This window comes from Bos taurus, chromosome Y, assembly GCF_002263795.3.
Source record: "Bos taurus isolate L1 Dominette 01449 registration number 42190680 breed Hereford chromosome Y, ARS-UCD2.0, whole genome shotgun sequence".
NCBI lineage: Eukaryota > Metazoa > Chordata > Mammalia > Artiodactyla > Bovidae > Bos > Bos taurus.
Window position 1 is genome coordinate 8662607 of NC_082638.1, and position 72089 is coordinate 8734695.

At 40.4% G+C, this 72089-nt stretch overlaps 1 protein-coding gene and 1 long non-coding RNA gene across 2 annotated transcripts; one reads left to right on the forward strand and one right to left on the reverse strand.

The window, feature by feature from the left end:
* Positions 1–5006: 5006 nt before the first annotated feature.
* On the reverse strand, positions 5007–41602 carry LOC132344570 (uncharacterized). The gene is made up of 3 exons (XR_009493658.1): positions 41439–41602; positions 21371–21466; positions 5007–5250 (listed from the first exon to the last, which is right to left on the reverse strand). It is a non-coding gene; the product is annotated as an uncharacterized lncRNA (long non-coding RNA).
* On the forward strand, positions 22313–24209 carry LOC100126816 (heat shock transcription factor, Y linked 2-like). Its single transcript, NM_001111070.1, is given in 2 exon segments — positions 22313–22950; positions 23787–24209. A coding segment is annotated over 1 exon segment (333 nt). The 5' UTR covers positions 22313–22443; the 3' UTR covers positions 22777–22950; positions 23787–24209.
* Positions 41603–72089: the final 30487 nt, after the last annotated feature.

Consider the following 72089-nt stretch of genomic DNA (forward strand, 5'->3'; position numbering starts at 1 on the left):
AGCGCATATATAAGGAATTTAGAAAGATGGTAACAATAACCCTATATCAGTTCAGTTCAGTTCGATGGCTCAGTCGTGTCCGACTCTTTGTAACCCCATGAATCACAGCACGCCATGCCTCCCTGTCCATCATCAACTCCCGGAGTTCACGTCCATCGGGTCAGTGATGCCATCCAGCCATCTCTTCCTCTGTTGTCCCCTTCTCCTCCTGCCCCCAATCCCTCACAGCATCAGAGTCTTTTCCAATGAGTCAACTCTTCGCATGAGGTGGCCAAAGTACTGCCGTTTCAGCTTTAGCATCATTCCTTCCAAAGAAATCCCAGGGCTGATCTCCTTCAGAATGCAATGGTTGGATCTCCTTGCAGTCCAAGGGACTCTCAAGAGTCTTCTCCAACGCCACAGTTCAAACGCATCAATTCTTTGGCGCTCAGCCTTCTTCACAGTCCAACTCTCACATCCATACATGACCACAGGAAAAACCATAGCCTTGACTAGACGGACCTTTGTTGGCAAAGTAATGTCTCTGTTTTTGAATATGCTATCTAGGTTGGTCATAACTTTCCTTCCAAGGAATAAGTGTCTTTTAATTTCATGGCTGCAGTCACCATCTGTAGTGATCTTGGAGCCCAAAAAAATAAAGTCTGACACTGTTTTCCCATCTATTTCCCATGAAGTGATGGGACCGGATGCCATGATCTTCATTTTCTGAATGTTGAGCTTGAAGCCAACTTTTTCACTCTCCACTTTCACTTTCATCAAGTGGTTTTTAGTTCCTCTCCACTTATTGCCATAAGGGTGGTGTCATCTGCATATCTTATTATGCAGATGTTATGCAGACATTATTGATATTTCTCCTGGCAATCTTGATTCCAGCTTGTGTTTCTTCCAGTCCAGCGTTTCTCATGATGTACTCTGCATGTAAGTTAAATAAGCAGGGTGACAATATACAGCCTTGAGGTACTCCTATACAAGACAACAAAAGAGACACTGATGTATAGAACAGTTTTTTGGACTCTGTGGAACAGGGAGAGGGTGGGATGATTTGGGAGAATGGCACTGAAACATTTTTAATATCATATATGAAACTGGTCGCCAGTACAGGTTCAATGCACGATACTGGATGCTTGGGGCTGGTGTACTGGGATGACCCAGAGGGATGGTACAGGGAGGGAGGAGGGTTCAGGATGGGGAACATGTGTAAACCTGTGGCAGATTCATGTTGATATATGGCAAAACCAATGCAATACTGTAAAGTTAAAAAATAAAATTAAATTAAAAAAAAGTTTTGTTTTTATTTCCTTTGCTCTAGGCAATGGGTCATAGAGGATCTTGTGACTTATTTTGGAGTGGTTATACCTATGTTTTATATTTTCTGATCGTACATTTACATCTGTAATCCATTTTGAGTTTATTTGTGAACATGATGTTAGATAATGTTCTAGTTTCTACACAAGTTGTCCAGTTTCTCCAGTAACATTTTTGGAGAAACTGTCTTTTTCTGTTGCATATTTTCACCTCCATTGTCAAAGATAATGTGTGCATGAATTTATCTTTGGACTTTATATTTTGTTCCATTGGTCTATATTTCTATGCTTGTGCAAGTTTCATACTCTCCTGATATCTTTGTATTATAGTCTGAAGTCAGAAAGTTTGACTTCTCTAGTTCCATTCTTCTTTCTCAAAATTGCTTTGGCTCTTCGAGATCTTATGTGTTTCCATGCAAATCATAAAATAATTTGTTCTAGTTCTATGAAAAATATTTTTGGTAGTTTGAGAGGTATTGCATTGAATCTATTGATTGTTTTGGGTAGTATATTCATTTTAACTACATCAATTCATCCAATCCAAGAACATGATATGTTTCTCTATCTATTTGTGTTTTGATTTCTTTTATTTTTATTTATTTATTTTGCTTGTAAAACATGATGCTTGCTTTATTGAGTACAGATACATGGTACATTTGGGACAATAATGTATACTGATTTCTTTCATCAGTGCTTTTCTTTTATCTCTCTGGGAAAGTGAAAGTTGCCCAGTCATGTCCGACACTTTGCAATCCCATGGACTGTACAGTGTAGGGAATTTGGAATTCTCCAGGCCAGAGTACCTGAATGAGTAGCCTTTCTTTTCTCCAGAGGATCTTCCCAACCCAGATATCAAACACAGGTCTCACACATTGCAGGAGGATTCTTCACCAGCTAGGCCATAAGGGAAGCCCAAGAATACTATAGTTAGTAGCCTATCCCTTCTTCAGGGGGCTGTTCTGACCCAAGAATCAAACAGGAGTCTCCTGCATTGCAGGTAGCATCTTTAACAACTGAGCTATCAGGGAAATCCTTTGTCTGTTTATGAAAATTTATTTCTAGGTATTTTATTCATATCATTGCAATGGTGAACAGGATTGTTCCTTAATTTCTCTTCCTGATTTTTCATTATTAGTTTAGGAATATAAGGGTTTCTGGGTATTAATTTTATACCTTGCATATTTACTATATTCAATGATTAACTCCAGTAATTTTATGGTGGCATCTCTTGGATTTTCTGTGTAAAGGATAATATCATGTGCAAATAGAGTTTTACCTCTTCTTTACCAATGAGGATTTTTTAAAATATATTTTTCTTTGAAAGCTGGGTTAGAATTCCCAAAACTGGAAGTGGTGAGTGTGGGCATCCTTGTCTTAATGCTGATTTTAAAGAAACTTTAAGTTTTACATTATTTAGAATAATGTTTGCAGTGGTTTTGTCATATTTGGCTTTCATTATGTTGAGGTATGTTACATCTACGCCTACTTTGGCAGAATTTTTTTCATTAAAAAACTCTGAATTTTGTTAAATTCAAATTTTAATTTTGTGCTGTTTAGCGTCCAAATTATTTGTGTTTCTTCTAATATTTTTTTTCCTCTGTAGGTGATATCTGATCTAACAACATTGTGATCAGAAAAAATACTTGAAAAGATTATAATTTCTTGAAGTTTACCAAGGTTAGATATGGCCTTGGATGTGATCTGTCCTAGATACTGTTCCATTTGCACTTGAGAAAAAGGAGAAAAATGTGAAATCCATTCTTCTGGGGTGGAATGCCTTGTAGATATCAATTAGGTCAAACTGGTCTAATGTATCACCTAAATTTTGAGTTTTCTTTGTTGATTTTCTGTCTGGATGATCTGTCCATGTTATGAGTGGAGTATTAAAATCACCCAATACTATTGGTTAGAGTCAATTTCTGCTGTAATTGTTATTGGCATTTGCCTCTTGTATTGAGGTGCTCCTAATTTGGGTGCATATAGCTTCTTCTTAGATTGACCCGTTGATTATTATGTAATGTAACCTTCTTTGTCTCTTATAGTGGTCTTTAATTAAAGTCCGTTTATCTGATATGAGTATTGCTCCTCCCTCTTTCTTTCTCTCTCAATACTGTCTTCAAGAAAACTACCTCACAACTAGGGACACATACAGGCTGAAAATGATGGCCAGGAAAAAGCTATTTTGTGAAAATTGAGAGAGAAAGAAAGAGGGCACATGAAGGCACAGTCACAGGTGGGCCATATATCTCTTACACTTCCCAGGCCCAAGCCACTCAGGGTCTGTCATGTGCTAGGCATGCACAGTTCCAGGTTGGCTGTGTGTCTCCTGCACTTCCCAGTTCCGAGCTGCTCTGATTCCCAGGTGTTCTATGAAGGCCCAGTCCCAGTTGAGCCATGTATCTCCTGCTTTTCCCAGGCCCAAGCAGCCCAGACTCCCCAGTTCTCTGTCAGGGCACAGTTCCAGGTGTGTTCTTTGCCTCCTGCACTTCCCAGGCCCTAGCTGCTCAGATTCCTGGGTGTTCCATGAATACTCAGTCCCAGTTGGCCATGGATCCCCTGCTCTTCCCAGACCCAAGTGGCCTGGTGTTCTGCCATAGCATATACCCAGGTAGGCTCTTTGTCTCATGAACTTCCCAGGCCCAAGCTGCTTATGTTCCAGGATGTGCCAGGGTACACTGTTCCAGGGAGCCACTCAGGTGCTCAGGATAGCTGTGACGTCAGAGTCTCTGGTGGGCCATCTTTTTCATGTACTGCTCAGGTTCAATCTGGTCAGTTTCTCAGATACTCCACAAGGATACAGTCCATGTTGAGCTGTGCATCTCCTCAGAGGAGTTGCTCTCAGGTTATGACATTCTTGGCAGCTATAAACTGTCCCAGATCCCAGCAAGCCATGGTTAGCAGCTGCTCATGGATAGAGTCTGCTCACAGCTTGGCAGGAGATGCAGTCTCCTGGGCCTGAATGGCCATGGCCTTCTGCCTCTGGTTGTCAACATTCTGAATCTTTGCCTCCTGGAAGGGCCATAATGGAAGCTGGCTTGCTCTCCTTTGGTAAATACTAGGGCACAGTCTGTTCTGTGAGCAGGTCAGGGGTTGCAGTGTAGTCTTAGAGACTTCCCATGGGAACATTCCTTTCCTTTTTTTGTTTTTGTCTCTCTGGCATTCTGTGGTTCAGCCTACTACATCACATTAGTCTTCTCAGAGTGCCCTCAGGGCATTCAAACCCCATCTCTATTCTAAGGAATGAAGATGCAGACGGGCACCTCTGTACATAGACCCACTCAGTGTGGATGGACATGAGACTCTGAGGCAATTTTCCACTGGTAATTGCCTTTTTGGCTTGAATTCTGAGGTGATTTTTTTTTGGAGGGGGTGGTTATATTACCCTCTGAGATTCCAAAGTGTCACACTGAATCAACCTCTGAGAGGGTTTCCTGTCGTATGGAAACTTCTCCTTCTCTAATTGTTTAAGATGAATGTTGTCAGATTCATGATCTCTGAAGAAGAAGATTTAACTTCAGGACCAGGAACCAGGATTGATCACTCAAGAGCTCTTGCATAGCAGAGTTTTATTAAAGTAAGAAAAGGGACAGAGAATGCTTCTGACATGGACATCAGAAGGGGGACAGAGAATGCCCCCCTTGCTAGTGTTAGCAAGGGAGTTACACACATTTTAATTTAGCTATAATAAATCAACAGAATGTCTCAAGTTTTTGAAAATTTTACCAGGACTACTCCCACAATTTACATTTTAGGATGTCAGGATTAGATTTTAACAATAGAAAGATCCTACCAGACCCACTCCCATAATACACCTTTTAAAATATTAGGATTAGTCAGTTTTTCAAGAAGGAGAAATCATCCTCATCATGATACATTGTTGATATATAATTCCAATAACAGAGTTCAAACTGACTTGTTTGTTGTGTATTCATCAGTTCCAGACTTCCTGAAAAAAAAACAAACACATTTTTATGTGACTAAGACTAAGGAATATATACAAAAAAGAAGAAGAAGAAGAAGAAAAACCTGTTTGCCCTTTTCTCCTCCTTGAGAATTCCAGAACCCTATCTCCTTCTCAAGAACCCAGACACATTTCTCCTCTTTGGGGAGCCCAGACTTCTTATCAATCTGCCTAGGAATTGACTCTCTATCCTCAACACAAGTTCAGTTCAATTGCTCAGTTGTGTCTAACTATTTGTAACCCCAAGGACCGGGCTCCCCTGTCCATCACCAACTTCCATAGCTTGCTCATACTCATCTCCTTTGAGTAAGTGATGGAATAAATCTCATCCTCTGTCATCTGCTTCTCCTCCTGCCTTCAATCTTTCCAAGCACTGGGATCTTTTGCAAGAGTCAGTTCTTTGCATCAGGTAGCCAAAGTATTGTAGATTCAGCTTTAGCATCAGTCCTTCCAATAAATATTCAGGACTGAATTTCTTTATGACTGACTGATTTTATCTCCTTGCTGTTCAAGGGACTCTCAAGAGTCTTCTCCAACACCACACGTTAAAAGCATCAATTTTTCAGGGCTTTCTGTATAGTCCAACTCTCACATCCATACATGACTACTGGAAAAAAATTATAGCTTGGACTAGACAGACTTTTGTTGGCAAAGTAATGTCTCTTTTTAAATATGCTGTCTAAGTTGGTCATAGCTTTTCTTCCAAGAAGCAAGGGTCTTTTAATTTTATGCTGCAGCCACCATCTACAGTGAGTTTGGAGCCAAGAAAATAAAGTCTCTCGCTATTTACATTGTTTCCCCATCTGCTTGCCATGAAAATGATGGGACCGGATGCTATGATCTTCCTTTTTGAATGTTGAGTTTTAAGCCAGTTTTTTCACTCTCCTGTTTCACTTTCATCAAGAGGCTCTTTAGTTCCTCTTCACGTTCTGCCATATGGGTTTTGTTATCTGCATATCTGAGGTTACTGATATTTCTCCTGGCAATCTTGATTCCAGTTTGTGCTTCATCCAGTTTGGCATTTCATATGATGTGCTCTGCATCTAATTTAAATAAGCAGGGTTACAATTCAGAACCAGTCCATGTTGCATGTCTGGTTCTAGAACCAGGCTCTATCCCTAAATCCTTTGTCTCTCTTTTCTTGTTTATCTCTTCTCCTACATCATTATGAGCACACTGAATAGCCTTTCTGGGTATCTGGTGTCCTCTGCCAGCATATAGAACTTGTTTTGTGACAGTTACTCCACATGCTGACAATCTTTTGAGGTATTTACTGGGGAAAAATTGAACTCTTGTCATATTCCACTGCCATCCTAGGACCATTCTACCGAGTTTATATGCAAAGGTATGCATTCTGCCACTGCTAAGCAAGTACTCTAAAGTAGACATACTGTCAATATAATACCATCAAGTACTATTGAGCTCACAGTGTAAAGCATGCAGTCAGCGAAGCTACTGAGCTCACCCTCGGTAGTATGCATCCATCAACTACTTAGTTTGCACTCTGAAGCATGCTTCTTAGCACTGTCATGCCCCAATCTGTGGCACTTATGCTACAACTCATGGTCTGACATTCATGAGTGTATGAACCACTACTCCTGATTATGCATGTAGCAACTACTGAGGTTGAAATCATGAGTTTGCATTCTGCTTTTACTGAGAACTGAATTAGAACAGGTGTGCTAATTAGCTTGCACTCTGAAACACATAACTCTAGAGCATGAGTATCACAACCAAGTGTGCTGGCACTCTGGACCTGGCATGCCATAACGACTGAAAATGCAAGAAGCTTTTCACAACTACTGACCCCTGATTTCAAATCACTGCTGCTGCTAAGTCACTTCAGGAGTGTCCGACTCTGTGTGATGGCATAGACAGCAGCTCACCAGGCTCCCCTATCCCTGGGATTCTCCAGGCAAGAATACTGGAGTGGGTTGCCATTTCCTACTCCCATTTCAAACCATACATGCTACAAACACTGAGTTTGCATTCTGGAATACGTGCTTTTCAATACTGAGACAGCCATCTAGAGGCCACTCGCTGGAACTACTTAGTTTCCAATCTGGATCACCGTTTCTGCCACTATTGAGATTAAGGACATGATTTATAACAAGTGTGTTTCTGTCACTGACATTGCACAGTAAATCATACATCCCATCACTCCTGAACCGGGATTCTTGAGAATATGGCCTGCCACTACTGAGTCTGTCCCTAAAACATGCCTGTGGTAAGTATACATACACTTTTGATATATAACACTCTGGATCCTGCATCCCTGCACTACTGAAATTGCCTTCCCAAACAAGAGTTCATCACCTACTGAAATTTCACTCTAAAGCATAAATATCACGATAATTAACTTGTTGCCTTATGGGCAAGTCAGGCCACTACTCAACCTGTGCTATAGTTCAGGTGTGCCTAAACAATTTCTGAACTTGCATTCTGAAGTTTCCTTCTGGACACAACTGAGCCAGCACTCCTGTAGACAGAGTGAGTTTGAATACTGGAGGATGTGGTACACCTCTACTGGGCATGAGCTCAAGTGCAGACTTCTGGGCTCTGCTGAGAATATGCTCTAGTTGCACAGATGCCCAATTGCAAGTAATTGAACTTGCAATTGGGAGTACAGATCCCATGACTATAGAGTGCACACATTTTAGCATGGGTTTTGCACTACTGAGGTTTACTCAGAAGCATATCTCCCAACGGGTCTGTGTGTGCCTTCTAGAGCCAACGTTCTGACACTACTGAGACTTTGCTGTAGCGTAAGAATGCCTGAACTACACAACTGCACACTGAATCATGCGTCCCAGCAATATAAATCCTGGTACTACAGCACATTTGTCACTTCCGAGTCCTTACACTAAGCAGGCATGGCACAGCTAGTGAGCATGTGGTCTAGAGCATGTGTGTGGCCATTACTAATTTTGCACTCTGAAGCATGTGTCTTGCCATGTGTAAGCACAGGCCCCAAAACACTCATGCTTCAGCTACTGATTTTGCACCCTTGTACACTGTTTTATCACTGCTGAGCCTGCCTTGTAGAGCATGAGTTCCACTACTACTAATCTTGTTCCATGGCCTGTATGCTTAAACTAGTGATCCCACATTCTGAAGCTGAAATTTGCTAATGACTTGTCTTGCCCTCTGTTGCATATTTCCCCCCACTATTCTTCCTGTACTCTAAAGCAGGTGTTCCAACTACTGAGGTTGCACTCTGGAGGACCTATTCCAGGTCAATGGGATCTGCATTGTAAAGCACATATCCTACCCATGAGTGATCTCTCATTCATGATCAACTGTGACCACTAGTGACCTTGAGTTCTGAAGCATTAAAGTCACTTCCTTGAGGTATTTCTCTAGGAGATGTGTGCAACAATTACTCCAGTGACATTTTATACCAGCCATTATACTGTTAGTGATCCAGCACTCTAGACTGTGCAAGTACATCTATGGATGACCTGCCACAACTACAGACCTGGTGTATACTTCATATTTCCTGCCTCAATTGATCATGCATCACAACACACATATGCCACAACCCTTGTGCTTGCACTGTTGAGGACTTGTCTCCCCACTACTGAGCTTGTGTGGCAGAGCAGGTGTATCACATTTTCTCAGTTTGATCTCTGGGTATGCATCCAAAAATAAAAATCCAGTGCTCAAAAGAACATATCCCTCAATTACTGAGTCTGCACTCTTAAGTGAGTGTACGGCAACTCCTGAGACAAAACTCTGAAGCACATGTAGAGCAGGCATGCTGCATCTGCTGAACTTAACTCTACAGCATGCATCTCAACAGTGAAATACACTTTAGACATACCCCTGTTAATATAGACCCATGATCTAGAGCAGGCATTCTTCAAATACTGAATCTTTGCTTTAGAGATTTGTCTCCTGAGATTGTGCTTTTGAGGATTCTCCCCATCACTACCAAAACTGTGCTCTAGAGCAGACATGACACAAATAGGAGGATGGCACTTTGGAGCCTGCATACATCACTACTGTGTCTGAACTCTAGCACAGAAGTACTGAAACTGCTTAGCTTGCAATCTGGAGCACACGTTCTGCCACTAGTGTGCTTGCATTTTAGAACAGGCTGTCTGAAGCTATCCCGTTGGCAATGTCAACATGCATCCAGCCGCTACTGAATGCACACTAGAGCATAGTTCCCACCACTATTGAGCATGCACTCTAGCATAAGATGTCTAAAACTGCTCAGTTGCATAGTGGAGCATACCTTTTTCCACAACTGAACTTGCATTCTACATCAAATGTTGCACAACTACTGATCTTGTGCTCTAGAATTGGCACACCATAAATAATTTTCTTAACATTTGAAGCATGTGTCTGGCCAACACTAAATCCATGCTTTAGATCAGGTGTGCTTAAATCACTGAGCTTGCCCTCGGGTGTATGTCTGAACTCACATTTTATAGCACACCTACTGCCACTGTGGATTCTATGCTCTAAAACTATTGTGAGATGAGAGAACATGATGGTGGAGCAGTAGGTGGATGTGGGGTACATCTCTCCATGGATACATCAGACATACACCTTCAGACACAGAAGAGTAATCAGAATAGCTGAAAGCAGACAGGAGTACCTGACCAATGGAAAAGAATATGTAGAACCACGCAAAACTCAGTAGGATGAAAGAACTGGGGCGGGGGGGGGTGTGGTGAGGAAACAGGGGTGTTACTAGGACTGGTGGAGAAGGCAACGGCACCCCACTCCAGTACTCTTGCCTGGAAAATCCCATGGACAGAGGAGCCTGATAGACTGTAGTCCACGGGGTCGCTAAGAGTCGGACACGACTGAGCGACTTCACTTTCACTTTCATGCATTGGAGAAGGAAACGGGCAGCCCACTCCAGTGTTCCTGCCTGGAGAATCCGAGGGACGGGGGAGCATGGTGGGAGGCTATCTATGGGGTCGCAGAGAGTCAGACACGACTGAAGCGACTTAGCAGCAGCAGCAGCAGCAGCAGCAGTAGGACGGGATCTGCCCTGAGTAGGTGAAGAAACTGAAGCAGGGATCCAATCCTACACCAGAGCAATTGTTTTAATCATAGAATAAACATTTAAAGCTGAGAGTGAAACAGCTGATCTGTGGAAACCTAGATGCAATGAGAATCAGACAGTCCTTACTGCGGCCGTACATACTCCAGATAGATGGATGTGTTCCCTGAAAGACATGTTGGCTGGGAGCTGGAGTTTAGGGATTCTGGAGCAACCCCAGGGTGAGGGCTGCTGTTGACTGTAGCGAGATGGAGAGAGGGAGTGTGAGGGAGTAGACTGTGGTAGGATACACATGTGGAGGAACGCCAGGCAGCCATGGAAGCAAAGCAATATCGCTAAGTCACATAAAGGGGATGGAACAATCACCATAGCCTCTCTCTCCCCACATGCTAGCATCAGCAGTTACTACAATAGAGCAGCTGGCCCATCAAATGCCTGACAGTGAAATACAGAGCAGGACACCAGCCGGGGTGCTCCTTTAAGTGCCTGATGCAACAAACTAGTGTAGAACTCCACTCAGGATGCTCCTTTAAGTGCCTGATGCACTGATCTACAGAGTAGGATCCCAGCCAGGGAGGGCTCTCTATGTGCTGACACATCGAACAACAGGGAGGGATCCCAGGCAAGGAAGCCTTCTAAGTGCCTGAATGGGTGGAACTAGGGAGAAAGACTGGCCAAAGAGGCCTTCTGATCGCCAGCTACAAGAAGCTCAAGAAAGACTCTGAGAGGGCCGTAACTCCTGTGGTCTAGTCAGTCTGTGTCCCTGCAACCCTGCACACTTGGCACCACCAGGCTCCCTGAAAGCCAAGCAGCTGCTCCACCTTCACAGTTAACTCTCACTGGGGAAGATGCCAAAGGTTAAAAAAAAAAATCTGGCAACTATTTGCACAGGATTGCTTCATTGGTGTGTAACTTTTTGTGGAATGCAGGTCACCAATACAGAGAACAACCTCTAAAATACATATACTGCAACAACTGACCTTTTCCAGTTTGTTGCCACTGCTGAGTTTTCCAAGTTTCCTGGCATACTGAGTTAATCACTTTCAAAGCACTATCTTTTAGGATTTGAAATCGCTCAACTGGAGTTCCATATCTCCACTAGCTTTGTTTGTATTAATGCTTCCTAAGGCCCAGTTGACTTCACATTCCAGGATGTCTGGCTCTAGGTGAGTGACCACATCATCATGATTATCTGGATAATGAAGATCTTTTCTGTAAGAATTATACAGAAGAATTGTTTTCTGCATAGATTCTTGCTACCTCTTCTTAATATCTTCTGCTTTTCTCAGGTCCATACCATTTCTGTCCTTTATTGTGTCCATCTTCACATGAAATGTTCCCTTGGTATCTTTAATTTTCTTGAAGAGATCTCTAATCTTTCCCATTCTACTGTTCCCCTCTATTTCTTTGCATGGGTCACTAAGGAAGGCTTTCTTATCTCTCCTTGCTATTCTTTGGTACTCTGCATTCATATAGGTATATCTTCCCTTTTTTCCTTTGCCTTTTGCTTCTCTTCTTTTCTTAACTATTTGTAAGGCCTCCTCAGACAACCATTTTTCCTTTTTGCATTTATCTTCTTTGGGATAGTCTTGATCACTGCCTCTTGTACAATTTCATGAACCTCCATCCATAGTTCTTCAGCCACTATCAAATGTAATGCCTTAAATCTTTTGTCACTTCCACTGCATAATCATAAGGGATTTGATATAGATCATACCTGAATCATCTAGTGGTTTTCCCTAGTTTCTTCAATGTACGTCTAAGTCTATAACATTAGTCCCACAAATACTGAACTTTCATTCTGAACCTTCCTTCTTACAAGTATTTGGCCAACATTTTAGAGCACTTTTGCTGCATCTATTTATCTTCACTCTTAAACACATGTACCGTCACTCCTGAGAGGATGCTCAAGTGCATGCATTTAACTCCTACTGAGCCTATGCTCCAGAGTAGGCATGCCAATCTACTACTTAGACTATGATACCGAGGTCATGCTAAAACTGCATAGTTGCGATCTCAAGCTTATCTTCTTTGACTTTCAGTTTCTATACCAGCACACATGTTTTACCCCTCCTAAGCCAACTTTCTTGAATAGGTATGAAAGAACTGTTGAGGTTGTATTCTGGAGCATGTCTGGCTATTTCTGAACTCACTTTTTAAAATTTCTTCATATTTATTTTAAAAAATGATTTATTTTAATTGGAATAGAATTACTATGCATTACTGTGATGGTGTTTGACATATACATCAACATGAATCAGCCACATGGATACATGTGTCCCCTATCCTGAACACAACACAAACCTCCCTTGTTACCCCATCCTTCTGGATTCTTCCACAGCACCAGAGTTGGGTGCATCTTTCATGCATTAAACTTGCACTGGTCATCTCTTTTATATATAGTAATATACCTGTTTCAATGCTATTTTCTCAAATCATCCCATCTTTGAATTCTCCCATTGAGTCTAAGAGCCTGTTCTTTATATGTGCATCTCCTTTACTAGCCTCCATGTAGATCACTGTTACTGCCTTCCTAAATCCCATATATTATTAAAAAATATATGTCTCTCTATTTCTGACTTTTTTTCACTCTGAATAATAGGCTGTAGGTTGAATGACCTCATTAAAAGTGACACAAATATATACCTTTCTGTAGCTGACTAATATTCCATTTGTATATATACCACAACATCCTTATTTATTCATCTGCTGATGTACATCTAGATTACTTCCATGTCCTAGCTATTGTAAAGAGTATTGAAATACATATTGGGTATATGTGCCTCTTTCAATTCTAATTCCCTCTGGGTATATGCCAAGAAGTGGGGTTGCTGGGTCATATGACAGTTCTATTCCAAGTTTCTCAAGGAATCTCCAAACTGTTCGGCATACAGGTAGTAGCAGTTTGTGTTACCACCAAGAGTGTAATAGGGTTACCTTTTCTCCATACCCTTTCCAGGATTTCTTGCTTGTAGAATTTCTGGTGATGGCCATTGTGAACAGTGTGAGATGACAACTCATTGCAATTTTGATTTTCATTTCTCTAATAATGAATGATGCTAAGCATATTTTATGTGTTTGTTAGCCATCTGTATATCTTTAAAGAAATGTCTGTTTAGGGCTTTTGTCCCCTTTTAATTAGGCTATTCACATTTCTGATATTGAGTTGAATGAGCTGCTGGTATATTTTAGAGATTAACTTTTTGTCAGTTGTTTCATTTGCTATTGATTTTATGCCATTCTGAGGGCTGACTTTTCACCATTCTTATCATTCTCCAAAAGCTTTAATGTTTAATTAGGTCTCATTTATTGTTGTTTCCATTACTCTGGAGGGTGGGTAATAGAGGATCTTGCTGTGGTTTATGCAGAGGTTTATGTTATGCTTATGCTTACATCTAATACTTTTACAGTTTCTAGTCTTACATTCGGCGAAGGCAATGGCACCCCACTCCATTACTCTTGCCTGGAAAATCCCATGGACGGAGGAGCCTGGTAGGCTGCAGTCCATGGGGTTGCTAAGAGTCAGACACAACTGAGCGACTTCACTTTCACTTTTCAATTTCATGCATTGGAGAAGGAAATGGCGACCCACTCCAGTGTTCTTGCCTGGAGAACCCCAGGGATGGCAGAGCCTGGTGGGCTGCCGTTTGTGGGGTTGCACAGAGTCAGACACGACTGAAGTGGTTTAGCAGCAGCAGCAGCAGTCATCTTACATTTAGGTCTGTAAACCATTTTGAATTTATTTTGTTTATGGTATTAGAAAGCATTCTAGTTTCATTCTTTTACAAATAGTTGACCAGTTTCCTGAGCACCACTTGCTGAAGAGACTGTCATTTCTCCATTATATATTTTCACCTCCTTTGTCAAAAATAAGGTATCCATGGATGCATGGATTTATCCCTGGACTTTCTATTTAGTTTCATCAATCTATATTCTGTTGTGTCAGGACTATGCTGTCTTGATGACTGTAACTTTGTAGCATAATCTGGAGTCAGAAAGGTTGATTCCTTCAGTTGCATTCTACTTTCTGGAGACTGCTTTGGTTATTCAGGGTCTTTTGCAATTCCATACAAATTATGGAAATATCAGTTCTAGTTTTGTGAAAAATACCTTTGGTAGTTTGATAAAAGTTGCAATGACTCTATAGATTGCTTTGGAAAGTATATTCCTTTTCACTATATTGATTTTTCCAATCCAAGAACAATGTATATTTATCCAAATATTTATGTTATCTTTGATTTCTTTCATAATTTTTATGTTTTTCTTTATATAAGTCTTTTGTCTCTTTAAGTAAATTTATTCCTAAATATTTTATTCTTTTCATTGCAATGGTGACTGTGATTTGTCCCTCAATTTCTCTTCCTGTTTTTTTTCTGGTTAGTGTATAGGAACACAAAGGATTTCTGTGAAACAATTTTATATCCTGCAATTTTACTATATTCATGGATCTGTCCTAGTCATTTTCTGATGGTGTCTTTAGGATTTTCTACATAGAGTTTATGTTATTTTCAAATAGCATGAGTTTTAATTCTTCTTTTTCAATCTGGATTTCTTTTATTTCTTTTTCTACTCTGATTGTTGTGGCAAAGTTAAGCTGAATAGTAGTGGTGAAAATTCAAGCTCTTTCTTTTTTCCAGATTTTAGAGGAAATGCTTTCAATGTTTTGCCTTGAGGATAACGCTTCCTGTGGGTCTGTCATATATGGTCTAATTTGTTCAGGTATTTTTCTTCTATGTATACCTTCTGGAGAGTTTTTACCATAAATTGGTGTTGAATTTTGTCAATGATCATATGGCTTTTATAATTCAACTTGCTGATATGATGCATCACATTTATTGATTTGTGACTATTGAAGAATCCTTGCATCTCTGGGATAAAGCCTACTTGATCATGATGTATGATGTTTCTGATATGCTATTGCATTCTGTTTGCCTGAATTTTGTTGCAGATTTTTACATATATGTTCCTCAGTGATTTGACCTGTTTTCCTCCTTTTTATTTTCTTTCTTTCTTCTTCTTCTTCTTTTTTTTTTTAATCGCATCTTATTCTACTTTTGTTATCAGGGCGATGATAGTGACTTACAATGGGCGTGGTAAGAAGGCAGTGGCAACCCACTCCAGCACTCTTGCCCAGAAAATCCCATGGGCAGAGGAGCCTGGTAGACTGCAGTCCATGGGGTCGCGAAGAGTCGGACATGACTGAGTGATTTCACTTTCACTTTTCACTTTCATGCATTGGAGAAAGAAATGGCAACCCACTCCAATGTTCTTGCCTGGAGAATCCCAGGGATGGGGGAACCTGGTGGGCTGCCGTCTCTGAGGTCGCACAGAGTTGGACACGACTGAAGCGACTTAGCAGCAGCAGCAGCAGGGAATTTTCCTTTCTCTGAAAATTTGTGCAAGAGTTTGAATAGGATGGATGTTATATCTTCTCTCTCTCTCTCTCTCTCTCTCTCTCTCTATATATATATATATATATATATATATATATATATATATATATAAACTAAGCCACGCCCATGGGGCAACCCAAGATGGATGGGTCATGGTGGAGAGATCTGACAGAATGTGGTCCACTGGAGAAGGGAATGGCAAACCACTTCAGTATTCTTGCCTTGAGAACCCCATGAACAGTATGAAAAGGCAAAATGATAGGATACTGAAAGAGAAACTCCCCAGGTCAGTAGGTGCCCAATATGCTACTGGAGATCAGTGGAGAAATAACTCCAGAAAGAATGAAGGGAAGGAGCCAAAGCCAAAACAATACCCGACTGTGGATGTGACTGGTGATAGAAGCAAGGTCTGATGCTGTAAAGAGCCATATTGCATAGGAATCTGGAATGTCAGGTCCATGAATCAAATTGGAAGTGGTCAAACAAGAGATGGCAAGAGTGAATGCCGACATTCTAGGAATCAGCAAACTGAAATGGACTGGAATGGGTGAATTTAACTCAGATGACCATTGTATCTACTACTGCAGGCAGGAATCCCTCAGAAGAAATGGAGTGGCCATCATGGTCAAAAAAAGAGTCCAAAATGCAGTACTTGGATGCAATCTCAAAAACGACAGAATAACCTCTGTTCGTTTCCAAGGCAAACCATTCAATATCACAGTAATCCAAGTCTATGCCCCAACCAGTAATAATGAAGAAGCTGAAGTTGAATGGTTCTATTAAGACCTACAAGACCTTTTAGAACTAACACCCCAAAAAGATGTCCTTTTCATTATAGGGGACTGGAATGCAAAAGTAGAAAGTCAAGAAACACCTGGAGTAACAGGCAAATTTGGCCTTGGAATACAGAATGAAGCAGGGCAAAGACTAATAGAGTTTTGCCAAGAAAATGCACTGATCATAACACCCTCTTCCAACAACACAAGAGAAAACTCTAGACATGGACATCACCAGATGGTCAACACCGAAATCAGATTTATTATATTCTTTGCAGCCAAAGATGGAGAAGCTCTATACAGTCAGCAAAAACAAGGCCAGGAGCTGACTGTGGCTCAGACCATGAACTCCTTATTGCCAAATGCAGACTTAAATTGAAGAAAGTAGGGAAAACCACTAGACATTCAGGTATGACCTAAATCAAATCCCTTATGATTATACAGTGGAAGTGAAAAATAGATTTAAGAGCCTAGATCTGATAGATAGCATGCCTGATGAACTATGGAATGAGGTTCAGGACATTGTACAGGAGAGAGGGATGAAGACCATTCCCATAGAAAAGAAATGCAAAAAAGCAAAACGGCTGTCTGGGGAGGCCTTACAAATAGCTGTGAAAAGAAGAGAAGCAAAAAGCCAAGGAGAAAAGGAAAGATATAAGCATCTGAATGAAGAGTTCCAAAGAATAGTAAGAAGAGATAAGAAAGCCTTCTTCAGCAATCAATGCAAAGAAATAGAGGAAAACAACAGAATGGGAAAGACTAGGGATCTCTTCAAGAAAATCAGAGATACCAAATGAACATTTCATGCAAAGATGAGCTTGATAAAGGACAGAAATGGTATGGACCTAACAGAAGCAGAAGATATTTAGAAGAGATGGCAAGAATACACAGAAGAACTGTACAAAAAAGATCTTCATGACCCAGATAATCACAATGGTGTGATCATTGACCTAGAGCCAGATATCCTGGAATATGAAGTCAAGTGGGCCTTAGAAAGCATCACTACGAACAAAGCTAGTGGAGGTGATGGAATTCCAGTTGAGCTATTCCAAATCCTGAAAGAAGATGCTGTGAAAGTGCTGCACTTAAATGCCAGCAAATTTGGAAAACTCAGCAGTGGCCACAGGACCGGAAAAGGTCAGTTTTCATTCCAATCCCAAAGAAAGGCAATTCCAAAGAATGCTCAAACTACCGCACAATTGCACTCATCTCACATGCTAGTAAAGTAATGCTCAAAATTCTCCAAGCCAGGCTTCAGCAATATGTGAACCGTGAACTTCCAGATGTTCAAGCTGGTTTTAGAAAAGGCAGAGGAACCAGAGATCAAATTGCCAACATCTGTTGGATTATAGAAAAAGCAAGAGCGTTCCAGAAAAAACATCTATTTCTGCTTTATTGATTATGCCAAAGCCTTTGACTGTGTGGATCACAATAAACTGTGGAAAATTCCTCAAGAGATGGAAATACCAGACCACCTGATCTGTCTCTTGAGAAATTTGTATGCAGGTCAGGAAGCAACATTTAGAACTGGACATGGAACAACAGACTGGTTCCAAACAGGAAAAGGAGTTCATCAAGGCTGTATATTGTCACCCTGTTTATTTAACTTCTATGCAGAGTACATTATGAGAAACGCTGGACTGGAAGAAACACAAACCGGAATCAAGATTGCCGGGAGAAATATCAATACCGTCAGATATGCAGATGACACTACCCTTATGGCAGAAAGTGAAGAGGAACTCAAAAGCCTCTTGATCAAAGTGAAAGTGGAGAGTGAAAAAGTTGGCTTAAAGCTCAACATTCAGAAAACGAAGATCATGGCATCCAGTCCCACCACTTCATGGGAAATAGTTGGGGAAACAGTAGAAATAATGTCAGACTTTATTTTTCTGGGCTCCAAAATCACTGCAGATGGTGACTGCAGCCATGAAATTAAAAGACACTTACTCCTTGGAAGGAAAGTTATGACCAACCTAGATAGCATATTCAAAAGCAAGACATTACTTTGCCAACAAAAGTTCATCTAGTCAAGGCTATGGTTTTTCCTGTGGTCATGTATGGATGTGAGAGTTGGACTGTGAAGAAGGCTGAGCACTGAAGAATTGATGCTTTTGAACTGTGGTGATGGAGAAGACTCTTGAGAGTCCCTTAGACTGCAAGGAGATCCAACCAGTCCATTCTGAAGGAGATGAGTCCTGGGATTTCTTTGGAAGGAATGATGCTAAAGCTGAAACTCCAGTATTTTGGCCACCTCATGCGAAGTCAACTCATGCGAAGCGTTGACTCACTGGAAAAGACTCTGATGCTGGAGGGATTGGGGACAGGAAGATAAGGGGATGAGAGAGGATGAGATGGCTGGATGGCATCACCAACTCGATGGAAGTGAGTTTGAGTGAACTCTGGGTGTTGGTGATGGACAGGGAGGCCTGGCATGCTCTGATTCATGGGGTCGCAAAGAGTCGGACATGACTGAGCAACTGAACTGAACTGAACTAAACTGAAGCAACTGATATAATTAATCTCAAAAATATACAAGCAACTCCTGAAGCTCCCTTCCAGGAAAATAAACGACCCAATGAAAAAATGGGCCAAATAACTAAACAGACATTTCTCCAAAGAAGACATATGGATGGCTAAGAAATACATAAAAAGATGCTCAACATCACTCATTATCAGAGAAATGCAAATCAAAACCACAACGAGGTACCATTTCATGCCAATTAGATTAGTTGTGCTCCAAAAGTCTACAAGCAATAAATGCTGGAGAGGGTGTGGAGAAAAGTGAACCCTCTTACACTGTTGGTGGGAATGCAAACTAGTACAGCCGCTATGGAGAACACTGTGGAGATTCCTTAAAATAAATAAATAAATAAAAAACCTGGAAATAGAACTGCCATACGACCCAGCAATCCCACTGCTGGGCATACACACCGAGGAAACCAGAATTGAAAGAGACACATGTACCCCATTGTTCATCACAGCACTGTTTCTAATAGCCAGGACATGGAAGCAACCTAGATGTCCATCAGCAGATGAATGGATAAGAAATCTGTGGTATATATACACAATGGAGTATTACTCAGGCATTGAAAAGAATACATTTTAATCAGTTCTAATGAGGTGGATGAGACTAAAGCCTATTATACAAAATGAAGTTAGCCAGAAAGAAAAATACCAATAGAGTAAACTAACACATATATGTGGAATTTAGAAAAATAGTAACAATAACTATGTATGTGAGAATGCAAAAGAGACACAATGTATAGAACAGTCTCTTGGACTCTGTAGGAGAGAGCCAGGGTGGAATGATTTGGGAGAGTGGCACTTAAACATGTATAATATCATATGTCAAATGAACTGCCAGTCCAGGTTTGATGCATGATACAGGATGCTCGGTGTTTGTGCACTGGGATAACCAGGAGGGATGGTATGAGGAGGGAGGAGGCAGAGGGGTTCAGGATGGGGCACACGTGTACACCCGTGGCAGATTCATGTTGATGTATGGCAAAACCAATACAATATTGTAAAGCAATTAGACTCCAATTAAAATAAATATATTTATATTAAAAATAAATAAAATAAAATTGTGTCCAACGTGAGGAGAGCAACAGCGTTCTTTGAACAATATCTCTAAGTAAATGAGAGTTGCGATTTTATGGGTTCAAGGTGTCCTCATAAGTATGAGCCCTACCTCTTATTACAGAAAGTATAGTGGAAGATGAGCTAGATTAAAGGAGAGCTTTACAGAAACTGGATTTGAATGGTTTAGCCAGAAAGTTATTAAGTAATGTAGGGCTTCCCAAACAGTTCATTTAAGATCTTGGGAGCAAGCAATGAGTTTGGTCAACTAAATAAAGTTGCCTAAAATTATATTTTGACATATGTACACCTGTGTGTGCATGAGTGTGGGTATAAAAAAAATGCAAGGGCTTTTAATTCCTGTTAAGTATAATAGAAATGGAAAAAATTAAAACCCAAATGTAGAATGATTCAAAAGTATAGTTACCAAAGCACAAAGTAGGGAAGGGAAGGAGGGAGGAGGGAGGAGGGTTCAGGATGGGGAACACATGTATACCTGTGGCGGATTCATTTTGATATTTGGCAAAACTAATACAATTATGTAAAGTTTAAAAATAAAAAAAAATTAGAAAAAAAAAGAAGTTTAGGATTAATATACACACTACTATATATAAAATATATAACCAACAAGGACCTACTTTATAATACTAGGAACTGTACTTAATATTTTGTAATAATCTATAAGGGAAAAGAATCTGAAAAAGAATATATATGTATATATGTATATGCATATGAATCATTTTGCTGTACACCTGAAACTAACACAACATTGTAAATCAGCCAGACTTCAATAAAAAATAAAATAAAATTTAAAAATAAATTAATTTTACAATTAAAATATACCAGTAATTAAGTTTAAAAAAATCTGTGTTTTGTCCGTAAGATGTCCAGTGATGGGTACTCCACATGTTTATGGAAAATTATGAACAGCCACAAAGTTTTCAAACCTTTTAGAAAAACCCTCAAACATATTACCCTCTGTTTATCTTCTCTCTCAATTGAAAGTACATCATAGTGTACTTCTATCACGATGCCTGTATCTTCCTCCTAATTAAAGAAATATTAATATGCTATGGAATTGAGATTTAAAAAAAAGTCTACTCAGTTGTTGAATATATGTAAGTGGAAATACTTCAAAATATTTTTTTCTTGGCTGCATGTAAAATATGAGGACTCTTTTATATCATTCACCTCTCTGCTTTTAATAAAGATCTACCAATTTTCAAATGTTTGTCCAGTTTATGACAAAATTAGATGGATATATAAATATATATACATATTTATATACAAATATATATAATATAGAGATATGTTTTCATAACAGAAAATATTGATACCAAGATTAGATTTCAAAATTATTTCCAACTCCATGCTCCATCTCAACAGGAAATAGCCAAAGTTCTTGCTGATTCACACTCCAAGAGCTGGGAAACCTGAAAAAGAAATCAAACCTGCAACTGAGATTTTCTGTCACATTTATGATCGAGCTCTAAGTCTAACACTTTATTTCCTTTCCTGTTCTAAGTAGTCCCTTCTTAAGATTGAAAAGTATGAAAACTGAGAGAGAGAGGTAGGAGATTGTAGACCTCTTCGTGTTCAAAAGTAATTTTAATCAGCAAAGCTATAAAAGACAGAATCTAAGGATAATAATCATGTGATAGAGAATAATAATGATTTAGCCATTAAGCAAATTCAAGGTCTTTAGTTCCTCCTCAAGGTCCATCAATAACATCCTGAGCAATATCCTGCGAACAGATTTAGAGGTGCTGAAGCCCCAACCAGGCTGAAAGTTAAGTACATAGACCACAGAGTAGTTGAAACCAGACAGTTGATAGATTTTATTGCACAGAAGCCAGTAGACCAAGTTTGCTTGGATAACAGTACTGAATATTAAGAATGTGTGTATAGAAGGGTGATAAATCACTTTTATTTCAGAAACCAAGTAGATTTATTGATGTGATTTTTCTGTGTAAAAATTCTTTAGAAATGAGATTTTGCATGCTTCATGGTTTTGGTTACTATTTCTGTAAGCAGTCTGTATTTTTATTTTTATTTTTTTAATTTTTATTTATTTATTTTTTTAAACTTTACATAATTGTATTAGTTTTGCCAAATATCATAATGAATCCGCCACAGGTATACATGTGTCTGTATTTTTAAGTTGATGCTGAAGTAAACACTAGCTGAACATGACCCTTTAATGGCTAGGAGACCAGTGACTTTGTGATGTCACAGCTAACCTTCGATTGCTAGGAGACCAGAGATTTTGTGATGTCACAGCTTTTTGACTTTGAGGACCTCTGTGATGGTCTAGAGAGTTTCTCTCTGTAGGCCAGCCAAGCAATTTTTGAAGTTGTGGTGTGTAAAATCAGACAAATGAGAAAAGTATCTGAAGAAAGATTTCTTTGAGATGGCACATATTCCTTCAGAAATTCAAGATGGGCCTCCTAAGGATGAATCAACTGGTTCAGAAACCTCCATTAGATCTTCTTTGTATGAATATACACTTACTAGGGACTCGGTTTTGAAATCTATGATTGAAGAGTATGCTTTTCAGGCTTTGTCTGAGGATCTTGTAATAAAAAGGCCATGCTACAAATATTCTGTCTCTGAAACAGATGAGGTGAATGATTTTCTTTCACTCACATTTCCACAAAAACTTTGGAATATAATTGAAAGTGATCAGTTTGAATTTGTTTGGTGGGATGACAGAGGCACATGTATAGTGATCAATGAACTCTAAGAAAGAAGTCTTGGAAAGAAAGGCACCTTTCAGAATATTTGAAACCAAGAGTATGAAAAGTTTAATTTGACAGTTTAACCCTTATGGATTTAGTAAAAAAGAGACAAACTTTTTAAAGATCTGCTTCACTACCTGTCTTTCTGGAAGAAGAAAACAACATCTCTTTTGAATAAGGTATTCCAATATTTTCACTTATTGGCAATATGTAAGAGTAAATCAGGTGACCTAGAAAGCATGTTCACATATGTAGCTAAAACAGAATTTAAACTTGAGCTAACAAATCGTTGAAAAGTTTTATTTTTTGAAGTTGAAAACAGCTGGAGGTTAAAATATTGGATGTTTAAAAAACTTTCCTAGCAATGTGAAACCAGATACAAGTCCTGAAGCTACTTAAAGTGGTATTTACTCTATACATACAACATATTTTTAGTTGAGGAGCATATTCTTTCTAACATGTTACTTGTTAAAACTACTAATGGAGGTGTTTTATTTGATGCTATTTAATTGGTTTCATTAAAGGAATAAATTTTTATAACTTAGCTTTGCTTGTAAGTTTTACCTTGGTTTATAAAGAAACTGAATAATTTAATCCTTTGATTTTAGTTACAGACCTACTATAATCCAAATTTCAAAAGAGATCATCCCCAACTTTTATTAAGAATGCAAAGAAGAGTTGGGATTAACAATGTGTCTCCAATACCTTCATTAGTTCAAGATAACAAGAAGCATGTTAAAGCAAGTGTCAACCAAGATGATTGTAACTCTGAATTTCTTCCAGAAACTAGTGGAGAGAGTGCATTTTCAGTCTCCACATGTTTAAGTGTGCCTTTCATACAAAAGCCTCATACCAGCCAGATAGTCACTAATACAAATGCCCTATCTCCATGTGACTTACCTAACCCATCACCAATATCAGTTAGACAAACAGACCAGATTATGGTAAATCAACCTGCTGTTTTAAAAAAGTTGAGCATTTTTTTTATTTAATTAATTTTATTTCATTTTTAAAGCATTCACATAGCAGCTACACTCAAGTAAATGGCCACATTGAGGACTTTGCTACTACAACTACATCTACTTCTCAGAACCACATTGTATTCCCATTACAGAGCAGTTATTCCGGACTGATGGTGGAACCTTCTAAATTTCCAGACAGGCTTAGCGATATGTCAGGCCATGACAGTCCATTTCCTAACCTGCAAGAAAGAGGCAACTCATGGTTCTCAGTGCGAACAATCACTTATACATTGCCTCCTCTCTTTCAAGTCAACTGATCAACAATCATCATTATATGAAAACCATGTTAATTAAAACTGACCTATCAAATACGTGTCAGATTATGGAGCCTAAGGAAGATTGAAGTTTACATTGAGTGGTGTCAACAAATACCTACAATTCCTGTATTTGAACAATAAATTTACATGTTCACCTTCATAGTTTCATTTTCTCTTTTCACACAAAGAAGAGTAAAATGATGCTTTAGTTCAACGGTTGGTTTTTTTACTGCACGGTTTTCCAAACTCTTCAGTTCAAGAAAACATTCGTTATGCATCCTAGGTAAATGACACCTAATATAATATTTGTAAGAAAGTAAATGAGAAGCAAGGGAAAAGAGGTAATGGATGTAAAGTGATTTTTTTGTTGTTGTTGTTGTTTTGTTTGTTTCGGTTCTTTATTTTATTTTTTTCTCAGTCTTTTTTTTTGAAGGATAATTGGTTTACAGAATTTTGTTGCTTTCTGTCAAACCTCAACATGAATCAGCCACAGATATACATATATCTGCTCTTTTTGGAACCTCCATCCCATCTCCCGCCCCATCCCACCCCTTTAGGTTGGTACAGAACCCCTGTTTGAGTTTCCTGAGTCATATAGCAAATTACTGTTGGCTATCTATTTTACATATAGTGATGTAAGTTTCCATGTTACTATTTCCATACCTCTCACCCTCTCCTCCCCTCTCCCCATGTCCATAAGTCTATTTTCTATATCTGTATCTCCATTGCGGCCTTGTAAATAAATTCTTCAGTACCATTCTTCCAGATTCCGTATGTATGCGTTGGAATAAGATATTTAGCTTTCTCTTTCTGAGTCACTTCACTATGTATAATAGGTTCTAGGTTCATCCACCTCATCAGAACTGACTCAAATGGATTTTTTTTATGGCTGAGTAATATTCCATTGTGTATATGTACCACAACTTCTTTATCCATTCATCTGTTGATGGACATCTAGGTTGCTTCCATATTCTAACTATTGTAAATAGTGCTGCAATGAACAATGAGATTTCTGAAATCATCCCTGCTGAAATGAAGAGTTGTCTAAATTAGGATGGTATGGGTGAAGAAAGAGATGCAAATAAAATTAGAAAAATGAAAATACACAGTATGAACTTCAGTGCATTCACATATTATATTCTATTAGTTACTGGTAGAGTCTTAAAAGATTAGACATCAGATTGTTCTCATTATAGAAATTCATTTCGTCCTTGAAAATATAGATATTATAGCACATCCAAAATCATGATCACAATTATATCATCACTGTGATACCAGAGATAGCATGACATTATCAGTGATTGGCCCATGGTCAGCATAAGATATGTACTTTACAAGTGGTATTCTATAGGGTCATTTTTGCTCTGCTGTCCTTAAGGCATGTCTGTATTTCCTGACACCAAGATTCCACCATGTAATTCCAAATGCATGTTCAGATGTTGCTTATCTGTCCCCACAGAGACAGAATAAAATTCCTGGTGGTTACTGCAGCACATCAGCATGGTTAAAAAGTTCTTGGATGATATCTGTTTTCCTTAATAATTTCATTATCTTTCTCTTCTGAAGCTACAATCACACGTATTATTTTCAGTCATGCTAAGCCCCTTCTCACAACTTGGTCTCAACTCTTTCTTGGGGTTGGAAAGAACTTCTGTTTGCCCTCCTACGAAGGAGAGCACAGATATCTTCAATGTGTTTTGGGTCTACCCTCTTTACGTTATGTATCTTTCACAACAGCTGAAACATAAAGCCTGCATATGATGCATTTTAAGTGCTTAATTAATTATCAATAAAGAAATGTAATAACCAATCAAATGCTCTATACATTACTCAACAACATTCTATAACCTGCACTACTACCATAATTCACCTTTCCTATTTACTGAGAAATTTTTCCAAGTTGATAAATATTTATTATATTTACATGGATGTAAGATATCTCGGGAGGCATGTATTCCCATGTTTTGATTCCATGTTTTGATGTGATTGTTTTCTTGTGTCATTTTGTTGTGTCAATCAAAGTCTTTGGTATAGTCAAATAGGAGTAGCTGCTTTCCTGGAGTTCCCTTGCTTTTTGGAGGACCCAACAGGTGTTGACAATTTAATCTTGGGTTCCTCTCCCCTTTATAAACCCAGCTTGAACATCTGGAAGCTCATGGTTCACATTCTGTTGAAGCCTGGCTTGGGGAATTCTGAGCAGTTCTTTGCGAATGTGTCAGATGTGTGCAATTAAGCAGTAGTTTGGACATTCTTTGGACTGTCTTTCTTTGTGGTTGGAATGAAAACTGACCATTTCCAGTCCTCTGGCCACAGCTGAGTCTCCCAAATTTGCCAGCATATTAAGGGCAGCACATTCACAGTATCATCTTTTAGAATTTGAAATATCTCAACTGAATTCCATTACCTCCACGAGCTGTGTTTGTAGTTATGCTTCTTAAGTCCCACTAGACTTCGCATTCCAGGACTGCAGGCCCTCAGGTAAATGATCACACCATCGTGCTTAACTAGGTCATGAAGACCTTTTGTGTATAGTTCATCCATGTATTCTTCCCATCTCTTCTTAGTAGTTTCTGCTTCTGTTACATCCATACCATTTCTGTCCTTTATTGTGCCCGTCTTTGCATGAAATTTTCCCTTGGTATCTGTGATTTTCTTGAAGAGATCAGTAGGCTTTCCAATTCTATTGATTTGCTTTATTTATTGGCATTGATAACTGAGGAAGGTTTTATCTCTCCTTGCAATTCTTTGGGGCTCTTCATCCAAATGTGTATAGTTTTCCTTTTCCCCTTTTCGTTTAGCTTCACTCCTCTTCTCAGCTCTTTGTGAGGCCTCATAACTTTACCATTTTGCATTTCTTTTTCATCCGGATGGTCTTGATCACTGCTTCCTGTACAATATCACAAACCTGCATCCATAGGTCTTCAGGAACTCATCTGTCAGATAGAATCCCCTGCATCTATTTATCACTTCCACTGTATAATCATAAGGGTTTTGATTTTACATGTGTAAAATATATTAATTGCCTATTTCATGTAGGGAAATCTTCACCCAGATTTTCATCAAAGAAATACAGAAAACTCTCTATGGTATTCGGGAAATACATGAAATATAGCTGTTCGATGCTTGAGGTTTAGCTCAGATCTTAATTTCTGAATCATGGAAAATTCTCTTTCATGTTTACAAATCTGGAAAGTGTTTCACATGTGAAAAATTGAGAATTCATATTTCATATGAGAGCATTTCTGCCCAGATTGCCAGTCCTCAGCTGACAACTTGCTCCCTGCCTCTTAACTAAGGTGTGTCCTCCACTTGTTCAATCCCCCAGGAAACACTACTGAGCATATATCTCACTAGCTGCACTGAACCAGTCTACGTCATGCCCTTGTTTGAGCTCCCAAAACATACTCCTGAGCCCTGATCTAGGTCCCTACACTGAACTAGGCTGGGTCCTACCCTTGTTCAAGACCCTGACAAACACTCCTGAGCCAACCTCTCATTCCCTGCACAGAACTAGGATGGGTCAAGCACTTGCTGAAGGCACCAGCAAATGCTCCTGAGCCCACATTTTGGTCCCTGCACTGAACTACGCTGGGTCCTGCCCTAGTTCAACCCCCAGCAAACAATCCAGAGCTGACAACATGCTCCGTGCCTCTAAACTAAGGTGTGTCCTCCCCTTGATCAATCCCCCAGGAACACTATTGAGCCCATATGTCACTTGCTGCACTGAATCAGTCCAGGTCATGCCCTTGTTAGATCCCGAACACATACTCCTGAGCCCACATCTCGGTCCCTGCCCTGAGATAAGCTGGGTCCTACACATGTTCAAGACCCTGACAAACACTCCGGGCTAACATCTCAGTCCCTGCAATGAACTAGGCTGGGTCAAGCACTTGCTGAAGCCACCGGCAAATGCTGCTGAGCCCACATCTCGGTCCCTGCACTGAAATAGGCTGGGTCCTGCCCTTGTTCAATCCTCCGACAAACACTTCTGAACCTGCATCTAGGTCCCTGCACTGAAGCAGGTGGGTCCTGCTCAAGCACTGACAAATACTCCTGAGCCCACTTCACAGTGCCTGCACTGAATCAGGATGGCTCCTGCCCTTGTTCAAGACCCTGACAAACACTCCCGAGCCCACATTGGGTCCTTGCACTGAAGCAGGCTGGACATGCCTTTGTTCAAGCCCCAGGCAAACAATCGTGAGCCTACAGCTTGCTCCCTGACCATGAACTTAGTTATGTCCTGGGCACCCCTCTCCAGTACTCTTGCTCTTGCCTGAAAATTCGCATGGACAGAGGAGCCTGTGGGGCTGCAGTCCATGGGGTCACTAAGAGTTGGACATGACTGAGTGACTTCACTTTGGTTTTTCACTTTCATGCATTGGAGGAGGAAATGGCAACCCACTCAGTGTTCTTGCCTGGAGAATCCCATAGACAGAGGAGCCTGGTGGGCTGCCATCTGTGGGGTCGCACAGAGTCGGACATGACTGAAGCGACTTAGCAGCAGCAACAGCCCTTGTTCAATCGCCAGGAAAATCTTCTGATCCCATCTCTCACTCCCTGCATTGAACATGCCTGGGTCTTGCCCTTGTTCAAGACCCCGAGAAATACTCCTGAACCTACGTCTAGGTCCCTGCACTGAACAAGTTTAGGTCATGCCCTTGTTAGATCCCCAGCACATACTCCTGAGCCCACATATCAGTCGCTGCACTCAACTAGGCTGGGCTAAGCACTTGATGAAGCCACCGGCAAATGTTCCTGAGCCAACATCTCGGACACTGCTCTGAACGAGTCTAAGTTCTGCACTTGTTAGTGGCCCAACACATACTCCTGAGCTCATATCTCAGTCCCTGCATGGAAATAGGCTGGGTCCTGCCCTTGTTCAAATCCCGCGACAAACACCCCTGAGCTTGCATCCCAGTCCCTGCACTGAACTAGGCTGGGTCCTGCCCTTCTTCTAATCCCTGACAAACACTCCTGAGCCAACATCTCCATCCCTGCACTGAACCACGATGGTTTCTGCCTCTGTTGAAGCCTCCGACAAACATTCTTGAGCCGAAAACTCACTCCCTGCCCCTGAACTAAGGTAAGTCCTCCCCTTGTTCAAACCTTCAGAAAACACTACTGAGCCCTCATCTCACGCGCTGCACTGAACAAGGCCAGGTCCTGCCCTTATTGAAATGCCCGACAAAACTCCTGAGGCAGATCTCGGTCACTGCACTGAACGAGTCTAGGTCCTGCCCTTGTTAGATCCCCTAACACATACTCCTGAGCGCACATCTCAGTCCCTGCACTGAAGCAGGCTGGGTACTCTCCATGTTCAAGACCCTGAAAAATACTCCTGAGCGCACATCTCAGTCCCTGCACTGAAGCAGTCTGGGACTTTCCCATGTTCAAGCCCCAAGAAGCACTCCTGAGCCACATCTTGTTCCCTGCACTAAATTAGGCTGGGTCCTACCCTTGTACAAACCCCCGACAAACACTCCTGAGCCCACATCAGTCCCTGCACTGAACTAGGCTGTGTCCTACGCTTGTTTATGACTCTAACAAACACTCCTGAGCCAACATCTTGGTCCCTGTACTGAACCAGCCTAGGTCTTGACTTTATTAGATTCCCCCAATACATACTCCTGGGCCCACATCTCGGTCCCTGCATGGAAACAGGCTGGGTCCTGCCCTTGTTCAATCCCCCGACAAACACTCCTGGGCCTGCATCTCGGTCCCTGCACTGAACTAGGCTGGATCCTGCACTTATTCAAGACGCTGTTGAACACTCCCAAGCCAGCATCTCATTCCTTGTACTGGACGAGGCTGGGTCAAGCACTTGCTAAAGCCACTGGCGAATGCCCCTGTGCCCACATCTTGGTCACTGCACCAAACCAGTCTAGGTCCTTCCCTTGTTAGATACCTGAACACATCCTCCTGAGCCCACATCTCAGTCTCTGCCCTGAAGCAGTCTGGGTCCTTCCCATGGTCAAACCTCGAGAAACACTCCTGAGGGCACAACTCGGTCCCTGCACTGAGATAGGATGGGTCCTGCCCTTGTTCATATTCCTAGAAATACTCCTGAACTTGCGTCTCGGTCCCTGCACTTAACCAGTCTAGGTCTTGCCCTTGTTAGACCCCCAACACATACTCCTGAGCCCACATCTCGGTTGGTGCACTGAACTAAGCTAGGTCAAGCACTTGATCAAGCCACTGGCAAATGCTCCTGAGCCCACATCTAGGTCCCTGCAGTTCACCAGTCTAGGTCTTGCCCTTGTTAGATCTCCCAACACATGCTCCTGAGCCCATATCTCGGTCTCTTCACTGAACTAGGCTGGGTCCTGCTCTTTTTCAAACCCCGACTAACACTCCTGAGCCTGTATCTCGAACTCTGCACAGAACTAGGCTGGATCCTACACTTGTTCAAGACCCTTAGAAACACTCCCAGGCCGACATCTCATTCCCTGCAATGAACTAGCCTGGGTCAAGCACTTGCTGAAGCTACCAACAAATGCTCCTGAGCCCACATCTCAGTCCTTGCACTTCACCAATCTAGGTCTTGCTCTTATTGTATCCCCCAACACATACTCCTGAACCCACATCTTGGTCTCGACCCTGAACTTGACTGGGTTCTACACTTGTTCAAGACACTGACAAACACTCCCAAGCCAACATCTCATTCCCTGCACTGAATGAGTCTAGGTATTGCCCTCGTTAGATCCCCCAACATATACTCCTGAGCCCCCATATCGATGCCTTCACTGAACAAGGCTGGGTCCTGCCCTTTTTCAAGACCCCTAGAAATACTCCTGAACCTACATCTCGGTCCCTGCACTGAACCAGTCTTGGTCATGCCCTTGTTAGATCCCCCCAAGACATAATCCTGTGCCCATATAGGGGGGCAGCACTGAACTAGACTGGGTTAAGCACTTGATCAAGCCACAGGCAAATACTCCTGAGCTCACATCTCAGTCCCTGTACTTCACCAGTGTAGGTCTTGCCATTGTTAGATCCTCCAACCATACTCCTGAGCCCACATCTCTGTCCCTGCACTGAAATAGGCTGGGTCCTACTCTATTTCAAACCTCGCCAAACACTCCTGAGCCTGCATTGCGGTCCCTGCACTGAACCAGTCTAGGTCATACCCTTGTTAGATCCCTGAATACATAATCCTGAGCCCACATATCGGTCACTGCACTGAACTAGACTGGGTCAAGCACTTGATCAAGCCACCAGCAAATGCTCCTGAGCCAGCATCTCGGTGCCTCACTGAAACGAGTATACGTTCCGTCCTTGTAAACCGCCCAACACATACTCCTGAGCCCTCATCTCTGACCCTGGACTGAACCAGTCTACGTCGTGCCCTTGTTAGATCCCCCAATACATACTCCTGAGCCTACATCTCGGTCGCTGCTCTGATCTAGGCTGGGTCAAGCACTTGATCAAGCCACCGGCATATGCTTCTGAGCCCACATTTCAGTCCTTGCACTGAACTAGGCTGAGTCCTGCCCTTGTTAAAGACCTCGACAAATACTCCTGGACCCACATATCAGTCCCTGATCTGAAGTAGGTGGGTCCTGCCCATGTTCAAACCCCAACAAATACTCCTGACCTACCTCTCGTTTCCCACACTGAACCAGGCTGGCTGCTGCCCTTGTTCAAGACCCTGACAAATACTCCTGAGCCCACATTCAGTCCCTGCACCAAAGCAGGCTGGGTCCTGCCTTTGTTCAGATCAAATCAGATCAGATCAGTCGTTCAGTCGTGTCCGACTCTTTGCGACCCCATGAATCGCAGCACGCCAGGCCTCCCTGTCCATCACCAACTCCCAGAGTTCACTGAGGCTCACATCCATCGAGTCAGTGATGCCATCCAGCCATCTCATCCTGTCGTCCCCTTCTCCTCCTGCCCCCAGTCCCTCCCAGCATCAGAGTCTTTTGCAATGAGTCAACTCTTCGCATGAGGTGGCCAAAGTACTGCCCTTTCAGCTTTAGCATCATTCCTTCCAAATAAATCCTGGGGCTGATCTCCTTCAGAATGGACTGGTTGGATCTCCTTGCAGTCCAAGGCACTCTCAAGAGTCTTCTCCAACACCACAGTTCAAAAGCATCAATTCTTCGGCGCTCAGCCTTCTTCACAGTCCAACTCTCACATCCACACATGACCACAGGAAAAACCATAGCCTTGAGTAGACAAACCTTTGTTGGCAAAGTAATGTCTCTGCTTTTGAATATGCTATCTAGGTTGGTCATAACTTTCCTTCCAAGGAGTAAGTGTCTTTTAATTTCATGACTGCAGTCACCATCTGTAGTGATTTTGGAGCCCAGAAAAATAAAGTCTGACACTGTTTCCACTGTTTCCCCATCTATTTCCCATGAAGTGGTGGGACCAGATGCCATGATCTTCGTTTTCTGAATGTTGAGCTTTAAGCCAACTTTTTCACTCTCCACTTTCACTTTGATCAGGAGGCTTTTGAGTTCCTCTTCACTTTCTGCCATAAGGGTGGTGTCATCTGCATATCTGAGGCTATTGATATTTCTCCCGGCAATCTTGATTCCAGCTTGTGTTTCTTCCAGTCCAGTGTTTCTCATGATGTACTCTGCATATAAGTTAAATAAACAAGGTGACAATATACAGGCTTGACGAACTCCTTTTCCTATTTGGAACCAGTCTGTTGTTCCATGTCCAGTTCTAACTGTTGCTTCCTAACCTGCATACAAGCCTCCGGCAAACAATCGTGAGCCTACAACTCGCTCCCTGCCCGTGAACTTAGGTATGTCTTGACCTTGTTCAATCGCCGGGTAAAACTCCTGATCCCGCATCTCACTTCCTGCACTGAACCCGCCTGGGTTTTCCCTTGTTCAAGACCCCGAGAAATACTCCTGAACCTACATCTCGGTCCCTGCACTGAACCAGTCTATGTCATGCCCTTGTTAGATCCCCTAACACATACTCCTGAGACTATATATCAGTTGCTGCACTGAATGAAGCTCGGTCAAGCACTTGCTGAAGCCATCAGTGAATGCTCCTGAGCCCACATCTCGATCACTTCATTGAACAAGTCTAGGTCCTGGCCTCGTTAGATCCCCCAACACATACTCCTGAGCCACATCTTGGTCCCTGCACTGAACCAGTCTAGGTCTTTCCCTTATTAGATCACACAACACATACTCCTGAGCCCACATCTCGGTCGCCGCACTGAACTATGCTGGGTCCTGCCCTTGTTCAATCCCCCAACAAACACTCCTGAGCCTCCATCTTGGTCCCTGCACTGAACTGGGCTGGGTCCTACACTTGTTTAAGACCCTTACAAACACTCCTTGGCCGACATCTCATTCTCTGCAGTGAACTAGGCTAGGTCAAGCATTTGCTGAAGCCACAGGCATATGCTCCTGAGCCCACATCTTGATCCCTGCGCTTCTCCAGTCGAGGTCTTGCCCTTCTTATATCCCCCAACACATACTCCTGAGTCAACATCTCGATCCCGGCAGTGAACCAGGCTGGGTTCTACCCTTGTTCAAGACACTGACAAACACTCCCGAGCCAACATTTCATTCCCTGCACTGAATGAGGCTGGGTCAAGCACTTGCTAAAGTCGACAAATGCTCCTGAGCCCACCTCTCGGTCACTGCACTGAAAGAGGCTAAGTACTGCCCTTGTTAGATTCCCGAACACATACTCTTGGGCCACATCTCAGTCGCTGCACTGAAGTAAGCTGCGTCAAGCACTTAATCAAGCCACAGGCAAATGTTCCTGAGCCCACATCTCAGTCCCTGCAATTCACCAGTCTACGTCTTGCCATTGTTAGATACACCCAACACATATTCCTTAGCCCACATCTAGTTCCCTGCACTAAACTAGGCTGAGTCCTGCTCTTTTTCAAATCTCCAACAAACACTCCTGAACCTGCCTCGCCGTCCCTGCCCTGAACTAGGCTGGGTCGTGCCCTTGTTCAAGACCCTGACATACATTCCTGAGCCAACATATCTTTTCCTGCACTGTACTAGCTGGCTCTAGCACTTGCTCAAGCCCCTGCAAATACTCCTGAGCACACATCCGGGTCACTGCACTGAACGAGTCTAGGTTCTGTCCTTGTTAGTCGCCCAACACATACTCCTGAGCCCACATCTCTGTCTCTGAACTGAACCAGTCTAGATCTTGCCCTAGTTAGATCCCCCAACACATACTCCTGAGCCCACATTGGGTCCCTGCACTGAAGCAGGCTGGACCTGCCTTTGTTCAAGCCCCAGGCAAACAATCGTGAGCCTACAACTTGCTCCCTGATCATGAATTTAGGTATATCCTGGGCACTTAGTGGCCCAACGCATACTCCTGAGCCCACATCTCGGTTCCTGCACTAAACTGGGTTGTGTCCTGCCCTTGTACAAATGCCCGACAAACACTCCTGAGGCTGCATCGGTCCCTGCACTGAACTAGGCTGTCTCCTGCGCTTGTTCAAGACCCTAACAAACACTCCTGAGCCAACATCTCTGTCCCTGAGCTGAACCAGGATGGTTCCCTCATTTGTTCAAGACCCCGGCAAACAATCCTGAGCCGACAACTTGCTGCCTACCCCTGAATTAAGGTGTGTCCTCCCCTCATTCAATCTCCCAGGAAACACTGCTGCTGCTGCTGCTACTGCGTCACTCCAGTCCTGTCCAACTCTGTACAACTCCATAGATGGCAGGCCACCAGGCTCCCCCGTCCTTGGGATTCTCCAGGAAAGAAGACTGGAGTGGGTTGCCATTTCCTTCTCCAGTGCATGCAAATTAAAAGTGAAAGTGAAGTCGCTCAGTCGTGTCCGACTCTTAGTGACCTCATGGACTGCAGCCTACCAGGCTCCTCCGTCCATGGGATTTTCCAGGCAAGCATACTACTGAGCCCATATCTCACTCGCTACACTGAGTCAGGCTGTGTCCTGCCTTTGTTCAAACCTCCGACAAATACTTTTGAACCTATATCTCTTCCCTGCACTGAACCAACTAGGTCATGCCCTTGTTAAATCCCCCAACACATACTCCTGATCCCACATCTCGGTCCCTGCAGTGAAAAAGGCTGGGTCCTACACGTGTTCAAGACCCCAACAAACACTCCTGTGCCCACATCACGTTCCCTGCACTGAACCAGTCTAGGTCACACCCTTGTTCTATCCCCCAACACATACTCCTGAGCCCACATCTCAGTCCCTGCACTGAAATAGGCTGGGTCTTGCCCTTGTTCAAACCCCCTGAAAAACATTCCTGGACCTGCATGTCGGTCTCTGCACTGAACTAGGCTGGGCCCTGCCCTTGTTGAAGACCCTGACAAATATTCCTGGACCTACATCTTGGTCCCTGCAGTGAACCAGTCTAGGTCTTGCCCTTGTTAGATCCCCCAACACATACTCCTGAGCCCACATCTCAGTCCCTGCACTGAACTAGGCTGGGTCAAGCACTTGGTCAAGCCACTGGCAAATGCTAATGAGTCCAATTCAGTCCCTGCAGTTCACCAGTCTAGGTTTTGCCCTTGTTAGATCCCCCAACACATACCCTGAGCCCTCTTCTTGGTCCTTTCACTGAACTAGGCTAGGTCCTTCTCTTTCTCAAACCCCTGACAAACACTCCTGAGCCTGCATCTCGGTCCCTACACTGAACCAGGGTGGGTCTTGCCCTTGTTCAAACCCCCGACAAATACTCCAAGCCTGCTTCTCTGTCCCTGCCATGAACCAGGTTGGGTCCTTCTCTTGTTCAAGTCCCTGACAAATGTAGGTTAACATTAGTATCCAAACAAAAGTGAAATGTACTTACACTCCTGGTAAGAAACTTATAGTTAGCAAATGGTGTCACTGGGTGAGAAGCTGAAAGCTGAAGACTTCAATAGACTTATTCCCATGAATACCTATATCAAGAGACATGTCCTCAACAGATTCTGAAAACATAGTTGTGACAATAACTACAGCTGAATACCTCCATGTATCTGTGGAAGGGAAGGAGAAACTGTTTACCTGCAATAACTACAATGGTGTAAATAGTCTTAAATAAGAAATGAAACTTTACTTAAAGAAAAAAAAAAAAAACTTAAAGGCTAAAGAGGCAAAAGCTTTTGGTGGCTTCCTCTTTCTTATTTCACTCTCATTTACAACCAGGCCTGGGATAATGACAGAGGCTGCTGTTACCATAACAACAACAGGAGGGCATGAAGAAATGCTGGCATCTTGTAGACAATTTTTACAACAGCAATCTTAAAATGCTTGCTGATGGACACACTATTCACAGGGGTGCTGAGCTCCAGCTGATACCCACCCATAACAAATTACCAGAGCTCACATAAGGGGAAAAATAACATAAGCACAGGAGAAGCTAACAGGAAGAGGATGTGAACGGGTAAACACAATTTCATGTTTATTTAAGAAAGCACATGGCAATTTGCACATTGGGTGAATTCTAAGAGACACAAACATCAAAGTTGTGTGGACATTATCACCTTTGCCTGAGCATGGAACAAGACCTGTCAAAAGCTGGACATGGTATCAATGGTAGAGTAACATTACAACAGTGAACACTTTAGTTTACTGGTGGGATAGACCTGGTAAAAGCCATATGAGCATGACTAGAAAAGTGCACTCCCATAAGAGAGAAATAAATAAATAAAGAGGTAGAGACAGTTTGATTAATCAGATCCTCTCTTGGAATATTTCAGAAATGAAGAGATTTTGCACAAAACAAACCCCAAACCTCTCATGGCACCATTCAGAACATTGAAGAGATGAAAGCTAAGTTAGCATACCTGGAGAGAGCAATGGATAAACAAACATGATACAGGTCTAGAATGATTTTTGAATCAAGGATTGAAATGTAAACCTAGGCTGTCTTCAGAGAAAGAGATCAATCCAGAAATCATCACACTGAGTGAAGGAGGGTCAATTCAAGAAACATTATGGGATGCAATGGACAGATGGGATACAAAAATCCAGAGCTGTGAGCACCAGCACAAAGGCGATGTGAACATCCAACCTGGCATGAAATTTATGGGTAGCAGAGGACCCTGGTTGGATGGAAGGGATACATCTGGAAGTTAGTACTAATTTCTTCCCAGTGATACATATAAAATACAGAATCCATGCAAACCTACTTCAGCAAGAGTGGTAGATGAGACACGTTCTAATAACATGTAGCTGAAAACAAGCACAGCTGAATATCTAGTATTCTCAGTCCCATGGAACAAGAATCTGTACAAGTAAAACAAATGTATCCTTGTCAATCAATTTAAATAGAATAGGAACTTTTACTTAAAATAAAATCCAAATGTGAGCAGTCACCATGTTTGCTGGCATCCTCTGACTCATTCTACTTTAATGTACAACCAGGCCTGAATAAAACTCTCAGGCAGTTCAGGCCATCCTAAGAGGAAAAAATAAACCTTTCAGCATGGAAGATTTTCTCTGCAACTGCAGCATGAAAACTATCGCTGATGGACATCTGCTATTACAAGGCCTCTGGACTCAACATGACACCTACTCAACATGTTCACCTACATGAACTTGTCAGGGGTCACACACCCAAAATTAAATAAATAAATAAACACCCACACACAGACACACACAGACACACACAGACACACACACACACAACAAAACTGGAACACTCTCAGGAAGAAAACATTAACAGGTAAATGCAACTCAAAGTGCTTTCTAAAAGCAAAAAGCCAAGAAATAGTACTCCACAAGGTTTCTTATCAGAGATACAAAATCCAAACTGCCACAAGACATCAACTCTGACCACTGGAAAAGGCCACCGTGGAAGACGGACCAGGCCAGAATTGGTAGATTAACATTAGTCAGCAGGATCCTTTTATTGTAGTGGGGGTATATCATTGGGAGGAGCCAGTATAAGAATCACAGTCCATGTGACTTTATATCCAAAAAAAGAAAATATGACAGAGCTTCTCCACTCCTATGATACTTCAGAAATACACAGACTTTGAAAACCACATGCCCAAGAGCATGCACTGCAGCAGGATTCCCAATGCCCAGAGATGAAATTAAAGGAAGTACACGGGGACAGAGAGATGAACGGATAAAGGAATGGGATATGGGTTCATGACAGAATATGACTCAGGCATTGAAACAAGGAAATAATGACATTGTCAGAGGTACAGACAACTGTGGTGATAATCAGAGTTAGTGAAGAAGGGCAGATGAGAATTTACCTTTCAAATGGGACAGACAGTATTGCTGGTAGTGAGTACCCCAACCGAGGTAAAATGGAACTCCCTGATGCTTCGCAAAGGGAATGGGTGAGAGGAAGGCTTACATTGGTAGGCTGAAATTCATGGATTCCCACAAATACCTGTCACATGCATAATCCACAGGGACCAACTTAGCAAGAGAGATGTAGTACACACTTTCTGAGAGCAGGTCAGAGAAAATAAACACTGCTGACTGCCTCTGTGTATCCATGTGAGGGAGCAAGAATCAGTACAGCCACAACAAAGGCAACTCTGTACAGCTTCATCAGACAAGAAATATGAACTATAATAAAATTGAGAAGGAAGGAGACACAAACTCCAGGAGTTAGTGATTGACAGGGAAAGCAAGGCATGCTACAGTCCATGGGGTTCCAAACCATCGGACATAACTGAGCAATTGAATTGAGGTGACTGACATATCCATATAAAATCCTAATACAGACTCATAATGGATGTACTATACCAAGAGTGGATGTACTACACACATTTAAAAAGTATATACAGGAAAATAATCGCAGATGAATATCTCTATGTATAGTTAAAAGCATATAAGGATATGTACAACTACAAAAATAAGGCCATTGGAATCAACATGCATGGCCCAAGAGATGATAATACTAAATAAACTGAGGCACACAGAGAAAGATGAATACCAAATAATATCATTCAAATGTATAATCTAAGATATGACACAAATGAACATATGTATGAAACAGACGCACACTCATGGATATGTAGAACAGACTTGAGGCTTCCAAGGCAGAGAGAATTGTGGGAGCAATGGAGTAAGAGATTCGGGTGAGGAGATATAAACTAGAGTACATAGAATGGATTGACAAGTTCCTACTGTAGAGCACAGAGAAATATATTCAGTATCCCATGATAACTTATAATGAAAACAAATATATATGGGGGTACCCTGGCAGTCCAGCAGTAAAGATTCAACACTTCCACTGCAGTGGATACATTTTCAAATCCTGATTATGGAACTAATCCCACATGTTACAGTGTAGTTAAAAAAAAAAAAAAGATTAAATAAAAGAATGCATACACACACACACACACACACACACACACAATGTATTTACACATATATAAGTGCATAACTGACTCACTTTGCTGTACAGCAGACATTCACACAATGTTGTAAATCAACTATACTTCAGTTAAAAAGTAACATGACTGTGAAAAGAAAAGATTGCTCTATTTCATTGTATCTAAAATTAATATCCAAAGAAAATTGCTGTAAACAAATTCTGCTCACTACTTAATGGCAGGCTTGCTGAAATACCTAAGGAGATACATACTGATGTCTGCAATTTAACACAAAAGCAACAAGGAAAAAGATCGACTGTGCGTTGGAAAGAGGGATGGACAAATGGATAGATAGGTGACAAAGGAAATATTGTAAAATGGTTACAAAACTAGACCCCTATATATGCTGTCTACAAGAGAATCACTTCAAGCCAAGGTACACATGCAGTGTGAATGTGGAGGGCTGGAAAAAGGCTTTTCATGCAAATGGAGACCAAAAGAACGCAGGAGTAGCAATATTCATATCAGATAAAAAAGACTGAAATAAAGGCTGTGAAATGAGAAAGTGAAGGCCACTACATAATGATCAAAAGATCAATACAAGAAGAAGATATAATAATTATAAATATATATTTACCCAACATAGGAGTACCTCAGTACATAAGGCAGATGCTAACAAGTTTGAAAGGGGAAATTAAAAGTAATGCAGTAATAGACTGCAATATCACACTTTAATATCCCACTTACATGTATGTATAGATCAACCAAGCAGAAAATTAGCAAGGAAACACAAACTTCAAATGATACAGTGGACCAGTTAGACCTAATTGATATCTATAGGACACTTCACCCCAAAACAATGAATCTCACCTTTTTCTCAAGTGCACACGAAACATTTTCAGGATAGATCACATACTGCGCCATAAATCTAGCCTTGGTAAATTAGAGAAAGAAAACAAAAGTGAAATCATTTCAAGTATCATTTCTGATCACAATGCAGTAAGATTAGGTGTAGCTCAGTCAGCAAAGAATCTGCCTGCCATGCAGGAGACCCAGGTTTGATTCCTGGGTTGGGAAGATTCCCTGGAGAAGGAAATGGTAACCCACTCCAGTATTCTGGCCTGGAGAGTTCCACGGACAGAGGAGTCTGGCAGGCTACAGTTTATGGGGCCACAAGAGTCGGACACGACTTAGCAACTAAATAACCAACAACGGCAGGAAAAATAAAACTATTAAAAATACAAATAAATGGAGGCTAAACTACACGCTTCTGAATAACCAACATATAACAGAAGAAATCAGAACAGAAAGGAAAATATGCATAGAAACAAATGAAAATGAAAACATGATAATCCAAAACCTATGGGGCTCAGAAAACAGTGCTAAGGGGAAGATTCATAAAAATACAAACTTATCTCAAGAAACAAGAGAAACCTCAAGTAAATGACCTAACTTTACAACCAAAGCAATGATAAACATAAGAAATGAAGAACCCTGGGGTAGCAGAAGGAAAGAAATCATAAAAATTAGGGCAGAAATAAGTGAAAGAGAAAGGATACTATAGCAAAAATCAGTGAAAGGAAAAGACAGTTCTTTAAGAAGATTAAAAAAAAAAGACAAGCCATTAGCCAAATTCATCAAGAAATAAATGGAGAAGAATCAGTTCAACAAATTAGAAATGAAAATGGAGAAATCACAACAGACCACACAGAAATAGAAAGCATCATAAGAGACTACTATCAGCAGCTATATGACAATGAAATGGACAGCTTGGAAGAAATGGATGAATACTCAGAAAAGTATAACCTTTTATACTTTTATACCAGGAAGAAATAGATAATCTCAACAGACCCATCACAAACATGGAAAGCAAAACTGTAATCAAACATCTTCCAACCACAAGAAAAAATAAGCTCAGGACCAGATGGCTTATTCACCATCATGGTTACCCTGGCCACCTGGATAAAACAAGAAAGAGAGTGCAGAGTAGCGGTTGGTTTGGGGAAAAGGGTGAAGATGGATGGGAACAAAGGCTTCAGGAGAAAGGGTGTGGGCAGAGAAGGGGTAAGGCCTGGCAAAGACAAGGGGAGGTGTCTTATGGGGTTGTGTCAATGGGCAAGAGGACCTTGCATGGGTTCAGCTCACCTTGGCACTTCTTTGGACATCTGTTGACAGGAGGTCTTCATCTTTCCCTCCTGGGTATCTGGAGTCTGCTGTTCCATAACTTTTCTAGGGCCTTGTCACCTTAGTCATTTTGAAGACTTGCAATGGTCTGCTCCAGAGCCCCTGAGCAGCCCTATGTATACCCCTCCCAGGGGGCCACAGCCTTATGCTTTATGAGGTCAGCAACTCACTTACCCAGCCAATGGTGGCCCTGGGTGGGCCCTGACATCACAAAGCCCCATCCTGTCACCTCTAGGGGAGGATTGGGAGCAACTTAGATGATTTGGTGGGGAAAACGTAGCATTTTTAATGGCCCTTAGAAGCCCTCCAAACTCACCTGCCATCCTCACCTCTCTAAGTCTACATGAAGGGCCACATGGCAGGGAGACTGTGTCTCCTCCAAACCTTGCCCCACAGCCACAGTATTCAGGCTTTCATTCTTTTCTCTCTCACATTTCACCATTATCTAGTTTTTAATATCCTGCCTAAAATTCCTCCATGATAATTAGGTTCTATCAAAGTATCTGTGGAAAAGAGAATCATTCCATTTCCCTCCTTTAAGGTGGCCTTAAAGCACCTTGAGCACCATTTAATTCTGGGCTACCTACCAGGAATCTTTTCCATCCCACTTCCTTTGCTCAGTTTGCACATAGCTGTCCTCAGTTTTCTAGTTTCCAGTCTGAAACAATCTTCAGGCTGTGAGAATGCACTGAATACATTTGCTCTTGGTCCACTTGGAACTGTCTTGTTTCAAGTCTAGGACTCATGCTCACCTCACTAGGTGTACTACCCAAGTTTGGGTTTATACAAGGTGATGGGGATGAGGCAGATAAATGCATGCTTCAGGCTGTGCTGTATTATCCCAAGAAGGGAATGACGACTATGACTGATTAGTATTCCCAGGAAGGGGCGGTACTTGCTCAGATGTGTGTGAGCCTGGTGTGGAAAGGTCTTCTCAACATGTGCCCTCACAAATCTCTTTTCTCATCTTGTTTTCCAGCTGGCATGTCCATTGGTGCTTACCTCACAGTTGAGACCATGGTGGGATTCATTTCCATGAAGAGCTACCACAAGATTCCAGCTTCCTGGAAGAAACACTGAGTAATCATGTCTCCCCATCTAGTTCCAAAGGTCTCTCATTGAGGTGGTTGGCTCTGGAGAAAAGGGGAATGAGGTGTCGGCTTCATCTCAGTCCTTGTGTTCCTAACTGACAAGCAGGGTCAGCCAGCCTGAGGTGTATGCTGGGGTACAGTTTTTTGTCTTATTGGGACTTCCTGGGTTTCCTGTGAAGTGCTGACTTCCTGGTGTACACTGGTTCCTTATTCACCCTGGATGCAAGACACTGCTTAAAATTTTAAGAGGAAGAAAAAAGCACACCATAAACAAACCCAAAAGATGACTCTTAAAATTTTAGAACAAAGAACCTAAAAAATGATAGAAAAACGTGAAAAAGACACAAGCCAACAGTTTCTAAGAAAGATATAGTACTGGACATTAACTGTATTAAGAGATGTTTAAAAGACATGAGCAGCCATCTGACAAGAAAGATATGGGACTAGACACTAAGTACATTAAAAACATATTTAATCTCACTAAGGTAAGAAAAAAATCATTAAAATTCCCTTGAGAAATCAAATTGACCCAGAAGTGACATAGATTTTAGAAATTTCAGACAGAGACATTAAAATACTTGTAACAACTGTGTTTTGCATGTTGTAAAATTAAGTAGAGACATGCAAATAATAAAATAGACCAATTTCATCTTGTAGATAGGAAAACTGAAGTATCAGATGACAAACACAGTCGATAGAATAAATGACAGATTAGACAGGACAGTAGGAGGAAATTGTGCACTTGAAGAGGTAGCAACAGAAAGTGTTCAGAGTGAAGCACAGACTATACCAATATATACAAAGACAACACAGCATAATCTATTAATTTTTGTCCCCTAAGAATGCAGGACTGGTTAAACACTTGAAAATCAACCAGTGTAATTCAAAGTACTAAAGAACAAAAAATAAAACACATTTAGGGTCATTTTGATAAACGCTGAAAAATAATTTGATAAAGTCTAATATCTATTCCAGGGTTGGTAAGATCCCCTGGCAGAGGGCATGACAACCAACTCCAATATTCTTGCCTGGAGAATCCTCAAGGCCAGAAGAACAGTTTGGGCTTAAACTCCATAGGGTCGCAAAGAGCTAGACAGATCTGAGCGACTGAACACATTCTGTATAAAAACTCTTAGCAAACTAGAAATAGAAAACGTCCTCAACCTGATGATGGTAATAAACTGTATAACTAACATCACATTTTATGGTAGAACAGCACACCAGGCTTCCCTGTGTCTGTCCATCACCAACTTCCGGAGCTTGCTAAAACTCATGTGCATTGAGTTGGTGATGCCATCCAACTATGTCGTCTTCTATCGTCCCCTTCTCTTCTGGCCTTCGATCTTTTCCAGCATCAGGATCTTTTCAAATGGGCTACTTCTTTGCATCAGGTTGCCAAAATATTGGAGTTTCAGTCCTTTAAATGTATGTTCAGCACTAATTTTCTTGGGATTGACTAGTTTGATATCCTCAAGAGTTTTCTCCAACACCACAGTTCCAAAGGATCAATTCTTAGGCACTCAGCTTTATTTCTCCTCCAACTCTCACATCAATACATGCCTATTGGAAAAAGGATTGCTTTGACATGTTGGTTGATTGTTGGTAATGTCTTTGCTTTTTAATGCTAAGTAAGTCTTAGCTTCTCTTCCAAGTAGCAAGCATCTTTTAATTTCATGGCTGCAATCAACATCTGTAGTGATTTGACTCCCCTACTCCGAAAAAAAGTCTGACACTATTTCCATTGTTTCCTGATCTATTTGCCATGGAGTGATGTGCCTGGATGCCATAATTTTAGTTTTCTGAATGTTGAGTTTTAAGCCAACTTTTTCACTCTCCTCTTTCACTTTTATCAAGAGGCTCTTTAGTTTCTCACTTTCTGCCATAAGGGTGGTGTTATCTGCATATATGAGATTCTTGCTATTTCTCTTGACAATCTTGATTCCAGCTTGTGCTTCATCCAGCCTGGAATTTAGCATGATGTCCTTTGCTTATAAGTTAGATAAGCAGGGTGATGAAATACAGCCTTGATATACTCCTTTCCCGATTTGCAACCAGTCTGTTGTTTCATGTCCAGTTCTAACTGATGCTTCTTGACCTGCACAGATTTCTCAGGAGGCAAGTCAGGTGGTCTGGTATTCCCATCTCTTTTAGAATTTTCCACAGTTTATTTCAACTCACACACTTGGAGGCTTTGGCATATTGAATAAAGCAGAAATATATGTTTTTCCTCAAACTCTCTTGCTTTTTCAATGATCCAGTCGATGTTGGCAATTTGATCTCTGGTTCCTCTGCCTATTCTAAGTCCACTTTTAACATTTGGAAGTTCACAGTTCACATAGTGTTGAAGCCTGGCTTGGAGAATTTTGAGCATTACTTTACTAGCGTGTGAGATGAGTGCAACTGTGTGGTTGTTTGAGCATTCTTTGGCATTACCTTCCTTTGAGATTGGGATGAAAACTGACCTTTCCCAGTCCTGTGGCCACTGCTGAGTTTTTCAACTTTGCTGGCATATTGCGTGTGGTACTTTCAGAGCATCATATTTTAGGATTTCAAATAGATCAACTGAAATTCCATAACTTCCACTATCTTTGCTTCCTAAGGCCCACTTGACTTCACAGTCCAGGATTTCTGGCTCTAGGTGAGTGATCACACTATCCTGGTTATCTGCATCATGAAGATCTTTTTTGTATAATTCTTCTGTGCATTGTTGCCATCAATTCTTAATATCTTTCGCTTCTCTTATGTCCATACCATTTCTGTCCATTATTGTGCCCATCTTTACATGAAATGCTCCCTTAGTATCTCTAATTTTCTTGAAGTGATCTCTTGTCTTTCCCATTCTATTGTTTTCCTCTGTTCTTTGCATTGATTGCTGAAGAAGGCTTTCTTATCTCTACTTTCAATTCTTTGTAACTCTTCATTCAAATGGGTGTGTATTTCCTTTTCTCCTTTGCCTTTTGCTTCTTTTCTTTCCTCAGCTATTTGTAAGGCCTCCTCAGAGAACCATTTTGACTTTTTGCATTTGTGTTTCTTGGGTATGGTCTTGATCACTGCTTCCTGCACAATGTCACAAAACTCCATCCATAGTTCTTCAGGCATTCTGTCTATCTTGATTCTGTCTTGAATCTTAAATATTCTGTCTTGAACCTATTTGTCACTTCCATTGTATAAACTCAAGGGATTTGATTTAGTTCCTATCTGAATCATCTAGTCATTTTCCCTAGTTTCTTCAATTTAAGTTAGAATTCGGCAATAAAGTGTTCAGTGCATAGATGTTTACAACTGTTATGTCTTCCTCTTGGATTGATCCTTTGATCATAATGTAGTGTCTTTCCTTATTTTTTATACTATTCTTATTTTAAGGCCTATCTGATATCAGGATTAATTTTCCAGCTTTCTTTTGCTTTCCATTTGCATAGAATGTATTTTTCCATCCTCTCAATTTCAGTCTATATGTGTCTTTGCATCTGAAGGTGGTTTCTGGTTGGTGGCATATATATGGGTCTTGTTTTTGTATCCATTCAAGCAGTCTGTGTCTTTTGGTTGGAACATTTAAGCTGTTTACATTTAAAGTAATTATCGACCTATCAAAAGTGTTTTTCACAGAACTACAACAAATACTTTCACAGTTTGTATGGAAAAAAAAAATGTCGAATAGCCAAAGCAATCTTGAGAAAGAAGTATGGAACTGAAGGAATCAACCTGCATGACTTCAGGCCATACTACAAAGCTACAGTCATCAAGACTGTATGTTACTGACACAAAGATAGAAATATAGATCAATGGAACAAAATAGAAAGCCCAGAGATCAATCCACGCACCTATGGTCACTTTATCTTTGACAAAGGAGTCAAGAATATACAATGGAGAAAAGACAAATATCTTTAACAAGTGGCACTGGAAAAATTGGCCAACCACCTGTAAAATAATGACTCTAGAACACTTTCTAATGATACACAAAAATAAACTAAATATGCATTAAAGATCTAAATGAAAGACCAGAAACTACAAAACTTCTAGAGGAAAATATAGGCAGAACATTCTCTGACATAAATCACAGCAGGACCTTCTATGACTCACCTCCCAGAGTAATGTAAATAAAAGCAAAAATAAACAAATGTGAACTAATCAAATTTAAAAGCTTCTGAACAATGAAGGAAACAAGGAATGTGAAAAGACAGCCATCAAGGATTTTTCCTTTGCCATGGACATGTCTTTTTATTGTTGTTGTAGTTGTTGTTTGTTTGTTTGATGGGACCCAATATTCTCCTGTCAATGGTCATTCAGCAACAAGCTGTATTATTGCATCTCTCACAGGAAAAGATGATTTCACACCCTTCTACTTTGCTATCCTCACTTACTCACGGGCACAAAACGGCAAAGGGCAAAATGCCTACATCTCACCTCTGAACTTTCTTCACCTTTCTGCACTGTCAGATAGGATAGAAGCCCATGGACAGAGCCGAGGTCATCTTCTGTCTTCTAGGATGCCTGTCCTTTCACAATGAAGAATCCTACCTTATCATGTCATTTGTCTCACATGATGATATTGTTTGTGACATGTAAAGAGAGAGTGTGCTTTCTGATGAGCTGACCCAAGGGAGCACTGTCCCAGAGCCTTCCTCTAATATTGAAAACTTCTCCAGTGCAGTATCTTATCTTTCTGTTCCTCCTCCTTCCAGTCTCTACTCTTTTCTGGAGGACTTTCACCTCTTCACAGACTTGGATCCAGTTATAGCCATATCCACCATTTCTACAGGCCAGCCCAGTTATCATAGACTGAGGGGTCCGCAGGTTATGCTTTAAAAGCCCCACGACACTGGATTTGCACTGGATGAGTCCTCAAGCCTTCCACATACTTTTTCTAGTACACACACACATCAACACAGCAGAAACTGTGAGCTTCTTTATGTCTCTGGATGTAAACCCAAATTTATGAACACATTGTTCTGAGTTGTCACTGGCCATACTTTCCTCATTCCTGTCTTGAACAGGACCACCTCAGAGATGCATGGGCCAGTTTCTCACATTCTGTGGATGCCTCGTGCAGCCTTCTGCTTGCTCCATATCTCACAGTCTGTGACATTCATTTCTGTCAGCTGTGGTTGGACACACATCCACACAGAAAATCACACAAATGTGGGCAACAAGCTCATGTGGGTAGACACACAAATGTTCAAGGCACACGAAAACATAAACAAACAGTGAACATAGATGTTTCTGTGGCTGAAGAACCAGTGCTTCATATGAAATATAGATATTTCCATTTTTTATAGGAAAATCTCCATTCTGAGCTGAAGTATGCTGCTGCTGCTGCTGCTGCTGCTGTTAAGTCACTTCAGTTGTGTCCAACTCTGTGATACCCCATAGATGGCAGCCCACCAGGCTCCCCTGTCCCTGGGATTCTCCAGGCAAGAACACTCGAGTGGGTTGCCATTTCGTTCTCCAATACCTGGAAGTTAAAAGTGAAAGTGAAGCCACTCAGTCATGTCTGACCCTCAGCAACCCCATGGACTGCAGCCTTCCAGGCTCATCCATCCATGGGATGAAGTATAGAAAAGTCCAAATTCCATGATGGAGACTTAGCACCTAGGTTTTGATACAGTAAATTCAAACCATTCCCCACTTCATGGAATCAATCCTTTGTTTTGGTATGCAATCCCTATCAAGTTACCAACAGTATTTTTCACAGAGCTAGAACAAATAATTGCACAATTTGTATGGAAATACAAAAAAACCTCGAATAGCCAAAGCTATCTTGAGAAAGAAGAATGAAACTGGAGGAATCAACCTATCTGACTTCAGGTTATACTACAAAGTCACAGTCATCAAGACAGTATGGTACTGGCACAAAGACAGAAATATAGATTGATGGAACAAAATAGAAAGCCCAGAGATAAATCCACACACATATGGACACCTTATCTTTGACAAAGGAGGCAAGAATATACAATGGATTAAAGACAATCTCTTTAACAAGTGGTGCTGGTAAAACTGGTCAACCACTTGGAAAAGAATGAAACTAGAACACTTTCTAACACCATACACAAAAATAAACTCAAAATGGATTAAAGATCTAAACATAAGACCAAAAACTATAAAACTCCTAGACGAGAACATAGGCAAAACACTCTCCGACATACATCACAGCAGGATCCTCTATGACCCACCTCCCAGAATATTGGAGATAAAAGCAAAACTATTTTTGAGATTAGTTGTTTGTCAGTTGCTTCATTTGCTATTGATTTCTCCCATTCTGAAGGCTGTCTTTTCACCTTGCTAATAGTTTCCTTTGATGTGCAGAAGCTTTTAAGGTTAATTAGGTCCCATTTGTTTATTTTTGCTTTTATTTCCAATATTCTGGGAGGTGGGTCATAGATGATCCTGCTGTGATGTATGTCAGAGAGTGTTTTGCCTATGTTCTCCTCTAGGAGTTTTATAGTTTCTGGTCAGAATGGGAGAAAATAATAGCAAATGAAGCAACCGACAAACAACTAATCTCAAAAATATACAAGCAACTCCTACAGCTCAACTCCAGAAAAATAAATGACCCAACAAAAAATGGGCCAAAGAACTAAATAGACATTTCTCCAAAGAAGACATACAGATGGCTAACAAACACATGAAAAGATGCTCAACATCACTCATTATCAGAGAAATGCAAATCAAAACCACTATGAGGTACCATTTCACACCAGTCAGAATGGCTGCGATCCAAAAGTCTACAAATAATAAATGCTGGAGAGGGTGTGGAGAAAAGGGAACCCTCTTACACTGTTGGTGGGAATGCAAACTAGTACAGCCACCATGGAGAACAGTGTGGAGATTCCTTAAAAAACTGGAAAGAGAACTGCCTTATGATCCACAATCCCACTGCTGGGCATACACACTGAGGAAACCAGAAGGGAAAGAGACACGTGTACCCCAATGTTCATCGCAGCACTGTTTATAATAGCCAGGACATGGAAGCAACCTAGATGTCCATCAGCAGATGAATGGATAAGAAAGCTGTGGTACATATACACAATGGAGTATTACTCAGCCATTAAAAAGAATACATTTGAATCAGTTCTAATGAGATGGATGAAACTGGAGCCTATTATACAGAGTGATGTAAGCCAGAAAGAAAAACACCAATACAGTATACTAACACATATATATGGAATTTAGAAAGATGGTAACAATAACCCTGTAAATGAGACAGCAAAGGAGACGCTGAGGTACAGAACAGTCTTATGGACTCTATGGGAGAGGGAGAGGGAGAGGGTGGGAAGATTTGGGAGAATGACATTGAAACATGTATAATATCATTTATGAAACGAGTCACCACTCCAGGTTCGATGCACGATACTGGATGCTTGGGGCTGGTGCACTGGGACGACCCAGAGGGATGGTATGGGGAGGGAGGAGGGTTCAGGATGGGGAACACATGTATACCTGTGGCAGATTAATTTCAATTAAAAAAATTTAAATAAAAAAGAAGGAATACAGCAAACTCCTTACTTCATTAAGAAAAAGGGTGCCCAGATTTTCATTTGTACTATAGAGATAATTCCATTTTCATAAGGGTTTTCCATATCTTCAGAAACCACTGCCAAGATTGTCCTATGTGAAATATCCAGAACTTCACATTTAACCGTAGAAAACCACCACCTACATAGATATGATGGATGTACAAGTCCAAATTTCACATAAGAAAAAGAGCTTCAAGATTTTCATAGAGTGAAATTTAAAAAGTGACATATCCTGGAGGAAAACAAGTATCACTATGTTTGCATGTAAAAATGTAGGTACTTCTACATTTGAGTTCAATTTAGTTCAGTCTCTCAGTCGTGTTCAACTTTTACAACCCCATGTACACATGTCACGCGTCCCTGTCCATCACCAACTCCCAGAACCTCTGCAAAGTCATGTCTATTGAGTTGATGATGCCATCTAACCATCTAATCCTCTGTTGTCCTCTTTTCTTATTGCCTTCAATGATTCCCAGCATCAGGGTCTTGTCCAATGAGTCCATTCTTCACATCAGGGTGAAGACTGCTGGAGTTTCAGCTTCAGGAACAGTGCTTCCAGTGTATATTCAGGACTGATTTCCTTTAGCATCCTTGCAGTGGAAGCGACTCTCAAGAGTCTTCACCAACACCACATTTTAAAAACATCAATTCCTCCATGCTCAGCTATATTTCCAGTCCAAATATCATATCCGTACATGATGTCTGGAAAAACCATCATGTTGACCAGGTAGACCTTTGCTGGCAAAGCAGTGTCTGTGCTTTTGAATATGCTGTCTAGGAAGTTCACAACTTTTCATCCAAGCAGTAAGTGCCTTTTAATTTCATGGCTGCAGTCACAATCTGCAATAATTTTGGAGCCCCCCCCCCAAAAAAAGTCTTTTGGTATTTCCAGTGTTTCTCCATCCATTTGCTAAGCAGTGATGGAACCGGATATCATGATCTTACTTTTGTGAATGTTGAGTATTAACCCACATTTTTCACTCTTATCTTTCATTTTCATCAAGAGGTTCTTCACATCTTCTTCACCTTTTGCCATAAGAGTGATTTCATCTAAGTATCGGAGGCTGTTGATATTTCTCCCAGCAATCTTGATTCATGCTTATGCTTCTTCAAGCTTGGCATTTAGCATGTTGTACATGACATATGAACTATGGACGGAGGTTTGTGACATTGTACAGGGAAAAGGAATCAAGATCACCCCCAAGAAAAAGAAAAACAAGCAAAGTGGCTGTCTGAGAAGGCCTTACAAAGAACTGTGAAAAGAAGACAAAACAAAAGCAAAGGACAAAAGGAAAGATTTGTCCATTTCAATGCAGACTTCCAAAGAATATCAGAGAGAGTTCGAAAGTCTTCCTCAGCAATCAATGAAAAGAAATAGAGGAGAACAATAGAATAGGAAAGACTAGAGTCCCTTCAAAAAATTAGACATACCAAGGGAACATTTCTTGCCAAGATGGGTTCAGTAAAGAACAGAAATGGTATGGACCTAACAGAAACAGAAGATATTAAGAGGTGGCAAGAATACACAGAAGAACTATACAAAAAACATCTTCATGACCTAGATAATCACAATGGTGTTATCACTTAGCCTTGCCTAGAGCCAGACATCCTGGAATGGTATGTCAAGTGGGCCTTAGGAAATATCACTATGAACAAAGCCAGTGGAGGCAATGGAACTCCAGTTCAGCTATGCAAAATCCTAAAAATGATGCTGTGAAAGTGTTGCACTTAATATGTTAGCAAATTTGGAAATCTCAGCAATGGTCACAGTACTGGAAACGGTCAGCTTTCATTCCAATCCCAAAGAAAGGCCAATGCCAAAGAATGCTCAAACTACCACACAATTGCACTCATCTCTCATGCTAGTAAATAATGCTCAAAATTCTCCAAGCCAGGGTTCAACAATGTGTGACCATGAAGTCCCAGATGTTTAAAATGGTTTTAGAAAAGGCAGACAAACCAGGGATCAAATTGCCAATATCAAGGCAACAGCACCCCACTCCAGTACTCCTGCCTGGAAAATCCCACGGATGGATGAGCCTGGAAGGCTGCAGTCCACGGGGTCGCTGAGAGTCAGACACGACTGAGCGGCTTCACTTTCCACTTCCAGGTACTGGAGAAGGAAATGGCAACCCACTCCAGTGTTCTTGCCTGGAGAATCCCAGGGATGGGGGAGCCTGGTGGGCTGCCATCTATGAGGTTATATAGAGTTGGACACGACTGAAGTGACTTAGCAGCAGCAGCAGCAGCTATTATCATTGAAAAAGCAATAGAGTTCCAGAAAAATATCTATTTCTGCTTGATTGACTATGCCAAAAAAGCCTTTGACTGTGTGGATCACAATAAACTATGGAAAATTCTGAAAGAGATGGGAATACCAGATCACCTGACCTGATTCCTGAGAAACTTGTATCAGTAAGCAACAGCTAAAGCTGGACATGGAACAGTATTTTAGTTCCAAACAGAAAAAGGAGTATGTCAAGTTTGTATATTGCCACCCTGCTTATTTAACTTAAATGCAGAGTACAGCATGAGAAATGCTAGGATGAAAGAAACACAAGCTGGAAACAAGATTGCTGGAAGGAATATCAATAACCTCAGATATGAAGACGACATCACACATATGGCAGAAAGTGACGAGCAACTAAAGAGCTTCTTGATTAAAGTGGTGAGGAGAGTGAAAAATTTGGCTTAAACCCCAGCATTTACAAAAACTAAGGTCATGGACTCCGGCGCCATCACTTCATGGCAAATAGAAGGGGAAACGGTGGAAAGAGTGCCTGACATTATTTTAATTTTTATTTATTTATTTTTTGGTGGTGCATCTCCGAATCACTGCAGATGATGATTGAAGCCATGAAATTAAAAATGCATACTCCTTGGAAGGAAAGTTATCACCAACCTAGACAGCATATTAAGAAGCAGAAACATTAGTTTGCCAGCAAAAGTCTGTCTAGTCAAGGCTATGGTTTTTCCAGTAGTCATGTATGATGTATTATTTGAACTATAAAGAAAGCTGAGAACCAAGAATTGATACTTTTGAAATGTGATGTTAGAGAAGACTTGAAAGTGCCTTGGACTGCAAGGAGGTCCAATCAGTCCATCCTAAAAGAGATCAGTCCTGGGTTTTCATTGGAAGGACTGATGTTCCAGCTGAAACTGAAATACTTTGGCCACCTGATGCAAACAAATGAATCATGGAAAAGATCCTGATGCTGTGAAATATTGAGGGCAGGAAGAGAAAGGGATGGCAGAGGATGAGATGGTTAGATAGCATCACCAACACAATGGACATGAGTTTGGGTAAACTCAAGGAGCTGGTCGTGGACAAGGAGGCCTGGCATGCTGTGGTTCATGGAGTCACAAAGAGTTGGACACCACTGAGCTATTGAAGTGAACATTACATACAATTTAAATAAGCAGGGTGACAGTATGCAGCCTTGTCATATCCTTTCCCTATTTGGAAGCTTTCAGTTATTTACATTCAGTTCTAACTGTTGCTTCTTGAGCTGCAACAGATTTCCTGGAGGCAGGAAAGATGATCTGGAATTCCTATCACTTTAAGAATTTTCCACAATTTGTTTTGACCCACACAGTCAAAAGCTTTGGTATAAACAATGAAGAAGAAATAGATTCTCCGCACCGCCCCCCCCCTCTGGAGCTCTCTTGTCACTTTGATAATCCCACACATGTTAGATATTTGATTTTTAGTTTGTCTGCCTTTATTAAATCCAGCTTGAACATCTGGACTGCCTTTATTAAATCCAGCTTGAACATCTGGAATGTCATGTTTCATGTACTGTTGAAGCCTGGCTTGGAGAATTTTGAACATTACTTTGTTTCCGTTTGAGATGAAAGCAATTGTATGGTTGTGTGAACAGTCTTTGGCACTGCCTTTCTTTGGAATTGGATGAATGTTCCTAGTTCTGTGTCCACTGTTGAGTTTTCCAAATTTGCTGGCATATTGAATGAAGCACTTCCGTAGCTATGAAATAACTCAAGTAGAATTCCATTAATTCCACAAGCTTTGTTCATACAAATGCTTCATAAGGACTCCTTGACTTCACATTCTAAGTTGTCTGGCTCTAGGTGAGTGGTCACAACAATTTGGCTATCTGGTTCATGAGTACTTTTTTGTGCAGTTCTTCTGTATATTCTTGCCACCTCTTCTTAATATCTTCTGCTTCCATTAGGTCCATGAAATTTCTTTTATTTTGACCAATTTTGCATGAAATATTCCCTTGGTATCTCTAATTTCCTTGGAAAGACCTCAAATCATTCCCATTCTATTCTTTTTCTCTATTTTTTGCATTGATCACTAAGGAAGCCTTTCTTATCTCCCTTTCCTATCCTTTGGAACACTGCCTTAAAATGGGTATATCTTTCCTTTTCTCCTTTCAGCTTCTATTCTTTTCTCATCTACTTCTAAGGCATCTTCAGAAAACCATTTTGCCTTTTTTGCATTTCTTTGTCTTGAGGATGGTCTTGATCACTGCTTCTTGTACAATGTCACAAAACTCTGTCCATAGTTCCTCAGGCACTCTTTCTATCAGATCTAATCCCTCAAATCTATTTGTCAAATTCACTGTGTAAACTTAAGAGATTTGATTTAGGTCATACCTGAATAGTCTAATGTTTTTCTCTACTTTAAAATTTTAAGTCTGAATTTGGCAATAAGGAGTTCATGATCTGAGCCATAGTCAGCTCACCATCCTTTTTTTGCTGACTATATATAGCTTCTCCATTTTGGCTGCAAAGAAAAGAATCAGTGTGATGTCCTGAACTTCTGGTGATTCCATGTGTAGAGTCTTCTCTTGTGTTGCTGGACCAGGGTGCATGCTATATATTGTGTGTTCTCTTGGCAGAACTCTGTTAGACTTTGACTGGATTCCTTTTGCACTCCAATGCCAAATTTGTCTGTTATTCCAGTATCTCTTGACTTTCTACATTTGCATTCCATTCCTCTATGATGAAAAGGATGTCTTTTTTTTTGGATGTTAGTTCTAGATGGTCTTTTAAGTCTTCATACAACTGTTCCACTTCAGCTACTTCAGCATAACTGGTCAGGACAAGACTTGGATTACTGTGCTATTGAATGATTTGTCTTGGAAATGAAGAGAGATCCTTCTGCTTCTTGCACGTCTTGTGATCTGTCAGCTTCATCTCTTCATCATCTGTGGAAGGACACACAATCACACAGAAAAATACACAAAAAAGAGTCAACAATATCACACATGCACACACAAACTAATATTCAAGACACAGGAAAACAGGCAAACAGGAAACATATGTGTTTCTGTAGCTGAAGAACCAGTGCTTTGTATGAAATATAGAGATTTCCATGTTTTTATGGGAAAATCTCCATTCTGATCTCAAATACGATATCAGTTCAATTCAGTTCAGTTCAGTCACTCAGTCGTGTCTGACTCTTTGTGACCCCATGAATTGCAGCACACCAGGCCTCCCTGTCCATCACCAGCTCCTGGAGTTCACTCAAACTCAAGTCCATTGAGTCGGTGATGCCATCCAGCCATCTCATCCTCTGTCATCCCTTTCTCCTCCTGCCTCCAATCCCTCCCAGCATCAGAGTCTTTTCCAATGAGTCAACTCTTTGCATGAGGTGGCCAAAGTACTGAAGTTTCAGCTTCAGCATCATTCCCTCCAAAGAAATCCCAGGGCTGATCTTCAGAATGCACTGGTTGGATCTCCTTGCAGTCCAAGGGACTCTCAAGAGTCTTCTCCGACACCACAGTTCAAAAGCATCAATTCTTTAGCACTCAGCTTTCTTCACAGTCCAACTCTGACATTGGAAAAACCATAGCCTTGACTAGATGGACCTTTGTTGGCAAAGTAATGTCTCTGCTTTTCAATATGCTGTCTAGATTGGTCATAACTTTTCTTCCAAGGTGTAAGTGTCTTTTAATTTCATGGCTGCAATCACCATCTGCAGTGATTTTGGAGCCCCCAAAAATAAAGTCTGACACTGTTTCCACTGTTTCCCCATTTATTTTCCATGAACTGATGGGGCCAGATGCCATAATTTTAGTTTGCTGAATGTTAAGCTTTAAGGCAACATTTTCACTCTCCTCTTTCACTTTCGTCAAGAGGCTTTTTAGTTCCACTTCACTTTCTCCCATAGAAGTCCAAAATCCTAGATGGAAAATTAGCACCTAAGTTGTGATACAGCTGATACAGAACATTACATATTTCATTGAACAAACTCTTTGTTTTTATATATGTTTGAGAAATGAAAACACTCTCTTCTTTATGATGAAACAGTGGTGTCCAGATTTTCATTTGTGAAATAGAAAGACTTGAAATTTCATACTGGTTCTCCTTATCTTCAGATCCAAGATTCTAATCTTCAGTGCCATGATTTTCATATGTGAAATATACATATTTCCACATTTAATGGTAGAGAACCACCACCCTGATTTTCATGCATGAGGTGAAGAGAACTCCACCTTTCATGTAAGAAAAACAGCTTCCATATTTTCATGAAGTGAAATAAAAAATGCAATATATCATGTGGTAAATCCAGCATCATATTGGACTGTAAAAATATAGGTGATTCTACATTTGAGTTTAGTTCAGTTCAGTCTTTGGATCTTGTCCAACTCTTTGCGACCCCATGGACTGCAGCACGCCATGCTTCCCTGTCCATCAACAGTTCTTGGAGCATACTCAACCTCGTGTCCATCGAGTCAGTGATTCCATTCAACCATATGTCATCTCATCTTCTGTTGTCCTCTTCTCTTCCTGCCATCAGTGTTTCCAAGCATCAGGGTCTTTTCAAATGAGTCATTTATTTGAATCAGGTGGCCAGATTATTAGAGTTTCACCTTCAGAATCAGTCCTTCCAATGAATATTCAAGATTGATTTCCTTTAGCCACCTTAAGGCCAAGAGACACTTAAGAGTCTTCACCAACAGCACAGATTAAAACCATCAATTCTTCTGCCCTCAGCTATCTTTAGAGTCCAAATCTCACATCCATACATGACTGCCAGAAAAGCTGTAGCTTTGACTATGTGGGCCTTTGTTGGCAAAGCAATGTCTCTGCTTTTTGTATGCTGTCTAGTTTGGTCATAGCTTTCTTCCAAGGAGGAAGTTTTAATTTCATGGTGAAGTCAACATCTGCAGCAATTTTGGACCTCCCAAAATAATGTCTTTTGATCTTTCCATTGTTTCTCCATCCCTTTGCTAAGCAGTGATTGGATCAAAAGTCATGATCTTAGTTCTTTGAATGTTGAGTTTTTACACCAGATTTTTCACTCTTCTCTTTCATTTTCATCAAGAAGCTCTTTACTTCTTCTTCACTTTCTGCCATAAGGCTGATGTCATCTACTTCTCGGGGTTTATTGATATTTCTTCCAGCAGTATTATTTCAATCTTGTGCTTCATCCAGCCTAGCATTTCTCATGTTGTACACTACATTGAAATTAAATAAGCAGGGTGACAATATACAGCCTTGGTATAATTCTTTCCTTATTTGAAAGCACCCTGTTGCCCTATAGCCTGTTGCTTCTTGACCTGGATACAGATTTCTCAGGAGGCAGGTCAGGTGGTCTGGTTTTCCCAGCACTTTAAATTTATTTAACAATTTTTTGTGATCCCCTCAGTCAAAGGCTTCTGTATAAAGAATGAAACATAAATTGATTTTTTTTTTTTTTTTAGATTTCTTACTTTTTTGATGACCCCATGGATGTTGACAATTTGATCTTTTGTTCCTCACACTTTTCTAAATCCAGCTGGAACATGTGGAAGTTCATTGTTCAGGAGCTGTTGAAGCCTGGATTGGAGAATTTTGAACATTACTTCTCTACCATTTGACGTGGGGGCAAATGTGTGATAGTGTGGACATTCTTTGGTAATGCCTTTCCTTAGGATTGCGAAAACTGAAATTTTCCAGTCCTGTGGCAACTGTTGAGTTTTTCAAATTTCCTGGCATATTGAGTGTAGCACTTTCATAGAATCATCTTTTAGTCTGTGAAATAGCTCTACTGGAATTCCATCAGCTCCACTAGTTTTCTCCATAGTGATGATTCATAAGGATGGCTTGACTTCACATTCCAAGATGTCTGGCTCTAGGTGAGTGATCATACCATAGTGGTTATCTGGGTATTGAAGATCCTTTTTGTATAGTTCTGTGTATTCTTGACACCTCTTCTTGATACATTCTGCTTCTGTTAAGTCAGTACCATTTCTATTCTTTATTTCGACCATCTTTGCATGGACTGTTCCCTTGGTATCTCTAATTTTCTTGAACATATCTTGTCTTTGCCATTACATTATTTTCCTCTGTTTCTTTGCATTCTTCACTAAAGTCAGCTTTCTTATCTCTCCTTCCTCTTCTTTGTAACTCTGCATTCACATGGATATATCTTTGCCTTTCCCCTTTGCTTTAGCTTCTCTTCTTTTCTCAGTTACTTGTAAGGTATATTCAGACACCCATTTTGGCTTTTTGCATTTTTTTTCCTTGAGGACGGTCTTGATCCCTGCCTTTTGTACACTTTCACAAACCTCTGTCCGTAGTTACTCAGGAACTCTGTCTATCAGATCTAAGCCCTTGGATCTATTTGTCACTTTCACTGTGTAATCGTAAGGGTTATGATTTAGGTCCTACCTGAAAAGTCTAGTGGTTTCCCCACTTTTTTCAATTTAATCCTGAAATTGACAACAAGGAGGTCATGGTCTGAGCTACAATAGATCCCAGTCTTTTTGCTGACTGCATATAGTTTCTCCATATTCGGCTGCCAACAAAAGAATCAATCTTATTTCAGTATGAGCATCTGGTAATGTCCTTGTGTAGAGTCTTCTCTGGTGTTCCTGGAAGTGAGTGCTTTGTATGAGCTGTGTGTTCCCTAGGCAAAACTCTATTTCTTTTGAGTGGCTTCATTTTGTCCTCCAAGGCCAAATTTGCCTCTTACTCCAGGTGTATCTTTTTTTTTAATTTAATTTTATTTTTAAACTTTACAATATTGTATTGGTTTTGCCAAACATCGAAATGAATTCGCCACAGGTATACATGTGTTCCCTATCCTGAACCCTCCTCCCTCCCCATACCATCCCTCTGAGTCATCCCAGTGCACCAGCCCCAAGCATCCAGTATCGGGCATCGAACCTGGACTGGTGACTCATTCCATATATGATATTATACATATTTCAATGCCATTCTCCCAAATCATCCCACACTCTCCCTCTCCCACAGAGTCCAAAAGACTGTTCTATACATCAGTGTCTCTTTTGCTGTCTCATATACAGGGTTATTGTTACCATCTTTCTAAATTCCATATACATGTGTTAGTACACTGTATTGGTGTTTTTCTTTCTGGCTTACTTCACTCTGTATAATAGGCTCCAGTTTCTTCCACCTCATTAGAACTGACTTCCTACTTTTGCATTCCATTCCCCTGTGATGAAAAGGACATATTTTATGGATGTAAGTTTTAGAATTCCTTGTAGGTCTTCATAGAAGAAGAAACTAGTACTTCACCTTCTTCAGCATTACTATTACTAATAGTGGCATAGAATTAGATGACTGTAATATTGTTTGTTTTGGAAACAAAGATCATTCTGTCGTTTTTGAGATTGCCTCCAAGTACTACATTTCAGACTCTTTGTTGACTATGGCTGCTACTCCATTTTTATCTAAGGGCTTCTTGCCCACAGTAGTAGACATAATGGTCATCTGAGTTAAATTCACCCATTGAGTCCATTTTAATTCACTGATTCCTAAAATATTGATGCACACTCTTGGCATCCACTGTTTGACCCTTGCAATTCTCCTTAATTCATGGACATAACCTTCCAGGTTCCTATGCAACACTACTCTTTTTTTAATTTAAATTTGTTTATTTTATTTAGAGGCAATTACTTTACAATATTGTATTGGTTTTGCCACACATCAACATGAATCTGCCACGGGTGTACACGTGTTCCCTATCTTGAAACCCTCTCCCACCTCCCTCCCCATACCATCTCTCTGGGTCATCCCAGTGCACCAGCCCTAAGCTTCCTGTATCCTGCATCAAACCTGGACTACCGATTCATTTCTTATATGATATTATATATGTTTCAATGCCATTCTCCCAAATCATCCCCCGTCCCTCTCCCACAGAGTCCAAAAGACTGTTCTATACATCTGTGTCTCTTTTGCTGTCTGGCATATAGGGTTATCATTACCATTTTTCTAAATTCCATATATATGCGTTAGTAACAAGTATTGGTGTTTTTCTTTCTGGCTTACTTCACTCTGTATAATAGGCTCCAGTTCCATCCACCTCATTAGAACTGATTCAAATGTATTCTTTTTAATGGCTGAGTAATACTTCATTGTGTATTTGTACCACAGATTTCTTATCCATTCATCTGCTGATGGACATCTAGGTTGCTTCCGTGTCCTGGTTATTAGAAACAGTGCTGTGATGAACACTGGGGTACACATGTCTCTTTCCCTTCTGGTTTCCTCAGTGTGTATGCCCAGCAGTGGGATTGCTGGGTCGTATGGCAGCATTACTCTTTACAGCATCGGACTTCATTCCATCACCAGTCATATCTGCAACTGGGTGCTGTTTTTGCTCTGGTTCCATGCCTTCATTCTTTCTGGAGTTTCTTCTCAACTGATGTCCCATAGCATATCAGGCATCTGCCACCCTTGGGAGTTCCTCTTTCTGTATGCTATATTTTGCCATAATATGCTGCTAATGGGTTTCTCAAAGCAGGAATACTGAAGAGGTTTTCCATTTCCTTCTCCAAGGACCACATTTTGTCAGAACCCTTCACCATGACCTGTCCATCTTGGGTGGCCCTACACCCATGACTCATAGTTTCATTGAGTTAGACAAGGCTATGGACCATGTGATAAGTTTGGTTAGTTTTCTGTGATTATGATTTTCATTCTATCTTCCCTCTGATGGATAAGTATAAGAGGCTTGTGGAAGCTTCCTGATGGGAGAGACAAACTGAGAGGGAAGCTGATTTTTGTTCTGATGGGCAGGGCCATGTTCAATTCAGTTCAGTTTTGTGGCTCGGTCATGTTCAAATCTTTGTGTCCACATAAACTGCAGCATGCCAGGCCTCCCTGTCCATCACCAACTCACTGAGTTTATTCAAACTCATGTCCATTAATTCAGTGATGCCACCCAATCTTCTGATCCCCTGTTGTCCCTCCTCCTCCTGCCTTGAACATTTCCCAGCATCAGGATCCTTTCCAATGTGTCAGTTTTTCATACCAGGCTGCCAAAGTATTGGAGTTTCACATTTAGCCGTAGTCCTTGCAAAGAATATTCAGGATTGATGTCCTTTAGGATGGACTGGTTGGATTTCTCCTAGCCATCCAAGAGATTCTCAAGAGACTTCTTCAACACCACAGTTCAAAAGCATTAATTTTCCTGCTCACATTACTTTATAGTCCATCTCTCACATCCATACATGACTTCTGGATAAACAAAGGCTTTGACTAAATGTATATTTCATGTAAAATTGCTTCATTCAAATTTTCATATAGGAAATATGTACAGTTCATATCTTATAAGACAAATTGTAGCCTGGTTTTCACATGTGAAAAGAACAAAAATCCCACTTTGCTGTGTACAAGTTTCCTTACCAGTTTTTTTTACATCAAATATAGAGAATTCACTACTGCATATTGGAGACTCTGCTTGCAGATTTACATACATGAGATATAGAGAATTTCCTATGTCAGTTAGAAACATCTACATCTAGATGATGAAATAAAAAATATAAGGAATACTATGTTTTGAGCAACTTTGTTAGTATATATTTTTAACTGATGGATAATTATTTTACAAAACTTTGTTTGGTATTAAACTTTAACATTCAGTTGAGAATACCATATTTCATGCAAGAAAATATGTGCCTTGATTTTTATACATGAAATAACATGCATTCCATTATTCATGTTAGATTGTCAAGGACCCACCTTTTAATGCATGAATTCCACAGATTCCATCTATCATACTGGAAAGTTTAAACCCATATTTTCAAAAGGGGAAAAAAAAAACAACAGTTACATATTTCATGTAACAAAAACTGTGCTCAGTTTTTGGTCTTGGAAATACAGAGAATCTCACCTTTAATACAGGAAAATGGACACCCAGATTTTCTAATGGCATGTCCCATAAGGACATGTATACCCTGATTTTCACATTTGAAGTGTACAATACTCCTTATTACATGTAAATATAGTTGTATTAAAATTTGGTTCCTGAGTAGTTGAATCTCTCATAGATTAAGAAGTGAAATATCCACCCAGACTTTCATAAATGAAATGGAGAGATGTCCATAATTCATAAAGAAGCTTCTAATTTTCCTAAGGGGATATAAAAAATTCCATATTTCAGGTTCAAAAATCTCCTGATTGACGTATATGAGACAGAGTTTTTGCTGATTTTCAGTTGACCAGCCAGTTCCAACTCTGTAACAGTGGACAGCAGCACTGCAGCCTTCCCAACCCTTCCCTGCCTCCAACACTTTGCTCAGACTCATCTTTGTTGAGTCAAGAGATTCCAGGATGTCCAAGAAACTCAACTTCTGTTGCCCTCTTCTCCTGCACTCAGTCTTTCCCGCATTAGAGCCAATAATGTTTCATGACAAGGTAGAGTGGCAGTCTTTTCTCCTGAGTCCTTTAGCCAAAATATTGGAGCTTGAGCTTCAGCATCAGACCTTCCAATGAACATTTACAGTTAGTTTCTTTTAGGATTGACTGGGTTGAACTCCTACTGTCCAAGGGACTCTCAGTAGTCACCTTCAAGACAGGTTCAAAACCTCAGTTTTGGCACTCAGTCTTCTTTATAGTAGAACTCTCACATCCATACATTGGCTCAGATCAGTTCAGTTCAATCTCGCAGTCATATCCGACTCTTTGACCACATGGACCACAGGAGTCTAGGTCTCCCTGTCCATCACAACTCCCGGAGTCTACCCAAACTCATGCCCATTGAGTTTGCTATGCCATCCAACCAGTTCATCCTCTGTCATCCCCTTGTCCTCCTGCCCTCAATCTTTCCCAGCATCAGGGTCTTTTCCCATGAGTCAGCCCTTCTCATCAGTTGGGCAAAGTATTGGAGTTTCAGCTTCAACAGCAGTTTTTCAAATGAACACCCAGGAATGATCTCCTTAAGATGGAATGATCGGACCTCCTGCAGTCCAAGGGTTTTTCAAGAGTCTTCAAAATCCAGTTCAAAAGCATCATTTATTCTTCTTCTCAGCTTTCTATATAGTCCAACTCTCACATCCATATTGACTACTGGGGAAACAATAGCCTTGACTAGACAGACCTTTGTTGGCAAAGTAATGTCTCTGCTTTTTAATAGACAGTGTAGGTTGCTCATAAATTTTCTTTCAAAGAGGAAGTATCTTTTAATTTCATGGCCACAGTCACCATCTGCAGTGATCCATCTGCAGTGATTTGGACCCACCATCCACCAACAAAATAAATCAAGTCTAACATTGTTTCCCTATCTATTTGCCATGAAGTGATGGGACCAGATACCATGATCTTAGTTTTCTGAATGTTGAATTTTAAGTCATTTTTTCACTCTCTCTTTCACTTTCATCAAAAGGCTTTTAGATCTTCTGCCTTTTCTGCCATAAGGGTGTCATCTGCATATTTGCATTGATATTTCTCTGTGCAATCTTGATACCAGCTTGTACTTCATACAACCCAGTGTTTCTCATGATGTCTTATGCATATAAATTAAATAAGCAGGGTGACAGTACAGCCTTTCCTACTCCATTTCCTATTTGAACTATCCTGTTCTTCCATGCCTTGTTCTAACTGTTGATTACTGACTTGCATCCAGATTTACCAAGAGACAGGCCAGGTGGTCTGATATTCCCATTTCTTGTTGAATTTTTCACAGTTTATTGTGATCTATAGAGTCAAAGTCTTTGGCATAGTCAATAAAGCAGAATAGATGTTTCTCTGGAACTCTCTTGCTTTTTCAGAGATCCAGCAGATGTTTGCAATTTGATCTCTGGTTCCTCTGTCTTTTCCAAAACAGCTGGAACATCTGGAAGTTCACAGTTCACATATTGTTGAAGCCTGCCTTGGAGAATTTTGAGTATTACTTTACTAGTGCATGAGATGAAGGCAATTGTGTTGTAGTTTGAGTATTCTTTGGCATTACCTCTCTTTGGGAATGGAATGAAAACTGACATTCCATTCCTGTAGCCATTACTGAGTTTTCCTAATTAGCTAGAGCAGCGATCTGTGGCTCTGTGGCACTGGAGCAGCCAGCGGTCAAGAGGAGATATCCCACGTCCAAGGTAAGGAGCAGAGGCTGTGCTTTGCAGTAGCAGCAGTGAAGAGATACTCCACATTCAAGGTAAGAGAAATCCCAGTAAGATGGTAGATGCTGAGAGAGGGCATTAGAGGGCAGAAACACTGAAACCACCATCACAGAAACTTAACCAATCCATCACATGAACCCCCACTTGTCTAACTCAGTGGAACTAAGCCATGCTTTGTAGGGTCACACAAGATGGACAACCATACATATCCCCGGTGGGGGGCGGGGAGGAAAAACTAGCTTAGCCTAAACGGACCTTTGTTGACAAAGTGATGTCTCTGCTTCTCAGCACATTGTGTCTGGTTTTGCCATAAGTTTTCTTCCTTTGAGAGAGAGTGTTCTATTTTCATGGCTGTAATCACTGTCCCCAGTGATTTTGGAGCCCAAGAACACTGTTGTGTTTCCATGTTTAACCATTGTATTTGGAAAACTCTGCATTTAGCCTTTGTTCTGCATCATTTTGTAACCAAGTCCTAATTTGCCTGTTACCCACATATCTCCTGACTTCCTGTTTTACATCACAGTCAGCTATCATGAAAAGGGCATCTCTTTTGGGTGTTAATTTTAGAAAATCTTGGCTGTTTTCCTAAAACTATTCAAATTCCCTGGTAGCGTCAATGGTAAAGATTTGAAATACAGAAATTTGCATTGTTCATCTACAAAAATCTACATCCAAATTTTCATACAAAATTAAGGAATTCCACCTTTGCAGTAGGAAACATAATCATCCTGAATTTCACATGTGAATTATAGAGAATTCCAACTTTCAAATAGAATTGACACCTATATTTTCCTATGTGAAATTTAGAGACTCATATAGGAAAATCTACACCAAAATACTTATATGTGAAATATAGAGAATTTATATTTCATTTAGGAATAGTGCCCTTGATTTTTATATTTGAAAGATAGGAACTCCATATTTCAAGCAGTCAATTCAGCATCTGGATATTCAATGAAATACAGGAAATTCATATTACAGGGAAGAAATTTAAAAATCTAGAATTTATTTATATATAAAGTTTAGAATTTATTTATTTATTTATGGCTGCACTTTCTTCATTGCTGTGCACAAAGTTTCTCAAGTTACAGTAAGTGGGGACTACTCTTCATTGCAGTAAGCTAGTGTCTCATGGTACTCCCTTCTATTGTAAAGCAGAAGCCCTACGGCACCCAGATCAGGTAGTTGGGGCAAAAAGGATTATCTACTTTGGTAGCATGTGACATCTCTTCAGACCAAGGATCAAGCACATGTCCCCTGAATTGGCAGGGAAATTCTAAAGCCACTGGATCTTGGAGAAGCCCAGCAGGCCTTTTTTTTAAGTACATTTTTTAAATTTCATTTATTTTAATTGGGGGCTAATTACTTTAAAATATTGTAGTGGGTTTTCCATACATTGACATGAATCAGCCATGGGTTTACATGTGTTCCTGGTGCTGAACGTTCCTTCCACCTCCCTCCCCATCCCATCCCTCAGGATCATCCCAGTGCACCAGCCCTGAGGACCTTCTCTCATATATCAAGTCTAAATTGGAGATATGTTTCTCTTATATAATATACATCTTTCAATGCTAACCTCTCAAATCATTCCACCCTCGCCTTCTCTTACAGAGTCCAAAAGACTGTTCTGTACATTTGTGTCTGTATTGCTGTCTCACATATAGGGTCATTGTTACTATGTTTCTAAATTCCATATATATGTGTTAGCATACTGTATTGGTGTTTTTCATAATGACTTACTTCAGTAGATATAATAGACTCCAGTTTAATCTGCCTCATTAGAATGGATTCAAATGAATTATTTTTAATGACTGAGTAATATTCCATTATGCATATGTACCAAAGATTTCTTATCCATTCTTTGGCCAATGGACATCTAGGTTGCACCCATGTCCAGGCTATTATAAACAGTGCTTTGACAAACATTGGGGTACATGTGTTTCTTTCAACTCTGGTTTCCTTGATGTGTATGCCCACCAGTGGGATTGCTAGGTCATATGGAGGTTCTGTTTCCAGTTTTTTAAACTAATATCCACACTCTTCTCCATGGTTCCTGTCCTAGTTTGCAGTTCCACCAACACTGTAAAAGGGTTCCCTTCCTCCACACCCTCTCCAGAATGTATTGATTGTATACTTTTGGATAGTATCCATTCTGACCAGTATGACATGGTTCTTCATTGCCAGTTTCATTCCTTTATACGTGGTTGACCAGTTTCCCGAGCACCACTTGTTAAAGAGATTGTCTTTTTTCTATTGTACATAATTGCCTCCCTTGTCAAAGAGAGGTTGACCATAGGTGTGTGGCTTTATCTCTGGGCATTCTATTTTATTCCATTGGTCTATTTCTGTGTTTGTGCCAGTACCATATGGTCTTGATGATTAGAGTTTTGTAGTATAGCTTGAAGTCAACCAGGTTGATTCCTTCAGGTCCATTCTTCTTTCTCAAGATTGCTTTGGTTATTTGAGGCTTTTGCTATTTCCATACAAATTGTGAAGTTATTTGTTATAGTTCTCTGAAAAATACCATTGGTAGCTTGATAAGGATTGCTTTGGTTGCTTTAGGCAGTATACTCATTTTCACTATATTGATACTTCCAATCCATGAACATGGTATACTTCTCCATCTATTTATGTCCTCTTTAATTTCTTTCATCAATGTTTTAGTTTTCTATATATAGGTATTTTGTTTCCTTAGGTAGATTTATTCCTAAGTATTTTCTTCTTTTTGTTACAATGGTGAATGGGAATGTTTCCTTATTGCTTTTCTCTTTTCTAATTGTTAGTGTATAGGTATGATAGGGACTTCTGGGTGTTAACTTTATATCCTGAAACTTTAATATATTCATTGCTTACTTAGCTCTAGTAATTTTCTGTTGTAGTCTTTAGGCTTTGATATGTAGAGGATAATGATATTAGCAAAGAGTGAGAGTTTTAATTCTTCTTTTCCAATCTGGATTCCTTTTGTTTCTTTTTCTTCTCTGATTGCTATGGCTAAAACTTCCAAAACTATGTTGAATACTAGTGGTAAGAGTGGCCACTGTTTTCTTTTTCTTGACTTTAGGGGGGATGCTTTCAATTTTTCACCATTGACAGTCATCCTTGTTGTGATTTTGTCATATATAGCTTTTATTATGTTGAGGTATATTCATTCTATTCGTTCTTTCTAGAGGGTTGTTATCATAAATGGATGCTGAATTTTGTCAAAGGCCTTTTCTGCATCTATTGAGATAATCATATGGTTTTTATCTTTCAATTTATTAAGGTGGTGTATTACACTGGTTGACTTGTGAATATTAAAGAATCCTTAGAACCCTGTGATAAAACCCACTTGGTCATGATATATATCTTTTTAATATGTTGTTTGATTATATTTACTAGGATTTTGTTAAGGACTTTTGAATCTATGTTCATCAGTGTTATTGGCCTGTAGTTTTCTTTTTGTGTGCCATCTTTGTCTGGTTTTGGTATTAGGTTGATGGTGGCCTCATAGAATGAGTTGGGAAGTGTTCCTTCCTCTGCAGTTTTCTGGAAGAGTTTGAGTAGAATAGGTGTTAGCTCTTCTCAAAATTTTTGGTAGAATTCAGCTGTGAAGCCATCTGGTCCTGGGCTTTTGTTTGCTGGAAGATTTCTGATTATAGTTTCAATTTCTGTGCTTGCTGGATCATTGAAAAAAGCAAAATAGTTCCAGAAAAACATCCATTTCTGCCTTATTGACTATGCCAAACCCTTTAAGTGTATGGATCACAATAAACTGCGGAAAATTCCTCAAGAGATGGGAATACCAGACCACCTGACCTGCCTCTTGAGAAACCTATATGCAGGTCAGGAAGCAACAATTAGAACTGGACATGGAACAACAGACTGGTTCCAAATAGGAAAAGAAGTACATCAAGGCTGTATATTATCACCCTGCTTATTTAACTTACATGCAGAATACATCATGAGAAACGCTGGGCTGGAAGAAGCACAAGCAGGAATCAAGATTGCCGGGATAAATATCAATAGCCTCAGATATGCAGATGACACCACCCTTATGGCAGAAAGTGAAGAGGAACTAAAAACTCTCTTGATGAAAGTGAAAGTGGAAACTGAAAAAATTGGCTTCAAGTTCAACATTCAGAAAACAAATCATGGCATTTGGTCCCATCACTTCATGGGAAATAGATGGCAAAACAGTGGAAACAGTGTCAGACTTTACTTTTTGGGGCTCCAAAATCACTGCAGATGGTGACTGCAGCCATGAAATTAAAAGACGCTTACTCCTCGGAAGAAAAGTTATGACCAACCTAGATAGCATGTTGAAAAGCAGACACATTACTTTGCCAACAAAGGTCCGTCTAGTCAAGGCTATGGTTTTTCCTGTGGTCATGCGTGGATGTGAGAGTTGGACTGAGAAAAAAGTGGAGTGACGAAGAATCGATGCTTTTGAAATGTGTTGTTGGAGAAGACTCTTGAGAGTCCCTTGGATTGGAAGGAGATCCAACCAGTCCATTCTGAAGAAGATCAGCCCTGGGATTTCTTTGGAGGGAATGATGCTGAAGCTGAAACTCCAGTATTTTGGCCATCTCATGCAAAAAAATTGACTCATTGGAAAAGACTCTGATGCTGGGAGGGATTGGGGACTGGAGGAGAAGGGGACGACAGAGGATGAGATGGCTGGATGACATCACTGACTCTATGGATGTGAGTCTGTGTGAACTCTGGGAGTTGGTGATGGACAGGGAAGCCTGGCATGATGTGATTCATGGGGTCGTGAAGAGTCGGACATGACTGAGCAACTGAACTGAACTGACATGTGTATTAAGATTTTCTATTTTCTCCTGCTTCAGTTTTGGGAAGTCATATTGTTCTAAGAATTTGTCCATATCTTCCAACTAGTCCATTTTTTTGGCATATAGTTCCTGACAATAGTCTCTTATGATCCTTTGTATTTCTGTGTGGCCAGTAGAATTCCTCCATTTTCATTTCTAGTTTTGTTGATTTGATTCTTCTCCCTTTGTTTCTGATGACTCTGGTAAATGGTTTTTCAATTTATTTATGTTCTCAAAGAACCAGCTTTTAGCTTTCTTAAATTTTTTGTTTGGTCTATTTATTTCTTTTGAATTTACTTCTGTCCTATTTTTTTTACAATTTCTTTCCTTCTGCTTGCCCTGGCGTTCTTAATTTCTTCCTTTTCTAGTTGCTTTATGTGGAAGATTAATTGATTTATTTGACTTATTTCTTGTTTCTGGAGGTAAGCCTGTATTGCTATGATCCATCCCCTTATTACTGCTTTTACAGTATCCCATAGATTTTGGATTATTGTGTTTTCCTTTTCGTTCATTTCTATGCATATGTTGATTTCGTTTTTTAAATCTTCTGTGATTTGTTGGTTATACAGAAGTTTGTTGTTCAGCCTACATATATTGGGATTTTTAGAGTTATTTTGTTTTTGTTTTTGTTTTCCTGTAATTGATATCTAATCTTGAAGCACTGTGGTCAGAAAAGATGCTTGGAATGATTTCATTTTTTTTTTTAATTTACCAAAACTAGATTTATGGTCCAGGATGTGATCTATCTTTGAGTGCCTAGAGTTTAAAAGGCCAAAGATAGAGAAATCCATATTTCATGTAGCAAAATCTATGCTGATATTTTCACTTTTGAAGTATAGAGAAGGGAATATTTCATGTAGGAAAATCATGATCTACATTTTCCTGAATGATATATAGAAAATTGGACATTTGTTGGGTTAAATCTCTGCCTAGATTTTCATACATGTAATACATAATATTACGTATTTAATAGAGAAATATCAGTGCCCTGATTTACATATGAGAAAAAATAAAAATTAAATCTTTTGTGTGCTAAAATCAATAACCAGATGTTCATAAGGGAAACAAGCATATTCCACAATACATAAACAAATGATAAGACCCAGTTTTCCACATGAGTAAAACATAAAATTCCTAATTTCAAGTGTGAAAACATTCAGGAAGATTTTCATATGAAATATAGACAATTCCAATTTTGTTTTCAAAAGCTTTTACTGTCATTTTCCCATGTGCAATATGGAGAATTTAATATTTTCCAGAGGAAAATCACATGCATGTATTCATATGTGAAATATTGAGTTCTATGCTTCATGTATCAAAATTTTGCCCACATGTCAGTATGTGACATTCAGAGAACTCCTTATTTAAAAATGGAATTCTCTCTATGGAGAGAAATTTACAGATGAAGCATCACTAAATATGGTGATACAAAGGGACAGCATCATGCCTAGTGCTATAACTCACCAGTGCCACATGAATGGAAGTCTGCCATTTACTGTACAGCAGCCCTTTCAAAGTGGTTCTGTTTCCTTCCAGCCTCCAGGTGAGAACACATCCCAGCCTATGCTGTCACCCTAGCACTGTGGGGCCAAGAGCAGCGAGAGGGTCAACTGAAGCCATCCTTTGCAGAGTCTTGATACCCAAGCCAAGATTTAAGGAACTAGATCTGATAGACAGAGTGTCTGATGAACTATGGATGAAGGTTCATGACATTGTACAGCAGACAACAATCAAGACCACCCCTAAGAAAAAGAAATGCAAGAAAGCAAAATGCCTGTTTGGGAAGCATATAATCCATTTTGAATTTAGTTTTGCATATGGTATTAGGAAGGGTTGTTTTTTCTTTTTTTCCCATTCTTTTACATCTGGTTGATAATTTTTTTTTCCCCCAGCACCACTTGTTAGAGAGATTGTCTTTTCTCCATTGTATATTCTTGCCTGCTTTGTCAAAATTAAGATGTCCATAGGTGTGTGGACTTATCTCTAGGCTTTCTGTTTTGTTCCATTGGTCTAGATTTCTGTCTTTGTGCTACTGTCTTGAGGAATGTAGTTTTGTAGTATATTCTGAAGTCAGGCAGGTTGATTCTGGCATTTCCATTCTTCTTTCTCAAGATTGCTTTTGCTATTAGAGGTTTCCTTGTGTTTCTATACTTACTGTGAAAGTATACATACTGTAAAAGTATTTATTCTAATTCTCTGAAGAATACCATTGGTAACTTGATAAGGGTTGCATTGAACCTATAGATTGCTTTGTTTACTTTGTATATTCATTTTCACTATAATGTTTCTTCAAGTCCATCAACCTGGTAAAATTGTCCATCTGTTTATCTCATCTTTTGTTTACGTCATTGTTTTATAGTTTTCTATGTATATATATATAATTCTTTTTGTTTCTTTATGTAAATTTATCCCTAAGTATGCTATCCTTTTCACTGCAATGGTGAACAGGATTGTCTGCATAATTTCTCTTTCTGTTATCTTATTGTTCATGTATAACAATGCAAGGGGCTTCTGTGTAATAGTTTATAACCCACAACATTTTCATATTCATCAATTTGCTCTAGTAATATCCTTGTGATGTCTTTAGGGCTTTCTATGTAGAAGGTCATGTCATCTGCAAACAGTGAGGGTTTCCTTTCTTTTTTAACATCCTGGATTCCTTTTTATTTCTTTTTCTTCTCTGACTGCTGTGGCTAGGACTTTCAAATCAATGTTGAATAGTTGTGGTGAGAATGGGCACCCTTGTCTTGTTCCTGATTTAAGAGGAAATGCTTTCAATTTTTCACCATTGAAGATACTGTTTGCTGTGGTTTTCTCATATATGGCTTTTACTGTGTTGAGATATGTTCCTTTTATACCTGCTTTCTGGACAGTTATCATA